At 41.1% G+C, this 72,089-nt stretch overlaps 2 pseudogenes; one reads left to right on the top strand and one right to left on the bottom strand.

Moving 5' to 3' along the window:
- Positions 1 to 12,726: 12,726 nt before the first annotated feature.
- On the bottom strand, positions 12,727 to 55,775 carry LOC128627836 (glyceraldehyde-3-phosphate dehydrogenase-like; annotated as a pseudogene).
- Positions 55,776 to 68,298: 12,523 nt separating this feature from the next.
- LOC119055074 (putative high mobility group protein B1-like 1) overlaps positions 68,299 to 72,089 on the top strand; it is a 5,504-nt pseudogene continuing 1,713 nt past the window's right edge.

Below are 72,089 nucleotides of genomic sequence, written 5' to 3'. Positions count from 1 at the left end.
ACTGTCAAACTGTTTTCTAAATATTGGCTGTTCTTCTTGCATTCCCACCAGCATCGTGTGAATTTCAGTTGCTATGTGTATTTGTTAGCACTTGGTATTGTCAAATTTTTAGTTTTAGCCATTCTAATAGATGTGTAGTAGTTTTCATTCTGGCTTTAATTTGCTTCTAATAATTAATTGTGTTGATGATCTTTTTTGTGTGTTTATTTGCCATTTGTAGATCTTCTCTGGTGAAGTATATCTTCAAATCTTTTGCCCATTTTTTTATTTTTTAAAAATATTTTTATTGATTATGGTATTACAGTTGTCCCATTTTTTCTCCCTTTTATTCCCTTCTACTCTGCACCACTGCTCCCACGAGCATTCCCCCGCCTTTGTTTATGTCTGTGGATAGTACATATAAGTTCTTTGGCATCTCCATTTCCTATACTATTCTTAACCTCCCCCTGTCTATTTTGTACCTGCCATTTATGCTTCTTATTCCCTGTACCTTTCCCCCAATTCTTCCCCCTCCTTCTCCCTGCTGATAATACCCATGTGATCTCCATTTCTATGATTCTGTTCCTGTTCTAGTTGTTTGCTTAGTTTGGTTTCGGTTTGGGTTTTTTTTAGGTTCAGTTGTTGATAGTTGTGAGTTTGTTGTCATTTTACTGTTTATATTTTTTATCATCTTCTTATTCTTAGATAAGTCCTTTAACATTACATATAATAAGGGCTTGGTGATGATGAACTCCTTGAACTTGACCTTATTTGGGAAGCATTTTATATGCCCTTCCATTGTAAATGTTATTTTGCTGGGTAGAGTCATCGTGGATGTAGGTTCTTGCCTCTCAAGACTTTAAATACTTCTTCCCAGCCCCTTCTTGCCTGTAAGGTCTCTTTTGAGAAATCAGCTGACAGTCTGATGGGCACTCCTTTATAGGTGACTGATCCCTTATCTTTTGCTGTTTCTAGAATTCTCTCCTTCATTTTAATCTTGGGTCATGTAATTATGATGTGCCTTGGTGTGTTCCTACTTGGGTCCAACTTCTTTGGGACCCTTTGAGCTTCCTGGACTTCCTGGAAGTCTATTTCCTTTGCCAGATTGGGAAAGTTCTCTCATTATTTGTTCAAATAAGTTTTCAATTTCTTCCTCTTCCTCTTCTCCTTCTGGCACCACTATGATTTACATGTTGGAACATTTAAAGTTGTCCCAGAGGTTCCTAAGCCTCTCCTTGTTTCTCTGAATTCTAGTTTCTTCATTCTGTTCCGTTTGAATGTTTATTTCTTCCTGCTGGTCCAAGTTGTTAATTCGAGTCCCAGTTTCCTTCCCTTCACTGTTAGTTCCTTGTATATTTTTTTTATTTCACTTTTCATAGCTTTCACTTTTTCCTCTATTTTGCAACTATACTCAGCCATTTCTGTGAGTATCCCGATTACCAGTGTTTTGAACTCTGCATCTGATAGGTTGGCCAACTCTTCATCACTTAGTTCTGTTTTTGGAGCTTTGATCTGTTCTTTCATTTGAACCATATTTCTTTGTCTTGGTGTGCCTGTTATAAGGGGTGGAGTCTTAGGTATTCTCCAGGCCCAGGCAACCCAGGTCGCTATATGTAAGCAAGGGGTTCAAGAGAGAACAGTGCACCTTGCTCAGTGGGTGGGCTCTGTGGGTCTCCAATGAACTCTCCTGTGAGGCTAGGAGTTTCTCCTGCCACTGTGATCATCACAGGTTTTGGTTTTTTTTTATAGCTAGAGGTTTTGAGGCTTTTTTTTACCGACCTAGAATCCTGAGTTGCTCTCGCTCCCAAGTTGTTTCTCCTGGCTTATCTATACGTGAGTGTGGGACCACCTAGTCTGCCAGCTACCTCCTTGCCGTCCTCTCAGCCCTGGCTTTTTGTCACTGCACCTCCTACCAGTGAATGAATGTGTCTTTCTTTTTTTTTTTTAAGATTTTATTTATGTTATTTAAGGGGAAGGGAAGGAGGAAGAGAGGGAGAGGAACATCAGTGTGTGGTTGTCTGTTGTGTACCCCCTACTGGGGACCTGGCCTTCAATCCAGGCATGTGTCTTAACTGGGAATCAAACCGGCTACCATTTTGTTTGTGGACTAGCACTCAATCCACTGAGCCACACCAGCCAGGGCTGAATGAATGTTTCTTATTTGACTCCTTAGTTGTTGGATTTCCATACAGTTTGATTTTCTGGAAGTTCTTGTTATTTTTTTCTTTTTAAAGTTTTTGTCCTTTTTTTGATGCAAAGAAGCAAAGTATATCTACTTATTCCTCTATCTTGGCTGGAATTTTTGCCTGTTTTTGAAATTTTTTTGTTTGTTTTACTACTAAATTTAGGGAGTTGTTTATATATTATGGATACATTTCCTTCATCCGATGTGTATTTTTTAAGCAAACAAACAAACAAAAACCTCTCAAACTGGCTTAAATGATAAATTGACTCACATAATTAAAGATCTACAGGTATAACGCACAGCCTTTAGGATTGCTCAAATTCAGTTTCTCACTGTCTTCCCATATCTCCACTCTGCATCTTGCTGTGCTTCATCTAGAGCATAGCTTTTGTCATGATGGCCAAATTACTGCAGTAATTTGAGGCTACATATCCTTAAATCAAATTGCCCAGAAAGAGAGAGGCTGGCTTCCAGTAAACCTTAAGAATGAGAACTCTTCCATCTCATCTCTTTCACAACAACCTCAAGAAACCTACCCAACAGTGCATTGGTCTGAAATGGGTGAGTTGCCTGCTAGCTGCAAAGCAATCTCCATGGCCAGAGGAGTGCCATGAGCAGGGACATTATACTTTGAGGTTTCCCAGTGTCTTTTGATTACTTTTCATGGTATATCTGCTTTTGTGCTGAAGTAGAAATTCTATTTTCATGTAAGAAGAAAAGAGAATAGATACCCACTAATAGTCTCTGCCAGCAGCTCATTCTGCATAAGCCCAATGGTATTAGGATTTAAGGGTATTAGGGTTTATGGATAAGGGTTTCAGAAGAACAATGTCAGCATAGTATTGAGTGAAACTTCTTACTGCAGGCAATAGAACAATGGGCTGCATTGAAATGTGTGCAATTCTTTGTCCCTAGACAGGGTTGGGCTGATAATGATAACCACTCAGGATGATGTTTGTTTGTGTGAATGTTTTCAAACAAATGAATGTTTTAATGACTGAAAAAATAAATTATGAAAAACAAAAACTACAGGATTTAGTAAATTTATCCTTTAAGTTTACAAAGTTGTAAAATATTTAGAGTCAGCAGTGTCATATCAGAAATGCCCTTCAAAAGCATTTCTGGTGATAGATTTTGCTAAGGTCCTGATGGAGATCTTGCTATTGAATAAGTTCCAAATAATCAGTGATTCTAAGACCTGCAAAACGTATTCACCCAATGATACTTCATTAACAACTGTTATGTACTTTAGCACAAATGCCGGAAGGGGCAATGGGTTTCATTTCTTTTGCCAGATCTGATCAACAAATAGCAAGTTCAAGAATGCTGTGTAGACAAGGGTCTGAGGTTACATTTGGAATCTGAGTCCTGATTGATTGTTAATGCCTGCAGTGGGAAAGGGAGGCTGGAGTGGCTTCACATGTGTTGTACATCTTCACTCAGCTCCAGAGGTGTCCATATCCTGAACCACTAGGTATGGCGATGAAAGCATAGTCTTCTTCTCACAGTTTTCACCATGTCACCATCCCCTTCCAAAATTTAATAAAGCTCCAGATTGCACTTCAGATGAACAGAGCATGATGTAGATAAAACTTGAACTGGTCCACTTCTAATCATTGTGCAGTCTGGCCCACCTTGGTTTCTCTCCTCTCATCTGCATTTCTTTATGGTTTGTAGGTTAGAAGTCCAATACAGGTGTCACTGGGCTAAAATTAAGGTGTCAACAAAGATACCTTTCTTCCTGGAGGCTTTACAGAGTAATTCTTGGTCTTTTCCAACTTCTAAAAACTGTCAATAATTCTCATCTCAACTTTACTTGAGCTTGCAACCTAGGTATGTGCCATGACCAGGGATCAAACCCACAACCTTTTGGTGCACCGGATGACAATCCAACCAACTGAGCCCCCCACCTCCATGGGCCAGGACTCATGGTGGTATGTCTTTTTTTTTCTTTCAATTTTTAAATATACTTTATTGATTATGCCATTACAGTTGTTGCATCCCCCCATTCCCCTCCACCCTGCACACCCTCTTCCACCCACATTCCCCTCCTTTAGTTCATGTCCATGTGGCATAAGTTCTTTAGCTTCTACATTTCCCATACTATTCTTACCCTCCCCCTGTCTATTTTCTACCTACCATCTATGCTACTTATTCTCTGTACCTTTTCCCCCTTTCTCCTCCTCCCACTCCCCTGTTACTAACTCTCCATGTGATTTCCATTTCAGTGGTTCTGTTTCTGTTCTAGTTGTTTGCTTAGTTTGTTTTTGTTTTAGGTATGGTTGTTAATAATTGTGAGTTTGCTGTCATTTTCATATACATGTTTTTTATCTTCTTTTTCTTAGATAAGTCATTTTAACAGTTCATATAATAAGGGCTTGGTGATGATGAACTCCTTGAACGTGACCTTATCTGAGAAGCACTTTATCCGCCCTTTCATTCTAACTGAAAGCTTTGCTGAATAGAGCAATCTTGGATGTAGGTCCTTGCCTTTCATGAATTTGAGTAATTCTTTTCAGCCCCTTCTTGCCTGCAAGGTTTCTTTTGCAAAATCAGCTGATAGTCTGATGGGAACTCCTTTGTAGGTGACTGTCCCCTTATCTCTTGCTGCTTCTAGAATTCTCTCCTTCATTTTAGTCTTGGCTAATATAATTATGATGTGCCTTGGTGTGTTCCTCCTTGAATCCACCTTCTTTGGGACTCTCTGAGCTCCCTGGACTTCCTGGAAGTCTATTTCCTTTGCCAGATTGGGGAAGTTCTCCTTTGTTATTTGTTCAAATAAGTTTTCCACTGGTGGCTGTTCCTCTTCCCCTTCTGGTACCCCTATAATTCAGATGTTGGAATGTTTAAAGATGTCCTGAAGTTTTTTAAGCCTCTCCTCATTTTTTTTTTGAATTCTTGTTTTTTCATCCTTTTCTGTTTGGTCATTTTTTTCTTCCTTCTGGTCCACTCCATTGATTTGAGTTCCAGTTTCCTTCCCATCACTATTGGTTTCCTGTGCATTTTCCTTAGTGTAACCTTCATTTTTTCAACTAATTTGTGACCAAATTCAACCAGTTCTGTAAGCATCCTGATCACCAGTGCTTTGAACTGTGCATCTGATGGGTTGGCTATCTCTTGGTTGCTTAGTTGTATTATTTCTGGAGCTTTGATCTGTTCTTCTGTTTTGGCCTTTTTTTTTTTTTTTTTTTTGTCTTGTCGCACCTGTTACGTTAAAGGTTGCAGCCTTAAGTGTTCACCAGGGTGGAGCAACCCAAGTAGCTGGGTTGTAATGCTGTATGTGGGGTTGGGGTCCAATAGGGTACAATGGTGCTTGCTCAGCTGTCTGTCAGACTTCAGTCCCTTCCGCCACTTCCCCCAAGCAAACTGGGCCTTTCTGGTGCTGATTCCCATGTGGGTGGGCTTGTGTGCATTCTAGGACCCTGTGGGTCTCTCCAACAAGCTCTCCTGTGAGGCTGGGAGTTTCTTCATTATGCCTCAACCCCCATAGATGTTTTCAGTCAGTGTTGAGGCTTTATTTCCTGGTTCTGAGACCCTGGGTTGCCTGGTCTGTGTTGCTCCCCAGTTATCTGAGTTTGAATGTGGGACCACTGCTAGTCAGCCAGCTGACTTGCACGCGATGCCCCACTTCATAGTGGCTACCTCGCTGGGTCTACCCATTTTCACCCCATGCCCAGGGTCTGCCAGATGCCACCTGCATGCCGGGGGTGCCTTGAGCACCCGGTGTCACTGCTTCCTATGCCAGGACCCCTCTCCGCCTACCAGTCTGTATGAATGGGTCTATTTCAGCTTCTTGGCTGTCTGACTTTCATACAGTTCAATTTTCTATCAGTTCTGGTTGTTACTTTGTTTCTAAATTTTTGTTGTTCTTATTTTGGTTGTGCAAGGAGGCACAGTATGTCTACTTACGCCTCTATCTTGGCTGGAAGTTCTCATGGTGGTGTCTTAATGAGTATTTAAGCATCAGATTGAGCAGGGCTAAAATTGTGTGTACTTTAATGTAACATAGTGAAATGCAAAGTGCATGGACTTCAAAGTGAAAAAGATTTGGGCTTGAGTCTTCCTTCTAACTTTAGCTGGTATGATGACGATAGTTAAGTTGTTTAATATCTCAGAACTTCAGTTTCCCTGTCTATAAAATGGTGATAACATACCAATTCTTCTGGTTTTCCATAAGATTTAAATGTGAATGAATTTCAAACACCCAAACAGGTACATAATAATAGATCTCAATATAAATTATTTCCCCCTCTCCTGCTCCTTTTCATTGCTGAAATTCTATGATTTTATGTGGGATCTGAACTTTATCTTGAAATGTAAGTAAGATCCAGATGAGCACATTCTAAACAGAGGGACTTGCCAGGGTGATGTGTTGATTCCTAGTTTTCATCTGTCCAAAATCTCTTCCCATCTTGAGGAACTCCGCCTTTTCCAACTATAGTACAGGGAATTTGGAGGCAATTTATAAATTACAAAACAATCCTTTAATCACTGAATTTCTCCATTCTTGTAGTCATTGTTAACCTAAAAATGAAAGGCCAATGTGACAGGGAAGCACTTATCCGAGACTCAAAAGAATAGCTATTTTTGCCCTGGCTGGTGTAGCTCAGTGGATTGAGTGCAGGCCTGTGAACCAGAGGATTGTGGTTTGATTCCAAGTCAGGGCACATGCCTGGGTTGCAGGCCAGTTCCCTGCGGGCTATTTCCCAGCAGGGGAAGCACTAGAGGCAACTATACATTGATGTTTCTCTCCCTCTCTCCTTCCCCTCTAAAGATAAATAAACAGAATCTTTAAAAAATAGCTATTTGGGGAGCACTGATTCAGGCAGCAATCCCAATAGTTTTCTGGGCAGGAGGTAAAGTTAAGAGCTATTTATGAGAAAATGAAGAACATGAATAGAAGGAGGAATTTCTATAGGTGCAGATAAGTTAACATAGTAATTCTAATTCTACAGAATATTTTTAATTTGCAGTCTGGAATTCATGTCTGTTTTCTTGTTATTTTTGCAAACAGTTATTTGGCATATGATGCTGCTTTAAACCCAGTTCAAAGGTTCTTTTTCTTAGTTTTTAACATTCCGAAGGTTTGAGGAATAAGATGGGCAAGGCAGTCCCTCAGGAATGGCAGCTCCAATTCCATTTTGAAGTAGCTCCATTTATATTACTTTTTACATTTCCCCTTTTGATCAAAATCTTTCCTTGAAAGCATCACTGATCAATCACTGGAAAGCAACACTCATCAGTTACTAAAAGCATCAGTGGTCCCTCATCACTAGGAAGACTCATTTCTTGTATGCCATGTTCCATGAAGGAATGGAAGTGGTTTTTTGTTTTTGTTTTTTTTTTCCTTTGGAGACTTAGGGCACATTTGAGCCACAAGAGTGCCAGCACACAAAAAATCTTTGCTATCATGTTCCTTTAAGGGCAGACATCTTCTGTAGTTTCTTGAGTTTTCTCATATTAAGTAGAATAAGCTTTAATAATCATCTCAAAATGTTGAGCAATCATTGTCCAAATGGTGTCTTTAAAATGTCAAGCTATGCAAGAAAACATTTTATAGCAACAAACATTTCTATAACAAAATGTTAAGTCCAATTTGGAGAATAAATCTGAACAAGGAGGAAATACCTGAGGGCAGCCAGCTGAAGATATCAAAGAACTATTTCAGTGGGTACTGCATTTGGTCCTTGGCTTGTGCCAATTTTATCTAGTTTCATTACCACTTTACTTGAAGTGTTTTATCCCAGTGCAAGAAGGGACGTTAACAACAGAGTGAACGCACCTTTCAGCTAAGATATGGTCAACAGCAATTCTATTAGCTAACACAAGTCGTGCAAGGGAATGTAGAGATTTTTCCTGGTTGTCTATTGTTTTGGTAGTAGCTCTAGCAATTTCCCCTAAGGTTTTTTATGTTTCCAATTTTGTATTCATTCATTGCTATGCCTGACCAAAGACAAATATTTTTCCAAATCTGGTGCCTTCACTGGGGTTGACACTGCCAGGCATTGAATACCTTAGCTATGTTTGCAACCAGTTGCATGCTTTGACTTCTGAAGCAGGTTTGAAAATGATGTCTCTAGTTGGTCTGAAGGTTGTGGGTTATTGTTAAGCTGATTAACATTGAAAATGATCTCCAGTGCTGAGTTATCTTTTCAGAAATTTAAGGGGAAAAAGAAAATAATATTATAGTGAGTGCTTGACCTATCATATTACTTGTGAGATAGGAAAGAACTAAAGTAAGGAAAAAGGAAAAATAAAGGTGTAGATTTTTCAGGCCTGGTCTGAAATCTTGGGTTAGCTGTCTGCAAAAGATGCCATCTGCTTCACTTCCTAGTGATTTTTCTTTTCAGATCCTCTGTTGCCACATAGTTTAGTTGACAGTACTACCTGGTATGGTCCTTTCTTCCTTTGTTATAAAGAGTCCTGTAGGTATCTTTTCCAGTATACACAATTGCTTCATTGTAAGTTGTGGTGTTTGATTACTTTTTCTCCATTGAGTAACTGGATATTAAAAGCAGAGAAAACTAAATGTATAGTTCAACACAAGGCTGCTGGGAACCCTGTAAGCAAAGTACAAGGTTGATTTTCCCCCAGGGAGGCTTCTGTAAGTTGATCTTTGTTCCCTAAAGCTGTCTGGTTATATCTGAGAATGTGCATGTCTTTCTCAAACGTGAAATTTCAGTCAAAGCCTTGGTAATATAACCAATGTTTTCAATTCTGTCTTCTTACAAGGAGAAGAGAGTCTTAAGAAACTTAGGTAAATAATTACACAGCCATGAATATAAAAATATTAACAGATTTTTGGAGGGATAGTGTAGGGATAAAAAGATAAATAATTCTATAAAGGTATATTTTACCAAATATATTTTATAATTTTTAGAAATGTGTGCTTCCTCAATAAAATACAAACAAAACTTTTAAAACTTATCTTTTAGTCTCTCCGTAATAAGAAACCAAAAGTAGGTAAACTTAGTCTTACTTAGTAATTAATGTTCTAGTGTTTTATTTTATTTGGAAATTATCTAAATATTAAGTAAATTTCCATCATTTGAATTAGCTAGAAAAACTTTAAAGTTTCCAGTTACCAAAGATTTTAGGGAACTATTATTAGTACATGTACCATAGATATATAATTAGTGCTAAAAATGTTCACCTAAAAATCTTTTTATCCCACATTAATCTATTTCACTTGTTCTCAATAGTTATATTTAGGTTATCCACAAAAACATCAAGAGATGTTAGACCAAGTCAGCCATCACTGTAAGTTATTACTTTTTTTTAAGTATATTTTATTTATTTAATTTTTAAAATTTATTTTTAGAGAGAGAGGAAGGGAGGGAGAGAGGGAGAGAACCATCAGTGTGTGGTTGCCTCTCACCTGCCCCCTACCGGGGACGTGGCCTGCAACCCAGGAATGTGCCCTGGCTGGAAATCGAACTGGCAACCCTTTGGTTCGCAGCCCGTGTTCAATCCACTGAGCTACACCAGCCAGGACAGTTATTACTTTTTTAAATGAATCAAATTTTATTTCAAAATGTAAACATCACTAAAGATGCATACACTTTAAAACAATCAAATTTAAAATTTAGTTAATTTTTTTTTGTATAGGACAGCATTACAATATAGAATCTACAAGGTTTACCAGGAAAAAGTTCAGCCATTCTTAATATAATAAGAATGATTTGCCTGACATCAATGTAACCTGGCAGCCAAGGAGAATGGATTGGAAGGCACATGCATGAACATTGACAACTTCACTGTACTAGTCAGTGAGGGCAATAGACACTGTTGAGTGAGCATATGTACTGTGTGACTGTTGTATTCAAAATGACTGAGTGAGTAGAGGAATGAATCTGCATAAAATTTTGCTTTAAGCTTGAACATTCCTCTGTGGAAACTATTTTAGTGATTCAGAAAGCCACAGCCCTGACTGGTGTAGCTCAGTGGATTGAGCATGGGCCTGTGAACCAAAGGATCATGGTTCGATTCCAGTCAGGGCACATGCCTGGGTTGCAGGCCAGTTCCCAGCAGAAAGCCACAGCTATGGGCAACTGGTGACTGGCAGCTTCATCAGGAAAATGCACCTGCTCATGTATCACATCTCACGAAGAGTTCTTTTTGGCAAAACATCAAATCACCCAGGTGACTCAGACCTCCTACAGCCCAGATTTGGCACTGTGCAACTTCTGGCTTTTCCCAACTAAAATCACCTTACAGAGAGAATAGAATGAGTGAACACATCAATGAATAGGCTAGCGAACAAATAAACATATGCTACTGAGATGGACCTTTGTTAAACTTTGATTACATTACCTCAGGTTTGGGAGAGAGAGGCTGTCTTTTTAAACCTATCTCTTTTCTAAGTCTTTGTAGGCTTGTTTTGGATCTTCCCCATCCAATCCCTCTCCTAGACCTTTCAAGTTTTCATGTCCCTTATCTAACCTTATTCTTTTCCCAAATTAGACATCTCCCCTTTATGGTTACCATCTTGGCTCCCACTACACATGCCTCTAAGTAGAAGGACCTCCCCCTGTGCCATTTTGGCCCTTACTGTGTGTGTACCCAGCAGAAAAATTTCCCCCTTACTGGTTCTTCCTCCCCACTAGTAATCTGTGGGGAAGGGACTAGTGGTCCTGCGGAGGTTGGAAATCCAGTCCTTCCTCCCTACACAGAGTGGGGGTAGAAGGATGTTAATCTTCTTGGTGGGGATGCAGCTATTCCCTGGGGTGTCTGAAGATGTAACTTGAAGACCTAAGCCTGATTAATTATAACTTCCAGACTCAATCAGGCCCAGCCAGTCTAGCTTCTTTCTCTTTTGTTAACTCCCAGCTGCCTACACTAACATTATGATGAGAGCTCCCTAAAACAAACAAAATTCCAGTCTATTTGACTGCCCACCAGATACACCCCAGTGATGATGGAGACCAGAGGACAATATTTTGTTGGTCGCAAAGCCAAGTTTTCAGGATATAGAACAAGACAGAAGGAAAACCTCACCTGGTTTTTATATAAGGAACCACAGCAAAGTTTGTCTAAACTCAAGCTTGTCTAGTTAAGGGGGCCCGGCATGGACAATAGGTTTATAGGATTTGTGCCTGTGTCTTCCCCTGTGAAATCTATATCTGATGACAATGGTATACAGAAGGAGACAAGGAAAGGGGGAAAAGCAAACAAAAAAATGAGTACTCACTCACCAGGGAAAAATCGTGGAGAGCTGCTCAACCCCTGGGACATTTCTAATGAGTCCAAACAGCCCCTCCTGAGAAAATAAATAAATTTTTTCTCATTCAGTAGCAAGCTCTGAGTTGCTTACCTCCCAGGAAACCTTCTATAAGTAAAGAATATCTCCTTCTGAGAGAAAAAGTTTCTCCTTCTTGCTTAGCTCCCAGGAAATCTTCCACAAATAAAGGAGGCTTATTCCTGAGGGGAAAATTTCTCATGCTGTAGCAACTCCTGTGGCAGAAACCACATGCTGCCACTGAGACAATCGTCTCCACAGCAATTGCCTCCCTACCCTGCTCCCAGGAAAGATCTCTACTGATCTCAAATAAAGGCACCAATTTCAAAAGGAGTGTGGTCTAAGTGTGATCTAAACCCAAGAAGACTTCAAGTCAGGAAGGTGGTGGTTCATGGAAGTAGTGAGCACAGAAGAGTCTCTGTAGGTACCATACCAGTTTCACTGAACACCAGTACACAAAGATAAGGTCACTTTATTTATTATTTTTAAGATTTTATTTATTTATCTTTAGAGGGGAAGGGAGGGAGAGAGGGAGAGAAATATCAATGTATGGTTGCCTCTCATGTGTCCCATGCTGGGAACTGGCCTGCAACCCAGGCATGTGCCCTGACTGGGAATCGAACCATGATCCTCTGGTTTGCAGGCCCACACTCAATACACCAGCCAGGAATAAGATAAGGTCACTTTAGACCCCACTTCTGACACCAGAAAATAAAAAGCCAAACTGAGAGACAACAAGCATTTATTTGATATCTAAAAGCATAGCTATTTAGGCAGAAATCCAAATAGCGTTCTGATTAGGAGGTGAAGTCAAGGACTATTCATGAGAATGCGGAGGAGAACAATCACATGAATAGAAGGAAGACATTTCTATGGGTACTGATCATCTAACATAGTGATGCCAATTTTAAAGAATGTCTTTAATTTTCAGTTCAATAGTCATTTGCTTTCTTGCTAACTTTTCAAACAGTTGTTTTGAATACAATGCTACTTTAGAACCAGTCCAAATGTATTCTTTCCCAGTTTTAACATTCCAAAGGTTTGAAGAGTTAGGTGATCAAGGCAGTTCCTATGGATGGCAGCTCTGACTCCGTTTTGAAATTGCTCTACTTATATTATTTTTTACATCATAATTCATATTTTGAATGGCAGCAGTAAATCTTAAAATAATTTCTCTTAAAAAGGGCAAGTAGGTTTTTGACTGATTGAGCCCTTACACATCTTAGAATTCTTTCCTGTTTTCTCCATCCAGGAACATTCTTTTGGTTGTATATAAAACACTGTTTTGCTTCTCTGTTTAATGTCTGTATTAATAGACAATAGCCTATACATTTTTTTTTGGCTGGGTACAGTGAGCTTTATTAATGGTGCATGACAAAGTAGGGCTCCCTATGCCCATCTCTTTCTTCAGGGGGTCTGGCATGAAAATTGTGGAGCTCAGGAGATTCTCAGTGTGTTGGCGGATCAATTTGGGGGAAGGACTCCCTAGCAGTTGGTGGCCTCTCTTCCTTTTGCTGGAACTGGTGGTCAAGGGAATTCTTACTAGTTGGTGACCATGTGGACCATAAGTTTTATCACCCACCAACCTGCTGCTGTAACCAAATTTATAGTCACACCAGAAAATGAGCTTGATAGAATGTTGAAGGTGATGCCAGCCTCAGCATTGAAGGTAGAGGAGTGGATGTTACTGTTAAAGTAACAGGAGATAACCTGGTCCTCAGTATAGCCTAGGGTGGCCATGAGGGGACCCTCCAATGCTGCTTCACCACTTTCTTTTTTTTAAATCCTCACCCAAGGGTATATTTTATTGATTTCAGAGAGAGAGAGGGAGAGATAGAAACATCAATGTGAGACAGAAACATTGGTTGGTTGCCTTCTGTATACACCCTGACTAGGGACCAAACCCACAACCTTTTGATGCATGAGACAATGCCCCCACCAACTAAGCAAACTGCAGGGGTATGACCTTGATGTCATTGTATTTGGCATCAAGTACAAGGCAGCAGGCCAGACCTGTAGCTGACACATTGAGGTTGGGGACACAGAAGGCCATGCTATTTAGCTTTCCATACAGCTCAGGGGTGACTTTGCCTACAGCCTTGGCAGCACCAGTAGAAGCAGAGATGGTGTTCTGGGCAGCCCCTTGGCCATCATGCCAGAGCTTCCCTGAGGGGCCATCCATGGTTTTGGGGGTATAAGTGATGCCATGAACAGTGGTCATGAGTCCCTCCATGATTCTAAATTTGTCATGGATGAGCTTGGTCAGGGGTCCAAGCAGTTGTTTGTGCAGGAGACATTGCTGACAATCTTGAGGGAGTTGTTATCCTTCTCATGATTGACACTCATCACAAACACGAGGGCAGAAATGATGACCCTCTTGGCTCTACCTTGCAAGTGAGCTCCAGTCTTCTCAAAGGTAGTTAAGATACCAGTATACTCCACAACATATTTATCATCAGTATTACACAATTTGATGTTGGCAAGATCTTGCCCCTAGAAGATGGAGATGGACTTTCCATCGATGACAAGCTTCCCATTATCAGCCTTGACTGTGCAGTGCCTTTGAACTTGCCATGGGTAGAATCATACTGGAACATGTAGACCAGGTAACAACCTTGGTGACCAGGAACCCGATGTAGCCAAATCCATTCACTCTGAACTTCACCACTGTGTCTCAGAGTTGAGGCTGGCACTGCACTGGAAGATGCAGCACGTGAGAAGCAGAGAGCCTTCTGAAACAATCTATTGTAACATATATTGTCTTGGTTGAAACATATGAAGAAAATCTGGCTTCTCAGATTGGAAAAGAGAAAAGTATTTTTAATAATTTTTAGATGATTCTATATATTCTTCTTTGTCCCTATACCAAAATTCAGGAAATAGGAGTTTCCTAAAGTTTGTTTCAATGTAGAATCTAAAACCATATCAACAGAAGTACTTATTAGGACTTCCGCCAAGATGGAGGCATAGGTGGAGACGCTGTGCTTTCTCACACAACCAAGTTTAGAGACAACTAAATATTAGCAACAGAAAACACAGCCAGAACACAGAAAATTGAACTTTTCAGAAGTCTGATAACAACAAATTCTTCAGCCTGACTGGGAAGAGGGGCGAAACCAGCAGCTGGTGGAGCAGGGTTGCACAGGAAAACTCAGTCAGACAAAGTCAGGCACACGGAACCCAGGTGCAGGGTTGGACCTAGTGAGCGACCCAGCGAGCGACCATGGGGAAACAGTGAGGGAGCAGGGCTGCAGGTTGAATGTGGTCACGCATTCGTGCGCAGATGGACAAGCGAGGGAGTGGGCGATTAGACGGGACCCAGCAGGCCCCAGCGGCAAGAGGCAGCAGAGGGTGCTGCCATTTCCCTGCTCTGACCCTGCTTTCACACACAGCATCATAACCCAGCGACCTGAGTGGCCCTGCCCTGGTGAACCACCTAAGGCACTGCTCCTCACCCAGCTGTGAGAAACAGTGGAGGGGGCCGCCATTTCCCCACTCTGACCATGCCCCCACATACAGCGTCACAACCCAGCGACCTGGGAGTCCAAGGCTCCACTCCTCATACTTAACGTGTGTGAACAGACTAAAAATGGCTCAAGAAGATCTCAAAGCCCCAGAGCCTATAAATCTAAGCGATGAAGAAATAGCAAAACTCTCAGACTCAGTTTAAAACACTGGTGATCAGGATGCTCACAGAACTGGTTGATTATAGCCACAAAATAGAGAAACATATGAAGGTGAAATTAATTGAAATGAATGGAATTGCACAGGAAACCAATAGCAATGAAAAGGAAACTGGGACTCAAATCAATGGAGTGGACCAGAAGAAAGCAAATAATGGCCAAACAGAAAAGAGTGAAGAAGCAAGAATTCAAAAAAATGAGGAGAGGCTTAGGATCCTCCAGGACATCTTTAAATGCTCCAACATCCGAATTATAGGGGTACCAGAAGGGGGAAAGGCACAGCCACCAGTGGAAAACTTATTTGAACAAATAACAAAGGAGAACTTCCCCAATCTGGCAAAGGAAATAGACTGCCAGGAAACCCAGGAAGCTCAGAAAGTCCCAAAGAAGTTGGACCCAAGAAGGAACACACCAAAGCACATCATCATTATATTAGCCAAGATTAAAATGAAGGAGAGAATCCTAGAAGCAGCAAGAGCTAAGGGGACTGTTACCTACAAAGGAGTTCCTATCAGACTATCAGCGGATTTCTCAAAAGAGACATTACAGGCAAGAAGGGGCTGGAAAGAAGTATTCCAAGTCATGAAAACCAAAGACCTACAACCAAGATTGCTCTATCCAGCAAAACTTTCATTTAGAATGGAAAGGCAAATAAAGTGCTTCTCAGATAAGATCAAATTCAAGGAGTCCATCATTACCAAGCCCCTATTATATGAAATGTTAAAGGGACTTATCTAAGAAAAAAGAAAATTAAAAAAGATGAACAGTGAAAGGACAGCAAACTCACAGTTACCAACAATTATACCTAAAACAAAAGCAAACTAAGAGGACAGCTAAATCAGGAGCAGAACCATAGAAATGAAGATCATATGGAGGGTTAGCAACAGGGGAGTGGGAGAAGGAGAAGGGGGGAGAAGGTACAGAAAATAAGTATCATAGATGGTAGGTAGAAAATAGATAGAGGGGAGGGCAAGAATAGTATGGGAAATATAGAATCTAAAGAACTTGAGACACATGGTCATAAACTAAAGGGGAGAATGGTGGGGGAGTGGGTGTACAGGGTGGAGGGGAATAAGGGGAGAAATAGAACAACTGTAATGGCATAATTAATAAAACATGTTATTAAAAAAAAGAAAGAAATCTGAAACACTAATTTGAAAAAATACGCACACCCCTATGTTTATTGCAGCATTATTTACAATAGCTAAGATTTGGAAACAGCCCAAGTGCCCATCAGGTGAGTACATTAAAAAAGCTGTGGAAATGGGAGGGAGGTGGGGAGCAAGGGGCAGGGGAGGCTGGAATGGGAAAAATAGACAAAAAACTGTACTTGAAAAATAACTAAATAAAATTAATTATATATATAAAAAATAAATAAAATTTAAAAAAATCAGAGAAGAGATGCAGTTTCAGCATCTTATAAATGAAAGGGCAGGAAAGAAGCTTAGAAAAATAATTTCAGAATTTTGGATTAGAATTAGCGAGTATTTTCCATTTAGTGCTTCTTAGAGACACCTCAGTAAAGAATTCAGTTGCTTAATTAACAATGTTAAAAAAAAAAAGAAAAAGCTGTGGTACATTTACACTATGGAATATTACTTGACCATAAAAAAGAAGGAACACTTTTGGGATGGCATGGATGGACCTGGAGAATATTATACTAAGTGATATAAGCCAGTCAAAGAGAATTACCATATGATATCACTTATTTGCAGTATCTAATAAAATAACAAACAAAATAGAAATAGACTCATACATATTGAGAACAGACAGCTGTTAGAGGATAGGGGTGTTGGGGGACTGGGTGAGAAAAGTCAAAGTGTAACAGGGTACAGCCAAGATGGGGGGGCCCAAATAGGGATTTGGAATGGGGTCCAGGACTCAAGGTGTCCAGGAAATATTAAAAAGATATGTAGGATGTCCTCCCCCCTCCTCCCTACACATGTGAGTTGGGGGAAGGGACACATGGAACAGGAACATGCAGAGCTATTTCGTATAGCAACAGCTTTGCAGCTAACCTCTAACATGGTCACTTAACATATCTATAACCTTTAACTGGTTGCATGGATCTGTTAAATAACTGTGGCCATGCTTTGATCCAGGGGGATGGATGGAAGTGACTTCCACCCAAGATGTAACTAGGGGGCAGCTCCCCCTGGTTACAGCACCTGCATGAAGGCTTGGAGAAGATTGGTTCCATGACATGGGGCCATGCCTGCCCAGACCCACGATGGCAACCCAGTAAACCTGGAAGAATACAGGAATGCTGGCAAGTGTAACTGATTGTAGGAGAAGTTGGAAATAGGGGTGCAGAGGAAGATGGGCATCGGGATTTAAATCCAGACTTGGCAGCCATATGAAGAGAGAACCACCTGGCTTTGGTTGGCAGAGTGGGGACCATGTGGCTTTGGGGTGCTCCCTTTTGCTGCATGGCTTAGGAAGCAGGAGGGACTTTGCCTGGAAGAAAAGGGGTGAAAGGACTCTTGTTGGTGGGCCATGAGAAGGTGCTACATGGCTTTGGATTAACTGGAGATCCTGGTGGCAACACAGCTGATGGTGCTGGGAGCCCATATCATGGACTTCTACTTCTTTTCCTGAGGTACAGTACCTTAGATTAGGGCAAAGGGTGAAGGAAGGACTCTGTGCATCTGTGGGTATACTAAAGGACTTTAATATTTTAATGAAGATATTAGGTCACTACTCTAAGTTTGTATAGCTTTAAATAAATATTTCCTTTTCACAAAATTCTGGCATTGAGAGATGTCTTTCCTCTGGAGGAAAAGTTTGCATAGCGAACTTAGTGGGGGGTTCTTTTGATAATAGTATATTGTACACCCCCCTTGGGTCTGTTCTGTAACAAAAGGATTAAACAAAAAAAAGTCTTAGACACAGACAACAGTGTGGTGATTACCAGAGGGAAAGGGGTGGTGGAGGGAGGTAGAAGGAGGTGAAGGGGGAATAAATGGTGATGGAAAGAGACCTGACTTGGGTTTTGAATACACAATACAATACAGAGATGATGTATTATAGAATTTTACTCCTGAAACCTATATAATTTTATTAAACAATGTCACCCTAATACATTCAGTTTTTAAAAGAGGCCTACAGTTTACAGGTATAAACCTGAAAGACCCCAACACTGCATTCTGAATACTAGTAAATAAATAAGGAATTAAATTCTGGAAGACAAAATATATGCACAGAGAGGCTTTGGGAGAGGTAGTGTATGTAGCTTTGAGTTTCACACTTTGGTGTATATGTAGCATGTTTTGATTTCAGCAATTGAAGAGGTTGTATTAAGCCAGGTGGGTTTTTGCAGTTGTGTCGTTAGCTTCTAACTTCTGTAAGAGGCTTTAAGTCTTAAGCCACTTCATATTTTGACCTTGGCAGATGACTACAGTTTATGTTACAATATTTGCACTACTACAAAGCAAAGGTGCACATGTTGGTCCTTAAGCAAAGATGCAGTCTTTCGCAATACAATACGCCCCTCGACTGAGTCACCAGGAGGCCTCAGGGTATACACTACTGCTGCAGCCTGAACCTTTAACAATGGCACTGGTCTCAGAGTACAGTGTTTCAAGAGGTGTTGACCCCTTGAAAATCTTGGCAGAACTGGTAGAGTTAGTGGATTTAATGGCAGGTTTGGCTGAGGTAAGAATTTAAACTCTAGGAGAAAACATTTCAGTATGTGGTTCCTTAAGGAAATGGTGGGCAGAAAACTGCTGATAAAATACAAGTCAGCCCACTAGAGCTACAAGCATTACTGAGGATTAAGCTTTACATTATTACTGCCACAAGTTCTGTTTTATGGAAACGTTCTGTATCTTAATCTGGATGCTGCTTAACTTGAATGTGTTCACTTTGTGGAAGCACATTGAGAAGTGCACTTGATTTATTTACTTTTGTGTGTGAATGTTTTACTTCAAAAAAAGTTTGTATAAAAAATGATTAGTGACAAGCTTATGGAGGAAGCATTTTTGTTTTCCCAAAGTCCATTCTATTTTTTAATTAAATGTCTTATTGCTAAAACAACTGCTAATCAAGTCTTCTGTCACATGAAGCCAAATATATCCTAAAGACTCCTAGTAAAATAAATTATGTCCCCTTTTCATTCTTGATATTATTCATGTGTAAATTTAATATTTATTAAATATTTATATATTAGTGATTTTGTTATAAGTTTGTCTATTTAATCACCTGCTTCGGTTTAAAAAATTTTTTAAATTTATCTTTATAGACAGTGGGGGAGGGAGGGAGAAAGAGAGAGAGAGAAACATCAATGTGTAGTTGCCTCTGGCACGGCCCCTACTGGGGACCTGGCCTTCAATCCAGGCATGTGCCCTGACTGGGAATTGAACCAGCCACCCTTTGGTTTGAAGGCTTGTGCTCAGTCCACTGAGCTACGCCAGCCAGAGCTACCTGCTTTGTTTTTACGGATTGCTCTAAGGTGTCATTTCTTTTCTTTTTTTATTAATTTCTGTTTTTACTTTTACTATTATCTTTATTTTTAAAATACATTTTATTAATTATGCCATTACAGTTGTTCTATTTCCCCCCTTCATTCCCCTTCACCCTGCGCACCCCCTCCCCCACTATTCCCCCCTTGAGTTTATGACCATGTGTTCAAGTTCTTTAGATTCTATATTTCCCATACTATTCTTGCCCTCCCCCCATCTATTGTCTACCTACCATCTATGCTACTTATTTTCTGTACCTTCTCCCCACTTCTCCTTCTCCCACTCCCCTGTTGCTAACCCTCCATATGATCTTCATTTCTATGGTTCTGCTCCTGATCTAGCTGTCCTTTTAGTTTGTTTTTGTTTTAGGTGTGGTTCTTAGTAACTGAGTTTGCTGTCCTTTCACTGTTCATTTTTTTTTAATCTTCTTTTTCTTAGATAAGTCCCTTTAACATTTCATATAATAGGGGCTTGGTAATGATGGACTCCTTGAATTTGATCTTATCTGAGAAGCACTTTGTCTGCCTTTCCATTCTAAATGAAAGCTTTGCTGGATAGATCAATCTCGGATGTAGGTGTTTGGATTTCCTGACTTGGAATACTTCTTTCCAGCCCCTTCTTGCCTATAAGGTCTCTTTTGAGAAATCCGCTGACAGTCTGATGGGAACTCCTTTGTAGGTGACTGTTCCCTTATCTCTTGCTGCTTCTAGGATTCTCTCCTTCATTTTAATCTTGGCTAATGTAATGATGATGTACCTTGGTGTGTCCCTTCTTGGGTCCAACTTCTTTGGGACTCTCTGAGCTTCCTGGGTTTCCTGGCAGTCTATTTCCTTTGCCAGATTGGGGAAGTTCTCCTTTATTATTTGTTCAAATAAGTGTTCCACTCATGGCTGTTCCTCTCCCCCTTCTGATACCCCTATAATTTGGATGTTAGAATGTTTAAAGATGTCCTGGAGGTTCCTAAGCCTCTCCTCATTTTTTTGAATTCTTGTTTCTTCATCCTTTTCTGTTTGGTCATTTTTTTCCCTCCTTCTGGTCCACTCCCTTGATTTGAGTCCCAGTTTCTTTTCCATTACTATTGGTTTCCTGTGTATTTCCCTTCATTTCAATTAGTTTAGCTTCCATATGTTCCTCTAATTTTTGACTTAAATCAACCAGTTCTGTGAGCATCCTGATCACCAGTATTCTGAACTGTGCATCTGAAAGTCTGGCTATTTCTTCATCACTTAGATTTATTGGCTCTGGGGCTCTGAATTGTTCTTGAGCCATGTTTTGATCTGTTCGTGCCTGTTAGGTATGAGGAACAGAGCCTTAGTTGTTCACCAGGGTGGGGCCACCCAGGTTGCAGATTTGTGATGCTGTATGTGAGGGCGGTGTCAGAGAGGGGCAATGGCAGTTCCCTCTACTGCTTCCCGCCACTGGGGCCTGCTCTGCTAGCTCCTTCACCGGTTTATCTGTGCGCGAATGTGCGACTGCAGTCAGCCCTCAGTGAGACCACTGCCTTGTGCCCTCAGTGGGTCTGCCTGTTTCTCCACACCTGGGATCTTCCACGGCTGCTGGCACACCTGGGTTGTGTGCCCGGTTAGGTCTGGTGGATCTTTCCTGTCTGACCTTGCTCTGCTGGCTCTGCCCCTCTTACCAGTTTGGCTGAAGGGTTCGTTATTGTCAGACTTCCGTGTAGTTCAATTTTCTGTGGTTTGTCTGCGTTTTTGTTGCTAAAACTTTGTTGTTTTTAAACTTAGTTGTGCAAGAAGGTGCAGTGCTTCCACCTAAGCCTCCATCTTAGCAGAAGTCCTACTTTTACTATTATCTTTATTATACTTTCTTTGAAATTCCCTGCTTTTTAAGATTGTAATGCTTTTCTAATTTGTGGTTAAGTTTTTATATGTTTCACTTGAATCTTTTTGTCTATTTTTCCAGAATTTTGTTGGGATTTCTAGAACTGAGGATTAATATCTCTCAGCAACCCTGAAAAATTCCCAATCATTTTTAAGCTTTAAGTATGTCTCCATGCATCTCACCATTTTCTTCTTCTGGAACTCCACTGAGATACGTGTTACAGTTCTTCAGTCAGTCCTCCATGTCTCTTAATCTTTCCTATTTTTCCATCTTTCAATCTATGGACAGTGTTCCAGAAAAGGTGAATGCTTTTCATTTTTTTCAGTACATTGGTTCTCTTTTTAGTTGTCTAACCTGCTATTTAATCAGTCCCTTGACTATTTATCCTAATTTTTTATTTCTAGTTCTTCTACTTTTTGAAAATCTGCTTGGTTGTCCAATATAGTTTCTTATTGCCTACTCATACTTTCTTTTCCTGCTTTTATTTCTGGAAGCATACTAAACATAATCATTTTAGATTTTATGACTGATAAAAATTCAATATATGGAGTCTTTGCATTTCTGTTTCTGCTGTCTATTTTTCCTCTGGCTCTCACTCATAGTGTTTTGTGCATGTACATGTTTTGTGACTTTTAATGTGAACTATTATATTTTTCAAATTTATCTTCAGTAACTCTTTGAAGCCTGGGTTGAAAATGAACACTGCTTAAGAAAATATGTATTTATTTCTGCCTCTTGTCAAATTTTTACTTGAATTTCCAGACCATACAGGCAACAGAAATTCAAACCAAAAACCTTTTTGGGGACTGGTATATTAGTTTACTGCATACCAAATTACATAATTTAGCTGCTTAAAACAATAACCACTTATTGTCTTTACCTGGTCTTTATAATCTGGGAGTAGCTTAGCTGGGTGGTTGTAGCCCAGGGTCTCACCTGAGGTTATACTTAGGCCTTTTAGCCTTCAGGGACAGCAGTTACCTAAAGGCTTGACTTCACTGGAACTGAAGGACACACTTTTCAGGTGGCTCACTCACAGGCCTTGCAAACCAGTCTTATTGCTAGGAAGTGGCCTTAGTTCCTTGCTTCTCCATTTTACAGTTTTCTTAATGACAATCAGCTTCACGACATGGCAGCTGATTTTTTTTAGCAAGAGTGTTCCAAGAGAGAGAAACTCAGAAATCTCAATATCCCATGTGACCTAACCTCAGAACTCACACATAGTCACTTCTACAATACCCTTTTAGCTATGTACGTAAGTCCTACCCAATGTAGATGTTGACTATATACAAGAGTGTGACCGCCAGGAGGCAGAGATCACTGGAACCAACATAGACGCTGGCTATCACACATGGCTTACTATTGTAAATTATCCAGGGAAATTTTTCTCCTCATTTTCTCCAATACTAAGGTCAAGCCAGGTATGTTTCCTTGTCACCTGGGGTTTTTTTACAACAGGATTTATGTTTATTTTTACACTGGGGTGCCATCCTTTGGGTTCTATTATCAGTAGCCATCTCCCATTACATTCTGTACTTAGAAGGACCTGTGGTCCATGTAGTGATCAAAATGCCCAAGGCCTCAGGGTTGGCCAGAAAACCTCAGAGTGAACGCTGGAGCATTGGACTTCCATAATTCTGCTTGCAATTCAAAATAGGAATTTAGAGATTTCTTTTATGCCAGCCCAGCAATACACATAAAAGCTTTTAAAAATAATATTTTATTCAGTACTTTAACTGAAACAGTAGATTTGTTCAAGTTAACTTCATTATATAGTCAGGAATAGATACAATTAAAATGTTTCCTTAAATTTGCACTATTATTATATTTTTAATTTTTAGAAGGGGATTCTTGCCAATTTAACCTCAATCTATTTTCTGCCACAAATGCATTTAAAATGAATAATGTTCCTCTTGACACTGTTTTAGGCACTTCTTACAAGTTTTGAAATGTATGGGTTTTACTGTCATTCAGTTCTAAATATATTCTAATTCCCCATTATATTTTATTATTTGGCTCATGCATAGTTCTTTAAAAAATAGTTTCATGTATTTTACTAGCAAACTTACAGAAGGGGCACAGAGGAGTGACAACATCACAAACATGGACAACGCAGAAAAGCACAGTGAGTGGGTGGAACATGCTGTGTGGTGCAGGTGCTACAAACACCATTTAGTTGCCATCAGTAAGAAATTTACTTGTTTTTAATTTTTTTTAAATATAGTGTCACTACTAAGATACTGACTTTGGGTTTTTTTTAAGATTTATTTATTTTCTAGAGAGAGGGGAAGGGAAGGAGAGAGAGAGAGAGACATCAATGTGTGGTTGCCCCTCATATGCCCCCAACTGGGTATCTGGCCCACAACCCAGGTATGTGCTCTGACTGGGAATTGAACCAGTGACCCTTTGGTTCGCAGGCCAGTGGTCAGTCCCCTGAGCTACACCAGCCAGGGCGAAATTTACTTGTCTTTAAAAAATCCAAATGCTGGCATTGTCCAGAATTTGCAGGTTTATTTATATTGCTATAAAGTTGAACTGCTGAAAATTGTTCACTGAAACACACTGACTAGCATTAATGCTGTATGTCCCTGAATTTATATTTTAAAAAAATTTCACACACAAATGAAAATGGAAAAACTGCCAATATATGATTTGCATCCTCTATTTTCCATTTGCAATCATACACTTGGGTACCCTTTGCCTTCAATGAAAAAAAATCTAAAATTCAGAACTACCAATAACAGAAAGAAGACAATTTTTTTAAAGAATGAAATACTTTCCATCATAGTGTATTCTTTTAAAGATTTTTAATTTATTTTTTAGAGAGAGGGGAAGGGAGGGAGAGAAACATCAATGTGTGAGAAGTACCGTGCATGCCCCCAACTGGGGACCTGGTCTACAGCTCAGGCATGTGTCCTGACCAGGAATTGAACTGGCAACTTTTCAGTTCACAGGCTAATACTCAATCCACACCAGCCAAGACCCCATCATACTGTATGCTTAAGCATGTTCTCCATATGTGTGGCATGCTAGCTGGATGTCTTTTGGCATAATTGTTACATGATTGACATGGATAGCACACAGGTTGGTGTCTTCAAAAAGGCCAACCAGACAGGCCTCACTTGCCTCCTGAGAAGCAAGTGAGAAGCACCAATAGCTGCACCCTGGAAGCATAGATCTGTTTAAAGTCCTGAGCAATTTCTCACACTGGATCTTGGAAGGGAAGTTTGTAAATCAGAAATTTGCTGGGATAACGTCTAATTTCACAAAGTGTCATGGTACCAGGCCTGTAATGATGAGGTTTCTTCACTCTTCCAATAAAGAATGCAGTTTTAAACAGCTTTGGTAGCCAGTTGATTTCTTGGTGCTTTGTCACCCTCAGTTTTGTGGGCACTATGCTTTGTAGGAGCCTTGGTGTAGAGACCTCTTCACTTACCTCCCTTCTCCTTGGGCTGGAACACCTGAGCTGGAGGTGGCGCTGGTGTTAGAGAGCAGCAGCAGTGCCACAGTAGCTGGGAACACAATAGGCTCATGAATTGTTCCAGTGTGTTTTATAAATAATTTTAAGCAATTAACTTTAGATTAGTTAATATATTCATAAACATAAAAACTAAAAATGCAAAAAGGTATTCAGTGAAAAGTTTTCATCCTACAACTGATTTCATTCTACATCTGTGGATTCATCCACATGGTATCATACACTTCCCCCAATACAAATGTCCACTATTAAATATTTGGGGTATATTTTGAAATAATTTCTATATGTATATTTACATGTATATATAAAAATTATTTCTAAAGATATATATATATTTGGCCAAAAAGTCTGTGTGGTTTTTTCATAAAATAAAAGACACATTTTTCATTTTTACCAATGACTTTATTGATTTAGATATTTTGAGTATGTTGGCCATCTCCCGCATGATATAATGTTGCTTGTTCTCAGTTAATGACTTGATTTGATCACTATCAACTTCAACTGGTCTACCCAACCATGGAGCATCATCCAGCAAGAAATCTGTGGCACAAAACCTCACAAACACTTTGACACATTCCATCCATCACAGCACCTCCCCTATACACTGTACAAATCTTTTTTTTTTTTTGCATTTCAGTTGCACTTTTATCTTTCTTGAAATAATAAAGCATAATGTATTGCAAATGTTGCTTATTTTCTTCCATGTTTGATATTAAAATGGCCACACAAAGATCACCAATTTTGATAAGTTTTTTTAAATGCACTCTGATGTTGTCACAATACAATTTATTTATTTTTTTAAGATTAAAAAATTTATTTATCTTTAGAGGGGAAGGGAAGGAGAGAAGGAGAGAAATATCAAAGTATGGTTGCCTCTCATGGGTCCCCTGCTGGGAACTGGCCTGCAACCTAGGCATGTGCCCTAACTGGGAATCAAACCATGATCATCTGGTTTGCAGGCCCATGTTCAATCCACTGAGCTACACCAGCCAGGGACACAATTTTAAAAAATTGTTTTGAGCCCTGGCTGGTACAGCTCAGTGGATTGAATGCGGGCCTGCAAACCAGATGATTGTGGTTCAATTCCTACTCAGGGCACATGCCTGGGTTGCAGGCCAGTTCCCAGCAGGGGTTGCACAAGAGGCAATCATACATTGATATTTCTCTCCCTCTCTCCTTCTCTTCCCCTCTAAAGATAAATAAATAAAATCTTTGTAAAAATACATTAAAAATTGTTTTTGAATGAAGCTAAAGACAACTTAGCACTACTAGAGCCATTTTATGGAAAAAAAACAAACCAACAACTTTTTGGCCAACACACTACATGGGTATACACATTTTACAAATGGTTTTATGTAGTAAAATACTCAGGCCCTGGCCAGGTGGCTCAGTTGATTACAGAATTGTCCCCATACAACAAGGTCGCATGTTTGATACCCAGTCAGGGCACATACAAAGAGCAACCAAAAATGCATAAATGGGTGGAACAACAAATCAATATTCCTCTCTAAAAAAATCAATAAATTTTTTTAAAGATTGTTGGTAAATACGTGAGTTGCTATAAAAGAACATTAAAATTATTTTAAAATATCTTTAAAAGATAATTGACTATTAAAACTAAAATAAGAAATATGAGGTCAGATTTATAGCATGTAAAAATAAATTATATGACAGTGATAGGACACAGATCAGAAGTGGAGAAATGAAAGTGTACTACTGTGGGTTCTTGTATTATCTGTGAAGTGGTATGTTATTTTAAAGTAGACAGCAATAAGTTAAAAAGCTATACTAAGGATCATAAAGCAACTACTGAAAACAAAACAAAATAGAAAACCCAAAGCACTAGAGCTAGTAACACAATGAAAGAGAATCAGAAACAATACTTAATCCAAGAGAAGGCAAAAGAGGAAGAGAGAAAGAACCATGAATAAAATAAAATAAAATGGCAAGTATAGTACCTTTAAATCCACAATATCAATAAACAATTTAAAATTAAATCTTCTTAAGATCCCATTAAAAAACAGAGATTGTCAAATTGGATTTAAAAAGTAATATTTAACTACATAAGACCTTTAAGAAACTCCCTTTAAAACAAAGACACCAAAAGAAGTAAAAAGATGTAAAATTATATACCAGGATAATACAAAAGAAAAGATGCTAGAGCGTTTTTTAATTTCCAGAATGGCATTGAGAACCTCTGAAAACTGACTTCTGGTCAAGATGGCAGCATAAGTAAACATGGTACTCTTCTCCTCCCACAACCACATCAAAATTACAACTAAACTACAGAACAACTGTCATTCAGAACTGCCAGAAATCAAGCTGAATAGAAGTCTTACAATTATGGAATTAAAGAAAACAAATTGAGACTGGTAGGAGGGGCAAAGACATTGAATGGGTTGATCCACCCCCACACGTGGTGAATAAAAATGTGGAGGCATATTTCTGCTGCAGAGGTCCCCTCTGAGGAGCGAGGCATCCCAGCCCCACACCAGGCCCCCCAGCCCAAGATTCCAGTGCCAAGAAGAGAGGCCCTCATAACTTCTGGCTGTAAAAACCAGCAGAGAGTGAGGCTGAGGAAGAAGGAAACTTCTGGAGCATCAAGTAGTTCCTCTGAAAGGGCCCACACAGATTTACTTGGACTCCCTCTGACCTCCAGGGTGGAAGCACAGCTTGAAAGGCACCAGAGACATACAGGGAGGAACTGAATTATTTGGAGTCAGGGCAAAAGCTAGAGTGACAGCTTTCTCCCAGACGGGACTGGCAGAAGCAATTGCTCCTTTGCTGAGCCCTCTTCCCACAGAGCCAACAGGTGGGTGCCACATCTGAGATTCCATCAACCTGGCTCACACTTTTGCCCTGCACTGGTGATTTCCTGAGGCCCTACTCCACCCAACCAAGCTGTTTCTGGTGACTTTTCCATATGAATGGCTTGTCTTTTTTGTTTTTTACAATTTCATGTACTTAATTTTATTATTATTATTTTTAAGATTTTATTTATCTTTGAGAGAGGAAAGGAAGGAGAGGAGGAGAGAAACATCAATGTGTGGTTGCCTTTCATGCATCCCCTGCTGGGAACTGACCTGCAGGGAACTGGCCTGCAACCCAGGCATGTGCCCTGACTGGGAATCGAACCGCAGTTGTGTGGTTTGCAGGCCCGTGCTCAATCCACTGAGCTATGCCAGCCAGGGCTTCAGGCACTTAATTTTAGACAGAGGGGAAGAAAGGGAGAAAAAGAGGGAGAGAAACATCAATGTGCATGAGAAACATTGATCCGCTTCTTCTTGCTCACACCCCAACCAGGAACTAAACCTGCAACCTAGGCATGTACCAAGACCAGGAATTGAATCGTGGGATATTTTTGCCTTGTGGGATAATGCCCAACCAACTGAACCACACCAGTCAGGGTACCAGTGGTTTGTCTTGGCTCATGCTTCAGATTTTCCTAAATTCTTTTAAACAAGAAGCATCTGGCCTCAGCGAGCCCCATATTTCTCACTAAGTGGCCCTAGGCCTGGCACAGTAGCAGCCAGCCTTGGTTCATATCTTGGCCTTGCCTGGGCACCTCCAAGCCCAACAAGTAGCAGCCATCTGAAAATAACTTTGTAGCTTATGCCAAGTGGCCCTGGGTAGAACACAGATGGTGGCTGACCTTAGCCTGCATCTCCTGAGAGGACTCAGAGCCAGTGGGCAGCTTCAGACCACATAGAAGCACCACCAACCAACCACCTCCCAAACAAGTGACATACTCAAGGGACAGACTCGGTGGGCACCAGAGCCCTGCTGAAGTAAGTTCTAGTCTGTGGAGGGGATCCCTGCACAACTGATTCTTCATGGTGGTCAGAGGTTGATGGTCAGTGGTCACAGCCAGTCCTTGCAGCTACTGAGCCTGGGTAAATCCCTCCCATTGGCCTGTCAATAGCAATCAAGGCTCAACTACAATAGGAAAGTGTACACAGTCCACATGGTGGGCGCACCTCAAGTACCCAGCCTGAGTGATAGAGCAGGCTGTGCCACTGGACCCTATAGGACACCTACTACATTAGAACACACTACCAAGCCTGACAGACATAGTAGCTCTATCTAATACATAGAAACAAACACAGGGAGGCTACCAAAACAAGAACACAAAGAAACATAGCCCAAATGGAAGAACAGAACAAAACTCCAGGAAAGAATTAAACAAAATGGAAACAAGCAATCTACTAGATGAAGAGTACAAGATACTGGTTATATAAATGCTTAATGCACTTAGTGAGAGCCTCAATAGCATAAAAAAGAAACAATCAGAAATGAAGGATAAACTATTTGAAATAAAGTCAACAGTAGAGTGGATGAAGCTGAGGATCAAATCAGTGCTTTTGAATATAAGGAAGCAAAAAACACCCAGTCAGAACAGTAAGAATAAAAAAAGGAGTCAATAAAAATGAGGATAGTATAGCCCTGGCTGGTGTGTCTCAGTGGACTGAGTGCCAGCCTGTGAACCAAAAGGTTACTTGCTCAATTCCCACTCAGGGCACATTCCTGGGTTGCAGGTCAGGTCCCCAGTAGGGGGCAGGTGAGAGGCAACCACACATTGATGTTTATCTTCTTCTCTCCCTCCCTTCTTCTCTCTCTAAAAATAAATAAATAAAATTTGGGACTTCTGGTCAAGATAGAGGCATAGGTAGACACACTGTGCCTCCTCCCACAACCAAAAGAAGGACAACAACAAATTTAAAGGCAAAAAACAACCAGAACTGATAGAAAATTGAACTGTATGGAAGTTCAACAACCAAGGAGTTAAAGAAACATTCATCCAGACTAGTAGAAGGGGTGGAGATGGGCAGGTGGGTGGAGCAGACTCACTGCAAAGTGGCCGGTGGCTGGCAGACCACTGAGGCAGTGGATTTCAAAATGAGCAGTCCGACATTCACATGCAGATAAACTGGGGGGAACAACTGGGGAGCAAGAAAGACCACATAACATAGGGTTCCAGTGTGGGGAAATAAAGCCTCAAAACCTCTGATTGAAAATGTGTGTGGGGGTTGAGGCAGCAGTGGGAGAAACTCCCAGCTTCACAGAAGAGTTCATTGGAGAGATGCACAGGGTCCTAGAACATACACAAGCCCACCCACCTGGAAATTAGCACAAGGGCCTGACTTCATTATGGGTAGTGGGGAATTGACTAAAAACTGGCAGAGAGCATTATTCCCTCTTGGACTCCTCCCCCACATACAGTGTCACAGTGCAGCCACGTGTGTTGCCCCACCCTGGTGAACACCTAAGGCTCCGCCCCTTACTGCATAACAGGTATGCCAAGACAAAAAAAAAAAATGGCCCAAATGAAAGAACAAATCAAAGCTCCAGAAAAAATACAACTAAGTGGGATATCTATCAGATGCAGACTTCAAAACACTGGTAACTGGGGTGCTCACAAAATTGGTTGAATATGGTCACAAATTAGATGAAAAATGAAGGTTATGCTAAGTGAAATAGAGGAAAATGCACAGGGAACCAACAGTTATGGGAAGGAAACTGAAACTCAAATCAATGATGTGGACCAGAAGAAGAAAGAAACATTCAACCAGAACAAAATGAAGAAACAAGAATTCAAAAAAATGAGGAGAAGCTTAGGAACCTCCAGGATATCTTTTAACATTCCAGCATCCAACTCATAGGGGTACCAGAAAGAGAAGAGGAAGAGCAACAAATTGAAAACTTATCTGAACAAGTAAGAAGGAGAACTTCCCCAACCTGGCAAAGGAAATAGATTTCCAGGAAGTCCAGGAAGCTCAGAGAGTCCCAAAGAAGTTGGACCCAAGGAGGAACACACCAAGGCACAGCATAATTACATTACCCAAGATGAAAGATAAGGAGAGAATCTTAAAAGCAGCAAGAAACTAAGAGACAGTTACTACAAAGGAGTTCCCTTAAGACTATCAGTTGACTTATCAAAAGAAATCCTGCAGGCAAGAAGAGGCTGGAAAGAAGTATTCAAAGTCATGAGAGGCGGACTTCCACCAAGATGGAGGCATACGTGGGAACACTTTGTGTCCTCGCACAACCAAATCTAAAAACAACAAAGTTTTAACAATAATAAACGGAATCAAACCACACAGAAAATCGAATACGGAGTCCAAAAATAGCAAACTGCTCAGTTAAACCGGTGAGAGGGGTGAAGCCAGCAGAGAAGTGGGTCGAGCAAAAAAGATCCCCCGACCCTGGCAGTGCACAGGCAGCAGAGGACGCGGATTCCAGGCACGAGCTAGCTATGGGCTGCTGAACCCAGGGAAGAGGAGTGGTTGACTGTCTGCAGTCGGTCACACATTTGCATGCACATAAACCAGTGAAGAGGCAAGCATTGAGACAGATCACGCAGGCCCAGAAGGTGCCTCTCCTCATAAGGAACAGGCACAAACAGATCAAAATATGGCTCAAGAACAACTCAGAGCCCCAGAGCCAATAAATCTAAGTGATGAAGAAATAGCCAAACTTTCAGATGCACAGTTCAAAACACTGGTGATCAGGGTGCTCACAGAACTGGTTGATTTTAGTCACAAATTAGAGGAACAAATGAAAGATAAACTAATTGAAATGAATGGTAATGCATAGGAAAACAATAGTAATGGAAAGGAAACTGGGACTCAAATCAAGGGAGCAGACCAGAAGGAAGGAAAAAATGACCAAACAGTAAAATATGAAGAAACAAGAATTTTAAAAAATGAGGAGAGGCTTAGGAACCTTCAGGACATCTTTAAATGCTTCAACATCTGAATTATAGGGGTACCAGAAGGGGAAGAGGAACAGTTACGAGTGGAAACCTTATTTGAACAAATAGTAAAAGAGAACTTCCCCAATCTGGCAAAGGAAATAGACTTCCAGGAAATCCAGGAAGCTCAGAGAGTCCTAAAGAAGCTGGACCCAAGAAGGAACACACCAAGGTACATCATCATTACATTAGCCAAGATTAAAATGAAGGAGAGAATCCTAGAAGCAGCAAGAGATAAGGGGACAGTCACCTACAAAGGAGTTCTCATCAGACTGTCAGTGGATTTCTCAAAAGAGACCTTGCAGGCAAGAAGGGGCTGGAAAGAGGTATTCCAAGTCATGAAAACCAAAGACCTACAACCAACATTGCTCTATCCAGCAAAACTTTCATTTAGAATGGAAGGACAGATAAAGTGCTTCTCAGATAAGATCAAATTCAAGGAGTTCATCATCACCAAGCCCTTATTATATGAAATGTTAAAGGGACTTACCTAAAAAAAAGAAAGATAAAAAAGATGAACAGTGAAAGGACAGCAAACACACAGTTATCAACAATCACACCTAAAACAAAAGCAAATTAAGAGGACAGCTAGATCAGGAGCAGAACCATAGAAATGAAGATCACATGGAGGGTTAGCAACAGGGGAATGGGAGAAGGAGAAGGGGGAGAAGGTACAGAAAATAAGTAGCATAGACAGTAGATAGAAAGTAGATAGGGGGAGAGTAAGAATAGTAGGGGAAATATAGAATCTAAAGAACTTGAGACACGTGTTCATGAACTAAAGGGGGGGAATGGTGGGGGAGGGGTGTGCAGGGTGGAAGGGAACGGAGGGGGGAATAGAACAAATGTAAAGGCATAATCAATAAAATAAAAAAAATATTAAAAAAAAAAGAAATCAAAGTCATGAGAGGCAAGGACCTACATTCAACATAGCTCTATCCAGCAAAGCTTTCATTTAGAATGGAAGGGCAGGTAAAATGCTTCTCAGATAAGGTCAAGTTCAAGGAGTTCATCATCACCAAGCCCTTATTATATGAAATGTTAAAGGGACTTATTTAAGAAAAGAAGATAAAAATATGAACAGTAAAATAACAACAAACTCACAGTTATTAACAACCACACCTAAAACAAAAATAAAAACTAAGCAAACAACTAGAACAGGAGCAGAATTACAGAAATGGAGATCACATGGAGGGTTATCAGTGGGAAAGTGGGAGAGGGAGAGAGGGGGAAAAGGTACATAGCATAAGTAGCATAAATGATAGGTAGAAAATAGACAGGGGGAGGTTAGGAATAGTATGGGAAATGTAAAAACTAAAGAACTTGTGACACATGAACATGAACTAAAGGTGGGAATGTGAGTAGGAGGGAGTGTGTGGGGTGGAGGGGAATAAAGGAGGGAAATGAAACAACTGTAGTAGCATAATCAATAAAATATGTTTAATAAATAAATAAATAAATAAATAAATAAATAAATAAATAAATAAATAAAAATAAAATGAGGATAGTGTAAAAAGCCTCTATGATAACTTAACATTCATGTCATGGGGGTGCCAAAAGGAGAAGAAAGCAACCAAGAAATTGAAAACCTATTTGAAAGAAATAACAGAAAACTTTCTTGACTTGGTAAAAGAAATAAAATATAAAAGTCCAGGAAGTGCAGAGTCTCAAACAAGATGAACCCAAGGAGACCCACACCAAGACACATCATAACTAAAGGTAAAGACAGAGAATCTTAAAAGCAAGAAAAGAAAAGCAGTTACTTGCCTATAAGGAAGCACCAATAAGATTGCCAGCCAATTTCTCAAAAGAAACTTTGTAGGCCAGAAGAGATTGGCAAGAAATATTCAAAGTGATAAAAAGCATGGACCAAGATCACTCTACCCAGCAGAGCTAATATCTAGAATAGAAGGACAGATAAAGAACTACCCAGACAAGAAAAAGCTAAGTGAATTCATCACCGCCAAACCAATATATATGAAATGTTAAAGGATCTTCTTTAAGAAGATAAAAAGTATGAACAATAAAATGGCAATAAACACATATGTATCAACAATTGAATCTAAAAAAGTGAACAAGTAAAACAGAAACAGAATCATAGATACAGGAAACATTTTGATGTTTGCCAGATGTGAGGGGTGTTGGGGGGATGGTGAAAAAGGTGAAGGTATTGAGAAGTACAGATTTGTCGTTTCAGAGTAGTCATGAGGATGTAAAGTACAGCATAGAGAATATAGTCAATAATATTCTAATAACTGTGTATGGTGTCAGATGGGTGTGAGATTTACCAGGATGGCCATGTATTAAGTTATGTAATGTCTAACCACTGGGTGTGCACCTGAAATTAATATAATAATGTATATCAACTATAATTAAAAATAAAAATAATTTTAAAATAAAAAAATTAAAAGGCAAAAAAAAGAACCTCTGAAAAAATCAACTCCTCCAATGAAGGCAATGAAAAACATAGAAAAACTCTAAAAAATATCCATTTTCAGATCCTTGAAATTAAACGAAAGCTTTCAATAATTTGAGCAGTGTTTTGTGAAGAAAAGTGGTTGCGTATCAGTAACAACAATGAGCTTTGGGGGTTTTTAACTTTCCTTAATCTGATTCCCTTTTATCCAGATTCAAAGTATTGTTAAAAACCAACAGCTTCACCTATGAAAATCAACAAACTAGTACCTACTAAAAGGGGAATAATGGGTTTGGAGCTCCCACAAAAGCCCCAATCTCAGAGAATTATCACTATTTGACTTGTCTGACAGTAAAGTGCCATTCTGAGACTGTCTTTAGTTGACCTGAATCAGAACTCAATTTCTGGGACTGGCCCTATCTACAGGCATTTATCAAAAACAATCAGTGGTAGTTGCTTAACATTGAAGCTGCCAGAGGTGTTGTTAAGAGTAGGGCTAACAAGAAGCTGATGAAGAAAATAAAGGAAAAACTCTAGAATAAGATGTCCATGGGGAGATTTGAAAAGATCTGACAGAGTCCTGGCAATCTATAAGGCCACACACACATATGCTGTTTGCACGCCCAGGAAAGACCTGAGAAGGCCCTAATGTCTCACTGTTGGCTGACCTTGAGGCTTTGCCCAAACATGAAGTAAAACCCAACAAGAGTGTAAAGTGCCTGGCAAATTATTGAAACTATTCCAGTATGCACATTGAGTAATTCAGCAAAAGGAAGATTTATTCATTCAAAATATTTGAGAACTCTGTTCAGTCATTAGCTGGCTACTAAGCTACCTGAGAAAAGAGTTCATATGACAAATAATACAGACTTGACAGAATTAGTCCAGGAAAATCATTAAAGAAATCCCACGGGAGTGAGAATCTGATTGATAGAGTTGTCATATCATATCATTAAAATGTCCAGCATTCAACAGAAAATTATGAAATATGCAAAGAATCTGAAAAGTGTGTCCTATGTAGAGAATAATACATCCAACCGAAACATTATCTGAGAAAGCTGACAAAGATTTCAAATTAACTATTATAACTATGCTCAAAGAAGTAAAAGGGATTATATCTGAAGAATAAAAGTATGGAATGATATCTTACCAAAGAGAAAAAATAAATAAAGAGAAATTATAAAAGACATAAAATTCTGGACTTGCAAAGTAAAATTACTGTTACGAAAAATTCATTAAATGGACTCAACAACAGATTTCAACAGGCAAATGAATTAGGTAACATGAAGAAAGTTCAACTAAGATTATTCATCCTGAAGGATTCCTTTTTAATGAAATTAAAAAGAATGAAGAAAATGAATTGAATCTCAGATACCTGTAAAAATCATCATGTGAACCAACACAAGCATAACTGAAGCCTCAAAAAGAGAAGAGAGGTTAAAAAGGCAGAAAGAATCTTTAAAGAAATAATTGCCAAAAATGATGAAAAACATTAGTATGCACATCCAAGAAGCTCACTGAACTCTTAGGATAAACTCAGTGAGATCCACACCGACACATAGAAGAAAAACTGTCAAAAGACAAGGAATTTTGAAAGTAACAAGAGAAAAATGACTCTGCATACAAAAGATCCTCAATAACATTAACAGCTAGTTTCTCATCAGAAACAATGTGGTTCAGGAAGCAGTGGGAATAACAGACATTCTAAGTGCTAAAAGAAAAAGACTGGCAGCCAAGAATTCTATATCCAGCAAACTATCCTTCAAAATGAAGAAGAAATTAAAACATTCCCAGATAAACATATACTAAGATAATTCATCAACTAGCACACCTGCTCTCAACAGAGTCCTTTGTGCAAAATGGCAGACATAAATCCTACCTCATTAGTTCCTGCACTAAATGTAAATTAACTAAATAATCCAGTAAAAAAGCAGATATTGGGAGGAGGGATAAAAAATGACATGACCCAACTATAAACTGTCTAAAAGAGATATATTCTAGATTCCAAGACACAGAGGTTGAAATTAAAAGAATAGAAAGAAATATACCATGCAGCCCTGGCTGGTGTGGCTCAGTGGATTGAGCTCTGGCCTGCAAACTGCAAGGTTGCCAGTTTGATTCCCAGTCAGGGCACATGCCTGGATTTGGGGGCTTGGGAGAGGCAACTGATTGATTTATCTCTTGCATATCAATATTTCTCTACATCTCTTTCTCCCTCCTTTCCTCTCTCTGTAAAAACAAATAAATAAATCAGATCTTTAGAGAAAAAAGAAATACACCATGCAAATTGTAACTTAAAAATGGCTGGAGTGGTTACACTAATATCAGACAAAATAGATTTTAAGACAATAATTGTTACTAGAGATAAAGAAGGATATTTTATAATGATAAGAAAGTCAATCAGGAATACATATTATAAACATATGTATATAAAGTCTCAAAATACATAAAGCAAAAGTTGACAGAATTGGTAGAGATATTGACAATTCAACAATGATAGTTAGAGATTTCAATACTGCACTTTCGATAACAGGTAGAACAACTAGGCAGAAGTTCAACAAGGAAATAGAAACTTGAAATAAAGCAACCAGACACAGATATCTATAGAACACTCCACACAACAACAGCAATATACATATTCTTCTCAGGAGCACATGAAATATTCTCTATAATACACCATGTGTTAGAGTACAAATCAGTTTCAATAAATTTAAAAGAATTGGAATCATACAAAGTATAGTTTCCAATCAATAAAATTATAAATCAATAACAGGAGAAAATTTGAAAACAGAAACATGTAAAAATTAAACAACATAGTGATAAATAACCAATGAGTCAGGAACAAGACATGGTGCCTTCTTGCACCACTAGTACTTCGCATTATATTGGAGGATCTATCCAGGGATACTAGGCAAGAAAAAAATAAAACATCCATATTAGAAAGTAATATTGTCACTATTCAGATACAATTTTTTAAAAGATTTTATTTTTACACAGAGGGAAGAGAGGGAGAGAAACATCAATGCATGGTTGCCTCTCATGCGTCCCCTACTGGGAACCTGGCCCACAACCCAGGCATGTGCCCTGACTGGGAATCAAACTGGCAACCCTCTGGTTCTCAGGCCAGCACTCAATTCACAGTGACATCAGCCAGGGCTAAAATCATATATATATATATCACACACATACACACACACATAATTATTTATAATATATATGAATGAAATTCACACACACAAACTTGTTTAAGCTAATAAAGAATTTCAGCAAGGTTGTGTATTGATACAAGGTTTATATACAAAAATCAATTGTATTTATAGAATTACAATGAACAATCAAAAAATAAAATTAAGGAAATGCTTCTACTTACAAATAGGTCAAAAAGAATAAAATACTTAGGAATGAATCTAACAAAAGGCAGGCAACATTTGTATATTAAAAACTATGAGACACCAATGAGAGAAATTAAAGAAGTTTTAAATAAATGGAAAGATATTCCAAAGCAATAAATTAAAACAATATTGTTGAAATGGCAATACTACCCAAATTGATCTGAAGATTGCGTGCAATTCCTATCAAAATGCCAGCTGCCTTTCATGCAGACAATGAGGTGATCTTAAAGTACATATAGAAATACAAAAGATCCAGAATAGCCAACACAATCTTGAAAAAGAATTACAAAGTTGGGAGACTCATACTTCACGATTTCAAAACTTCCTACAAAACTAATTAAGACAGTGTGGTACTGGAATAAACATGGACACATTGATCAATGGAATAAAATTGAGAATCCAGAAATAAATCCACACATCTATGACCAATTGAATTTTAATGAGGGTGCCAAGACCACTCAAGGGAAAAAGAATAACATCCTTAACAAATGGTTTTATTTCAGTCCAAGGCTATTGATAATGATGCTATTGGCTTGGAATGCCTGAGGTACTTAACTGGTCTCATAACACTCAGAGCAAGCCCCCACAGATATTCTCCTGGGCGAATGCTGTGGCTGGAATGGCCCTTGTGGTTCTTGTTATGATCACAGGATGCACTTCAGCAAAACCATCAGGGAACTTTGTGAAACAAGATTTATTGTTCACAAGTCCTGGAAGGTACACAGCATGCCAGAGGGACCCATACTAAGGTCACAGGTAAAGAGAGAACACATAGAACTGGGGCTCTGTCTTTATTAGGGTCCAAGAGTGGAGTGTCTAGAATTTTGCAGGCTCACTCTTTTTGGGCTAATTTAAAGTACAAGTACAGAAATTAGGTCATGGGAACAAAGCAGGGTCACTGAAATTGTCAGTTATTTAGGGCTTTCTTTCTTTTTTTCAATCCTTACCCTAGGATATGTATCCACTGCTTTTAGAGAGAGAAGAAAGGAGTGAGAGATGCAAGAGAGAAACGTCTATCACTTCCCTCCCGTACATGCCCTGACCAGGGATCCACCCTGAAACCTAGGTATGTGCCCTGCCTAGGCATTGAACCAGCAATGTTTTGGTGCACGGGATGATGCTCCAACCAACTGAACCACCCAGCCAAGGCACCCAGGGCTTTCTTTTTTTTTTTTTTTTTATTGATTATGCCATTACATTTGTTCAATTTCCCCCCTCCATTCCCCTCCACCCTGCACACACCTCCTCCACCATTCCCCCCTTTAGTTCATGAACACGTGTCTCAAGTTCTTTAGATTCTATATTTCCCCGACTATTCTTGCCCTCCCCCTATCTATTTTCTCCCCACTGTCTATGCTACTTGTTTTCTGTACCTTCTCCCCCCTTCTCCTCCTTCTACTCCCCTGTTGCTAACCCTCCATGTGATCTTCATTTCTATGGTTCTGCTTCTGATCTAGCTGTCCTCTTAGTTTGCTTTTGTTTTAGGTATGATTGTTGATAACTGTGTGTTTGCTGTCCTTTCACTGTTCATCTTTTTTATCTTCTTTTTCTTAGGTAAGTCCCTTTAACATTTCATATAATAAGGGCTTGGTGATGATGAACTCCTTGAATTTGATCTTATCTGAGGAGCACTTTATCTGTCCTTCCATTCTAAATGAAAGTTTTGCTGGATAGAGCAATTTTGGTTGTAGGTCTTTGGTTTTCATGACTTGGAATACTTCTTTCCAGCCCCTTCTTGCCTGTAAGGTCTCCTTTGAGAAATCCACTGACAGTCTGATGGGAACTCCTTTGTAGGTGACTGTACTCTTATCTCTTGCTGCTTCTAGGATTCTCTCCTTCATTTTAATCTTGGCTAATGTAATGATGATGTGCCTTGGTGTGTTCCTTCTTGGGTCCAACTTCTTTGGGACTCTCTGAGCTTCCTGGATTTCCTGGCAGTCTATTTCCTTTGCCAGAATGGGGAAGTTCTCTTTTATTATTTGTTCAAATAAGGTTTCCACTTGTAACTGTTCCTCTTCCCCTTCTGGTACCCCTATAATTCTGATGTTGGAGTGTTTAAAGATGTCCTGGAGGCTCCTAAGCCTCTCTTCATTTTTTAAAATTCTTGTTTCTTCATATTTTACTGTTTGGTCATTTTTTCCTTCCTTCTGGTCTGCTCCCTTGATTTGAGTCCCAGTTTCCTTTCCATCACTATTGTTTTCCTGTGCATTAACATACATTCAATTAGTTTAGCCTTCATATGTTCCTCTAATTTGTGACTAAAATCAACCAGTTCTGTGAGCATCCTGATCACCAGTGTTTTGAACTGTGCATCTGAAAGTTTGGCTATTTCTTCATCACTTAGATTTGTTGGCTCTGGGGCTCTGAGTTGTTCTTGAGCCATGTTTTGATCTGTTTGTGCCTGTTACATATGAGGAGAGGCGTCTTAGGTGTTCACGGGGGGGGGGGGGGGGGGCAGGCACCCAGGTTGCTGGTTTGTGACACGGTGTGTGGGGGCGGGGTCAGAGAGGGAGCAATGGTGGTCCTCTCCGCTGGCTCAGTCCGTCACACTGCTCGCCCCCACCTGTTTATCTGAGCGCAAATGTGTGAGCCCTCCGCCCTGCACCACTCAGTCTCAATGCTCTCCTCTTCACTGTTTATCTGCACGCGAATGCGCGACTGACCGCAGACAGCCAGCCAAGCCTCTTCCCTGTGTCCGCCTGTAGCTAGCTCACACCTGGGATCTGCGCCCTTGGCTGTCTGCGCACCTCCTGGGTCGGGGGATCTTTTTTTGCCCGACCTGCTCCGCTACTGGCTTCATCCCTCTGACCAGTTTAGCTGAGCATTTTGTTGTTTTTGGACTCCGTATTGTTGATTTTCTGTGTGGTTTAGTTGCATTTATTGTTGTTAAAACTTTATTGTTTTTAGATTTGGTTGTGCGAGGACGCAAAGTGTTTCCACCTTCGCCTCCATCTTGGAGGAAGTCCCACCCAGGTCTTTCTGAAAGAGGAAACTTCACGGATTGAGGCAGCCTAAATCTGTAGCTGGTTTTGCTAGTTGCTGTGTCATCCTGCTGGCAATGTGTTTATTCAACATGGATGTCTTTTAAAATGGATGCCTCAGCAATCAAAAGCTTAATGTCAGGCACTTGCACTATAATGATGCTGGGACAAGTAGAGAGTCGCATGCAAAAAGAAAATGAAATTGGACCTTTATCTCACACTATATGCAAAAATTAAGTTAAAGGGATCGTAGATAGATAGAAATCCTAATAATCAAAGGCTCCCATTAACTTTGTGGCTACTGTCACTACATACAAATAAGGATGGGTAGGCCTTTGCTAGGGTCAAGTAGAGGTCAAAATAAGCTTCTGATTTAAAACCCCAAAACTGGGCTACTGATTTTTTCATGTGTACACTGGAACGTTTATCATAATTGCAGAGTTCAAGAGGAAGATTTTGAAGGAAATCCTATGTGTTTGCTTTGGCAGCACATATACTAAAACTGAAGGGAATCCTTTAAGTTACTGAAAGCAGTCTCTAGAGAATATATCCATGGCAAGAGCTTGAGTATGATTGCTCTGAGAAGAACATGTAAAGGGTCAGCCATTCAAAAAATTAGGAACCAAATGTCTATAGTATCCTATGAGACTGAGGAATCTTTGATGTTATGTGTTGGTAATTGGGTGGGGGCAAATCCCAAATAGCTTCCAATACATAAAGAGAAAAACTTTCTGCTTTGTGTGATGTCATGGCCTATATAATGTACTTGAATCAGATAAAATTAAACTTTATTCTTAGAAATATTGTGTCCTTGTACATCAACACTGTGTTCAAATGGAGGAAATCAATTTTGCAAGGCTCTCCATCTGAAGACCCTAACGGGTCATCATATTGTGTAAGAATAGGATATCTCTAAGATTATGGTTGAGCATTTAGGCTAAGTAAGAGGGTGCTTTGTAAGTCCTTGGGGCATACATAAATTGTCTATGTGTATTGTTTCTTTTCCCAAATGATGCCTTCTCAAATACAAAATATGTGTTTGGTTGCAAGTGTCCTAAAGAATATGAGGTCTAGATATGCCCCTGTAGAGTAAGTAGCTGTTTCAGAGAGGTCAGATGAAATTGGGATTGGTGATTACAGGGAAGCAAGGAAGCACACTCCTGTTAATGGCTTTTATATCTTGTGCAAAGTGGCTGCTGAGACTATTGGCCTTTTTGATGGGCAGGATGGTGTTAACCCAAAGGGCTGGAGCATGGAATAATGAGTCTTTTATGTGACACACAGAATACAATGGTCTAAAGACCTTCAACATCTTTCTTTGTATAAGAAGGTCTTGTAGTTGGTTTGGGGGTCAGTTTTGGAAGGGTCCAGCCAGAAAAATAGAGACCTTTAAGTGTTTAATCTCCTTTACATGTCCGCATCTGAACTATTTTTGGCCTAGAGATTTTCAGGGCTCATTTCAAGGTCTGAGACATTAGTACGGAAGGCAACAGGCAGTGGATAATCAATCTCTGCTATCATAAAATTATTGGCAAAATTATGGTATTCCAGTTACAACAAATTCACTAAAGTGAAATTACGAAGCAGAAAAGTGTGTTGACTTTGAGAAAAGACACAGGAAGTGGCTGAAACAAAGGCAGAATGTAAGATGTTTTTAAGATTCCTACCACTAAAAAACTTTTTGTTACTCCAGGAAAAGGTTGAAAGGTTTATTGGTAGGAATGAAGCATTCTGTTTTTGCAACTCTGTGGAAATCTCTCCTCTTTGTGTTAAGGGCAATTGCGTGCAGGCCAGAGCAGCTACTTCCACAGAGGGTGTCATTTTGGCAGCCAAACCTTTTCCTTTGTCTTTTTAGATCCTATCTTCTGAGCTAAAGCAGAACAATTGTTCTTCCAGTGTCCCTTTTCTTTACAATATAGACAGGTGTCACTGTCTAGAGTAAACAGAGAGGTGTCCTTGTTCTAGTTCTACCTGGTTACTTAATCTAAAAAGTTGTTAATTTGGTCTATATATGTTTTTATGAATCCAACTATCTTCACAGAGCTCCAGAAGATACTGTAATTTAGAGAACAGGACATACTATCTTCTATTTTTTTTTTAACTCTGTCTGTCACCTTAGTTTAAGGTGACAAAGAAATTACATAAGACAGCTGTGACAACTTTACCTTTACCAGGACTAGAGTGTCCCTGTAAGTGGTAGTTAAGTGGTCTCTGAAATGGATTTAGAAAGATAGATTTATTTTTTCAGTTTACAAACTTGACTTTTTGACTAATTTTTTTTAACAGGGAAGACTTCATGGAAAACTACTAAGAAATATTCTTACTTTTATACTTTTAAATATCCATGTGCGTTCAAATTTTTATGCATATATTTAATATAATTTGATAAGTCCCGTCTCTTTTCCATGTATGTTTTGCATGTCTAGATCCCCAAAAGAAATAAATTAACAATACATTTTTAGAACAATCCTGATGTCTTTGATAAATTTTTACCTTTCCTTGAGACCCTTAGAAAAATCTTTAACTAGACTATGCAAATCTGATTTTGGCAAAGGTTTAAAGTTATAAATGCATTGATGTAGAGCATAAGCATCATTCACACCTACACTGTAAGCCATTTTGAAGGGACAGTGTCAGTGAGAGAATTATATTTCAAAAAGAGCAGTGAAGGAAAAACAAGCCTGCTATGTTGCTGGTCAGATAAAAGTATAGCACATACAATTATGTCCAAGTATATAATACTTGGCAATGATAATAAATGACTATGTTACTGGTTTCTGTACTTACTCTACTATAATGCTGGCTCTACTTTTCCAAAGGGTGTTCTGCCTTGAGGAAGAAAGTAATAGTTGAGAAGGAAGATGAGGAAGGCAAAGCAAGAAGGAGAAAGAGGTCAAGGTACAAGGAGGAGGTCAAAAGAGAAGCCCATCCGGAGTTGCTTAGAGAGGGAGAGAAGGCTTTACGTATGGATTTTTAGGACGTCCAGATTTTTATTAGCCTTTTCTAAAAGTCCTAAAGGGAAGCAATTGTGGGATTTTCTGCCTTTCAGAGATCTCTTTATAACAATAAAAAATGTTAACCATCAAATTATTTGAAATTTTTAAATCTTTTCCTTCTAAGATACCAGAGATGTGAGTAAATTCATTTATATGTGAATCCCCCAGAGTGGTCACTGAAGTTTTTAATTGTCCTTGATAGAATCCTCTCAGAGCTTTACATGTTTGGTGCTATGAGCATCATAATGTTTATATGTGTTAGTGGCAGAATGACCTGGAAGTTCACTGAATAACATTTAAATCATGAGAACAAACAAGAGACAATAACTGGCCCAGAGAATTTCAGCACTCTACCCTGCCTTGTTTAAAAGAGCCCTGGATAATGCAAAACAATTCAAATCAAGAAGCTTACACCAAGGACAGTAAGAGAAATAATAATGACTTAGGTGATTCTCAAGAGAAGAGAGTGGCTCATTCATCAGGAAGAGGACTTAGATGTGCAGTCATGGGACTTCCAGGAGGAGAGGTGTGCAAAAGGTTCTACTGTATTTGATCCAGGCTGAGCAGCAGCAAGTCCAGGTCATGGCACCAGAAACTATTGAAGAAAATGAACCAGAACACTGTTAAGCATAAGCCTCATTTAGAATGCTGGAGAAGAGAACCTTTCCAAGGGGTGTTCTACCTTGAGGAAGAAAGGTGGAGATTTTATAGAAATTTAGCCTAAGAAATTACCCTAAAGTTCCACTTGTTTTGAAAATAGTTGGTCAAAAATGACCCTTGGAAGAGGGGGATTTAAAGAAATATATTTATTGATTTGAGAGAGAGAAAGACATTGATTTGTTGTTCCATTCATTTATGCATTCATTGGTTGACTCTCGTGTGCCCTGAGCAGGGATCAAACCCCAAACCTTAAGGAATGGGGACAATGCTTTCACCAACTGAGCTACCTGGCCAGGGCCCTGAGCAGTGTTGTTTTTGCACAATTGCAGCCATTGATTGGCCTACCAACCAAAAGATACTACCATTTATACAAGGCAGGCTTCCAAGTATAGCAGTATAGTCTGAAGGGAATGGGACAAAGTAGAGCCTCTCAGAGGACAGAATTTTTGTCATTTGATTCTACAACCAAGAAACAGAAACCCAATCTCTGATCAAGGAAACAAATACTTGACCTAATGCCAATAAAATCTGTTGGTGTTACCTTTCACTTCAGGATCCCTGTCTAGCAGGATCTGGCATGTGCTTGACTGGTAATCAATGTCTGGAACTGTCCTGGAAATTTCCTTCGATCCCCTTTTCTAAGAGGAAATCTTTGTTGTAACTGAGCTGTTTTTCTCCATTATTATAAAACTAGGACTACTGCAAGTGGTTAACTTAATCCACTTGGAGCCAGATTGCTGATGTTAAAATCCTGGCTCTACCACGCTTCAGCTGTGGGACCCACTTCATGGCTCGCCTTGACCCATGGTTGGAATTCTAGAATTAAAGCTCTAAGGTTTCTCTTTTACTTTGTCTATATATTTATATATCAGGAAGACTTTTACTTCTCATTATGAAACTTGTAATATTTTTCTACCTTCAGGTGTTATTACCAAATTAGATTATAAATGTGTTAGGAGTTGTCCCAACCAGTGAGTGTAGCTCAGTTGGTTGGGCATCCTCCTGCAAAGCCAAAGGTTGCTGGTTCAATTCCAGGTCAGGGTGCATGCCTGGGCTGTGGGCCAGGTCCCCTGTATGGGCATATGTGAGAGGCAGCTGATCAATGTTTCTCTTGCACATTTCCCTTACTTTCTCTTCCCTTCCTCTCTCTCTAAGAATAAATAGTAAATGAAATCTTTAAAAATCTCTTAGGAAAATTCTATTTTGACTAATTTATAGATAAATATATAAATTAAATAGTCCTAAAATTCTAATAAATTAAGGAAATTAAACTTCTAATACTTTTAATATGAAAAAGAGGCATTCCTATACAAACATTTTAGTTTTTTATTAAGGTTTTATTTATTTATCTTTACTTTTTAAAAAGATTTTATTTATCTTTAGAGGGGAAGGGAAGGAGAGAGGGAGAGAAATATCAATGTATGGTTGCCTCTCATGTGTCCCCTGCCAGGAACTGGCCTGCAACCCAGGCATGTGCCCTGACTGGGAATCCAACCTTGATCCTTTGGTTCGCAGGCCTGTGCTCAAACTACTGAGCTACACCAGCCAGGGCTACTTTTTTAAAAATAATTTATTAATTATGCCATTATAGTTGTCCCATTTCCCCGACTTCATTCCCCTCCACCCTGCACATTCCCTCCCACCCATATTCCCCCCTTTGGTTCATGACCATGTGTCATAAGTTCTTTAGCTTCTACATTTCCTACACTACTCTTGCCCTCCCCCTATTTTCTCCCCACCATCCATGCTACTTATTCTCTGTACCTTCTCCCCTGCTCTCCTCCCACTCCCCTGTTGCTAACCCCCCATGTGATCTCCATTTCTGTGGCTTCACTTCTGTTTAGTTGTCTGCTTAGTTTGCTTTTGTTTTAGGTGTGGTTGTTAATAATTATGAGTTTGCTGTCCTTTCACTGTTCATATTTTTTATCTTCATTTTCTTAGATAATAAGGGCTTGGTGATAATGAACTCTTTGAACTTGACCTTATCTGAGAAGCACTTTATCTGCCCTTCCATTCTAAATGAAAGCTTTGCTGGATAGAGCAATCTTGGATGTAGAACCTTGCCTTTCATGACTTGGAATGCTTCTTTCCAGCCCCTTCTTGCCTGGAAGGTCTCTTTTGAGAAGTCAGCTGACAGTCTTAAGGGAATTCCTTTGTAGGTGACTGTCCCCTTATCTCTTGCTGCTTCTGGAATTCTATCCTTCATTTTAGTCTTGGCTAATATAATTATGATATGACTTATTGTGTTCCTCCTTCGGTCCACTTTCTTTGGGACTCTCTGAGCTTCCTGGACTTCCTGGCAATCTATTTCCTTTCCAGATTGGAGAAGTTCTCCTTTATTATTTGTTCAAATAAGTTTTCCACTTGTTGGTCTTCCTCTTCCCCTTCTGGTACCCCTATGATTTGGATGTTGGAATGTTTAAAGATGTCCTGGAGGTTCCTAAGCTTCTCCTCATTTTTTTTGAATTCTTGTTTCTTCATTCTTTTCTGTTTGGTTGTTTCTTTCTTCTGTCTGGTCCACTCCATTGATTTGAGTCCCAGTTTTCTTCTCATCCCTATTGGTTCTGTGTGCATTTTCCTTTGTTTCACTTAGTGTAGCCTTCATTTTTTTCATCTAAATTGTGACCAAAATCAACCAGTTCTGTGAGCATCCTGATCACCAGTTTTGAACTGTGCATCTGATAGGTTAGCTATCTCTTGGTCGCTTAAAAGTATTGGCTCTGGGGCTTTGATTTGTTCTTCTGTTTGAGCCATAATTTTTTGGTCTGGTCGCACCTGTTACATTAAGGGTTGGAGCCTTAGATGTTCACCAGGGTGGGGCAACCCAGTTGCTAGGCTGTGATGCTGTATGTGAGGGCGGGGTCAGAGAGGGAACAATGGCACTTGCTCCACTCTAGCTCAGATTTCAGTCCCCTCTGCTACCTCCCACAAGCAAATTGGGCCCTTCTGATGCTGGTTCCCAGGTGAGTGGGCTTGTGTATATTCTAGGAACCTGTGGTTCTCTCCAGGCACCTTTTCAATTGGTGCTTTTAGGCTTTATTTCCCATTTCTGGGGCCCTGGGCTACACGGTCTAGTCTGTCTCACTGCCCATTTTTGCCTGGTTTATCTGCGCACGAATGTGTGACCATGGTCAGCCAACTGCCTTGCGTGCTTCACTGAGTTGGGTCTGCTCGTTTCCTCCCCGAGCCAGGGGTCTGTGAGCCCAGCACCACCTTTGTGCCCAGGTCTGCCAACCACTGCGTTTTCCTGCCCCAGCCCCTCTCCACTGGCTGCCAACTTTGCCCCTCTTACCAGTCTAGATGAATGGTTGTTGGACTTCCGTACAGTTTAATTTTTGATTGTTTTTTTGTTTCTAAATCTTTGTTGTCCTTAATGTTGGTTGTGTAAGTAGGCACAGCATTTCCACCTACTCCTCCATCTTGTCTGAAAGTCCTATTTTTTATCTTTAGAGAAAGGGGAAGGGAGGGAGAAAGAGAGGAAGAGAAACATGGATGCGTGAGAGAAACATTAATCAGTTGCCTCTCGTACACCCTCAACTGCAACCCAGGCCTGTGCCCTGACAGGGAATCAAACTGGCAACCTTTTGGTTCACAGGATGATGCCCAACCCACTGAGGCACACCAGGGCAAGGCAACAGAAACATTTTTAAAAATTGACACAATTTAGATAACTCTTTGGCAAACAAAACTAGGTTAGTAATTTTGGTTTAATAAAAATATGTTGTTTTCTCTGAGTTACAGGTCTCAGGGAGGGGAAAATTCCCCTCTTTACCCCTCTTGAGTTCTTATAGCTAGACTAATACTAAAGTTGACATAGAACCGGATTAACAGGAGACAACCCCATTTAATATCTGCACATGGGAGATCATAGATGATGCTCACAGAAAATATCAAAGCTGGTAGCTGCTTATACCTTCAGGTAAAGAAACAATAAACTTGTGAAGAATTGACAGGACAAAGAAACTTAGGTTTGGGTGCTCAATAGTGAGAAATCTAAGCAAACTTTACCCTTGGGTTGTAAATTAGTAAAGGAGTAATGAGGTTTGTGTATATAGGTTTTTCAGCCCTGGGTTCCTCTTCAGCCCTGGGTTCCTCTTCAGCCCTGGGTTCCTCTTCAGCCCTGGGTTCCTTACCTCTAGCAAGACAGCATTAACAGGAGAGGTGCATTTCCTGCATTCAAGGAAATAAGGGAGGGTCAATGTGTCCTTTTCATACCAGCTGTTTGTGAAGTAAATTTAATTCAAAGTAACCAACTTCCCACTGTGGGATATTTTAGGGTGGCCTGCCCTGGACCCCAATATAGGTATGAAGTATAATATATTCTACTTAGATATGTTCTTAAACTTACATAGGTTTATTAATCAAATAAACTAGCATTACTTCTACAGTCATGCAGCACATAATGATGTTTGGTCAGTGACATACCACCGATACAGTGGTGGTCCCAGAAAATTATAATGGAGGTGGAAAATTCCCACTGCCTAGTGACACCATAGCTATCATAACATAGGGCAATGCATTGCTCATGTGTTTGTGGTGATACAGTGTAAATAAGCCTACTGTGTTGCCAGTCATATAAAAGTATAGCACATACAATTATGCCCAGTATATAATACTTGACAATGATAATAAACAACTATGTTACTGGTTTATCACTTATTATACCACACATTTTCATGGTTATTTTAGATGTACTTTTCTATTTACAAAAAATATTTGCCATGAAACAGCATGCCATGTTATGCCAGCAGCAGCCATATACACCTAGTGTTTGCCATGTCTCTTGATGCATCATTTTCTCTTGTGCTTGATTTAATCTCGTGTCATTTTTTTGTGCAGTAACCTGCTGTGCAGGTTTGTAGCCTAAGAGCAACAGGCTGTACCATATAGCCTAGGTGTGTAGTAGGCCGTGCCACCCGTTTGTGTAATAGTAATATCACTCAGTAATATTTACACAAAGACAAAATCAGCTAATGACACATATCTCAGAAAGTATCCCCGTCATTAAGTGACTCATGATTGTACTTAATGTTTAAAATTACAAAAAGTAGCCCTGACTGGTGTGGCTCAGTGGGTTAGGTGTCCTGCTCACTAAAAGGTCAACAGTTCGATCCCTGGTCAGGGCACATGCCTGGGTTACAGGCCAGGCCCCTGCATGAGAGCCTGCTAGAGGCAGCCAATCAGTGTTTCTCTCACACATCCATGTTTCTTTATCTCTCTTTTCCCCTCCCTTCCTCTCTCTCTAAAAATAAATAAAAATAAAATCTTAAAAATAATAATACAATAAAATTACATAAAGTACAAATTTGTGTTTTACCACAGAATTTTTCTGACAAACTTGATTTTATCAATAATTAATTTTAAGTTAATTTCAAATCTCTTAGGGAACGTAAATCTTGAACTGATAACTATATTGAGTTAATTAGTGAATATTTATTAAACACCTAAATCAGGGGTACCCAACCCTGGGTGGTGGACCTGTTAGGAACTGGGCCGCACACACATCAGGCGGTGAGCTGCGAGTGAGCAAGGCTCGCCGGCATTCCTGCCTGAGCTCTGCCTCCTGCCTGCCCCTCCGGCCCATGGAAAAATCTCTTCCACGAAACCAGTCCCTGGTGCCAGAAAGGCTGGAGACTGCTGATCTAAATTTTTTCTAAGATAGAATACTGAACTAGTGATTACTAGTCATTCAGTATTTAGTTTATTTGCTTCTTATTTTTATATGGTACAGAAAGACTGTATCTTTGTGTTTTTAATGAACATGTTTATGTGTTGCTTTGAGACATGTATAAATATTGGTGTGTAGCAGACAATACACAAAACAAAGAGTTACCACCTCTTTCTTTTCTCTGTCAACTAGAAGTTACTTTGGTTAATTGTCCAGTCCATTTTGTTTTCCACACTCCAAAATATGTAACATCTTTTAAATTCATTCATGTCTTTATTTCCACCTTAACCACTGCCTCACATGCCCAAGCTATGATTATCTTTCAGCTGAACTTTTGAACTATTTCTTTAACTGTCCCTACAATTTAGACTACTACTTATAAAATTAAAATCAGAATATGATATTTACTTTTCTATAACTCTCAGTGTCTTTTCATTGATGATCTGATCTCACCCACCTTTTCTGCTTCATCTTCTGTTCCTTTTCTTCTCACACTCACTACTCTTGAGCCACATATGCTTCCTCTGGTCTCCATGAACATCCTTTCCCGCAGAGCCTCAGCACTTGGAGTTCTTCTTACCTGAATGTTCTTTGCATGACTGGATCCATTTCTTCATCTAGGTCTTATATGAAAAGTTACCTTCTCAGAGAGGTCTTTCCTGACCCCTGTATCTAAAGCAGCCCATCCCCATCACATTTTCATTTTCATTTTCATTTTTGTCTTAGTGCGTACTAGGTACCATGGTCTGAAATGATCTTAGTCATTTTTCACTTGATTATTTTCTATTTCCCCAACCAGAACATAAGCTACATGAAAGCAGGGACCTTATATTAATTACCAGTGTTCCCTCAAGGCCAAGAATGTGTCTGACACATAATAAAAGCTCAATAAGTGAAAGAATGTTAATAACATTGCTTGGCCAGTCCCTACTGAATTGAAATATCAGGCCTTGTCCTGGACTGCTGGTCTTCCCTTTCTGAGCATCACCAATTGTTTTCTACTTAATGGTCTTTGCCTCCAGGCAGAGACCCAGAACAAAGGGGTGGAGACAAGGTTGCAATGAACCTATCTTCTTTAATCTCCCTAGGAATGTTGCCCTTGCTCCCTAACTGCATTCCATTTGTAGACTTGGGAATGGGAGCCCTTTTTCAAGAAAGGCATGCAAGAAAATAGACTGCTTAGGGGGCCAGCATCAGGGTTCCAACAACCCTTGATGCTTTCCCCATATTCCAGTGAGATTTTCAAGATCCCACTTTTTTCTAATCAAGTGTATCGACCAGTCTGAAACAGAAAAGGAGCAAATCAGAGTTCTTGGTTTGGCTACAGTTGGACCTGCTAATTCATTGATTTGTTAACCTGAATTTCAGAATCTAAGTTGAGGTTCTGCATTTCTTTTTGCTTCCAGCTTGACCACCTCAATAACCAACCTACTCTGTTCATTTAGCAGATATGCACTCCTATGTGCCAGACACTTTTGTAAGCACTTGGAATGCATCAAGAAATAAGAGACACAAGCCCCAGTGGAGCTTCTGTTACAGAACAGACCCAAGGGTGGGGGAGTGTGCGATATACTATTACTGAAAGGACCCTCTTTTTCTCCAGGGGTCCCCTGCCGTACGAGGTTTGCTATGCCCACCACCAGAGGAAAGATGTCTTTCAATGCCAGAGACTGGTGAAAAGGAAAGGAATTATTATTTATTCAGAAATTACACAGACTAAAGTTTTTTAGAATATCCACAAACACACGCAGTCCTTCCTTCTTCCTCTGTCCAGTCTGGGGTACCATATCTCAGGAAAGAAATAGAAGTCCGTGATTTAGGCTCCCAGCTCCATTCACGTGGCAAAAAAGGAGCATTTCCAAAGTCACGTGGTCCTGACTCTCGCTGTATGGACCTCAAAAAGACACCAAATGGCTGCCACCTGGGTTTAAATCCCAGTGCCAATCTTCCTCTACATCCTCATTTCCGACTCCTCCCACAACTGGTCACAGCTGCCAGCATTCTGGGCAGGTGTGGCCCTGTAGTGTGGAACCAACCATCTCCAACCTCTTCTGGACCCCACTGCAAATGGGTGGACCCCCCAAATAGGGTCCCTATTTGGGGCCCTACTCTTGGCTGCACCCTGTTACACTTCCATTCTAGACAATGGAAGGGATAGACAATACTGGATTGACAGGGTTGGATTAACAATAAAATAATAAATAAATAAATTATATAGCATATTGAAAGGTGTTAAGTATTTCAGAGGAAAAAACCTAAATGAGAATGAAGAAATTGGGAGGGGGGAAGTAGATTGAGATTTGTTTTTAATCCTCACCTGAGCATATGTTTATTGGCTTGAGAGAGAGAGAAACATCAACGTAAGAGAGAATCATCAGTTGGTTGCCTTCCTTACACACCCAGAATGGGGATCGAACCCGCAAGTTGGTGTGCACCCTGACTGGAATTGAACCTGAACCTTTTGGTGTATGGGATAACGCTCCAACCAACTTAGCCACCCAGCCAGGGCTAGATTGCAGTTTTAAACAGAGGAACCTTTTTTAGAACATGACAGCTGAACAAAAAGTTGAAGGAGGTGAATTATATATTCAGCCATATGAATATCTAAGATTTTCAGTTGTATGAATGAATGATGTGGGAAGCTTTGAAGAACCTTTGTTTACCCAAACCCCAAGCACCCTGGGAAGAGGGATAGGGCCATTTGGGAAAGCAAACATCAGGATGTTCACAAGGGCTAGCATTAGTGCGCCTCCCCCCCCCCCCCAGAACTAATTTCTGCATTTGGCTTTTGTACTCTGCTTTCCCCACGTGAGTATAGGGAGCCCTATAGCTAGAACTAACTTCCGCATTCTGCTTCTGTATCCCACTTTGTTACATAGACAGGAAGACCCTGTAGACTATATAAACCCCAAGAATCCTTTGTTCGGGGCTCAGAATTTAGAGACTTACTCCTCTGGGCCCGTGCACATAATAAACTTCTAGTGTTTTCCACTATCTCCTCTCAGTGTGCGTTTCTTCCCGCAACATTTGGTTCCCTGACCGGTAATCGAGCTCACGCGAAGCAGGCATTTGTCTCTGGTGTGGACAGTGGGGGTTCGGTGGGGGAGACCCGGCTGTGAGGGGAGGAGCACATGGCCCGGTGATTTCGGGCCTCCGGGGAACGGGGAACCCTTTTGCCGCATCCTCAGCTGCTCCAAACCTGGCAAGATGGGAGAAGCGGACCACGACCTGTCGGAGGCGGCAAATGGGTAAGAGCCCTGGGTACCAGACCCGAGAGAGACTGATTACCTCTCAAGTCAGAAATTTGGTCAGAGTCAAGCTGAGTCTGACTGCTGAACCCTCACTCGGGGAAGAAAATGTTTTAAATTCTGTGTGTCTGAGAGTGAAAGTGAGAGTGCTTGTGTTTGTGGCTCCACGGGTGAGAACCTACGGAGCAAGATTGTGTCCCATCCTGCGGTTTCTGTGTCAGGCCATACAGCATAACGGCTGGCAGTTCACCCTGAATTCTGCTGGGGCAGCCTTAGCTAAGACTGCCTTCACCCCGAGAGGGCAGGCCTGGTGGGCTAGCAAGTGAACCTCACCCTTTGTGTGTCTGTGCCGAGCAGGAGGAAACATGGGAGGTGGGCCGTCCACCGTCTTAGACTGTACGCTTCAGAATTTTGATCGGTTCTGGGGGCAGGACCCCGCGATGGACGCAAGGCAATTAGAAACTTTCTGCTCGTCAGAATGGCCCACCTTCAGGGTAGGCTGCCCCCCGCGGGAACTTTAAACCTGAGTGTTATTAGGGCAGTACATTTTTTTCTTTCTTAAAAAAAATATATTTTATTAATTATGCCATTACAGTTGTGCTATTTCCCCCCTTCATTCCCCTCCACCCTGCATACCCCTCCCCCACCATTCCCCCCCTTTAGTTTATGACCACCAGTCTCAAATTCTTTAGATTCTGTATTTCCCCTACTATTCTTACCCTCCCCCTATCTATTTTCTCCCCACTGTCTATGCTACTTATTTTCTGTACCTTCTCCCCCCTTCTCCTTCTCCCACTCCCCTGTTGCTAACCCTCCATGTGATCTTCATTTCTATGGTTCTGCTCCTGATCTAGCTGTCCTCTTAGTTTGCTTTTGTTTTAGGTATGATTGTTGATAACTGTGAGTTTGCTGTCCTTTCACTGTTCATCTTTTTTATCTTCTTTTTCTTAGGTAAGTCCCTTTAACATTTCATATAATAAGGGCTTGGTGATGATGAACTCCTTGAATTTGGTCTTATCTGAGAAGCACCTTATCTGTCCTTCCATTTGAAATGAAAGCTTTGCTGGATAGAGCAATGTTGGATGTAGGTCTTTGGTTTTCATGACTTGGAATACCTCTTTCCAGCCCCTTCTTGCCTGCAAGGTCTCTTTTGAGAAATCCGCTGACAATCTGATGGGAACTCCTTTGTGGATGACAGTCCCCTTATCTCTTGCTGCTTCTAGGATTCTCTCCTTCATTTTAATCTTGGCTAATGTAATGATGATGTGCCTTGGTGTGTTCCTTCTTGGGTCCAACTTCTTTGGGACTCTCTGAGCTTCCTGGGTTTCCTGGCAGTCTATTTCCTTTACCAGATTGGGGAAATTCTCCTTTATTATTTGTTCAAACAAGTGTTCCACTCGTAGCTGTTCCTCTTTTCCTTCTGATACCCCTATAATTCGGATGTTGGAATGTTTAAAGTTGTCCTGAAGTTTCCTAAGCCTTTACTTCTTTTTTTGAATTCTTGTTTCTTCACCCTTTTCTGTTTCGTCATTTTTTTCCTCCTTTTGGTCCACTCCTTTGATTTGAGTCCCAGTTTCCTTTCCATTACTATTGGTTTCCTGTGCATTTCCCTTCATTTCAATTAGTTTAGCCTTCATCTGTTTCTCTAATTTGTGACTAAAATCAACCAGTTCTGTGAGCATCCTGATCACCAGTGTTTTGAACTGTGCATCTGAAAGTCTGGCTATTTCTTCATCACTTAGATTTATCAGCTCTGGGGCTCTGAGTTGTTCTTGAGCCATGTTTTGATCTGTTCGTGCCTGTTAGGTATCAGGAGCAGAGCCTTAGTTGTTTACCAGGGCGGGGCCACCAAGGTCATTGGTTGGTGACGTTGTATGTGGGGGCATGGTCAGAGAGAGGCCACCCAGGTCGCTGGTTTGTGACGCTGTGCATGGGGGCAGAGTCAGGGAGGGATGATGGCGGTTCCCTCTGCCACTTCCTGCCGCTGGGGCCTGCATGGTCCTTCTCACTGCTAGCTCCTTCACTGGTTTATCTGCACACGAATGTGTGACTCCGATCAGCCCTCAGTGGGTCCACCTGCTTTTCCACACCTGGGATCCACCGGGGCTGCTGGCTCACCTGGGTCGTGCGCCGGGGTGGGTCTGGTGGATCTTTCCTGCCCGACCCCGTTCTGCTGCTGACTCTGCCCCTCTTACTGGTTTGGCTGAAGGGTTCGTTGTTGTCAGACTTCCATGTAGTTCAATTTTCTGTGGTTTGGCTGTGTTTTTGTTGCTAAAACTTTGTTATTTTTAAACTTAGTTGTGCAAGAAGGTGCAGTGCTTCCACCTATGCCTCCATCTTAGTGGAAGTCTAGGGCAGTACATTTAATTGTTATTGGGAAGCCAGGACACCCTGACCAATATATATATATATATATATATATATATATATATATATATATATATATATGGCAAGAGTTAGCACAGGATATGACAAAATGGCTCCAACAGCGCGCCAGAGTAGGCTCAAAGAAAATAGACACTGCAGGCCAGAAGAAGTCCAAAGTGGGCTGTGGGAAAGGAGCCTCCCAACCCCAGACCTGTGTCCTCATGGCCCGAGGACCAAAGCATCCCATATATCAGGGACACCCCCCCCCCAGGATGACTTACCGCAGCTCCCCCCCTTATCTCAGGCCTCCGCCTGCGGCGCCAGAGCCAATAGGCCAGGACACACCGCCCTGTCCGTTCCATCTGCTGCAAATAGTCCACCCCAGCATTTGCCTCAGCCGGAGGCAGCACAGCCACCCCCAAGGCCACTGTCATCTTCCCCAGTAGCAGGCTGCCTCAGGCACCACCAGGCCTGGCCGATGCCCCTCCGAGAGGCTCAAGGCCCTCCACAACTAAGAGACAATGGGACTCTCAGGTCCGGGCCAGTAGTTTTCTATTATCAGCCCTTTACAACCACAGACCTTTTGAATTGTAAGCACCATACTCCCCCATATTCAGAGGAGCCCCAGGCACTGATAGACCTTGTAGAATCCATTATGCAGACTCACCTGCGGACCTGGTTTGACTGCCGTCAGCTTTTGTTAACCCTTTTCAACGTGGAAGAGTGGCAGAAGATCCTTCAGCAGGCCCATCGTTACTTAGAGACCCATGCCCCAGCAGGGGTCCTAGACCCCCTACAATATGCCCGAGAAGCGGTCCGGCAGCCCAGCTGGACTGGGACCATAACACTGAAGGGGGCAGGGCAGCTCTCAAGCAGCATCGGGGAGCCATTCTCCAGGGAGTCAGGGCCGAAACCAGGAAACCTACGAACATGGCCAAAGTCTCTTGCATAATGCAGCGGGCCGATGAGTGCCCTGGGGACTTCCTAGAACGGCTGAATGAGGCTTACTGGATCTATACTCCCTTTGATCCCGAGAGCCCCGAAAGCCAGCGGATGGTCAATATGGCTTTCGTTGCCCAGTCAGCCCCCGATATTCGTTGGAAGCTCCAAAAATTAGATGGCTTTGCAGGCATGAACATCGGCCAGCTAGTAGAAGTGGCAAATAAGATCTACAACAACCGAGATCAGGCGGCAGAGCAGGCTGCTGTAGAAAAGCAAAGGAAAAAGGCAGCCCTCCTAGCTGCCGCCCTAGCAGCCCCAACTGCAGATCTCCAGAAAAAGGGGAAGAAAGGCCACTTTAAGGTGAGAAAGACCAGTGTGCCTACTGTAAGGAAAAGGGACATTGGAAGCGAGACTGTCCAAACCGCAAGAAGAAAGAAGGGCCAATAGCGCCCCCAGCCCCTAAGATCCACAGCCTTGCAGGCCTGGACCTCGAGGCCGAGTGAGGAGGACCAGGCTCACTGAATCGAGGTCTCCACAAGCCCATGGTCTGAGCCAAAGTGGGGGGCCAACCCCTGACTTTTATGGTAGACACCGGGGCTGAGCACTCGGTTGTCACCACTCCAATAGCCCCACCATCTGGCCAGGAAATACCCATCGTAGGAGCAGCCGGGCAGTCAGATAGATCAAAGAAATTCTGCCAAGCCCTAACTCTTGAACTAGGAGGACACCAGGTCCGCCATGAGTTCCTCTATCTCCCAGAATGCCCAGTGCCACTTCTAGGCCAGGACATACTAAGCAAACTCTCGGCTTGGGTGGCCTTCCACCCCTCAGGGCAGGCCACCCTTGAGGTCGGTAGTAGTGGCTCTACCCTAGTAGCCTTAGTCATACTCCAGGAAGAAGAGTACCAAATCCATGAAGAAGTTGACGGCACAGGTGGCCAGGACCCCATCATAGATGAATTCCCAGAAGTTTAGGCTGAAGGGAACCCACCAGGATTAGCCACTGGGCGAATTCCAGTCATAATAGATTTGAAACCAGGAGCGCAGCCTTGCTGTCTCAGGCAATACCATACATCCAAGGAGGCCCAGCTAGGCATCTCAGGGGTAATAGAAAAGTACCTGTCCAAAGGGATTTTTAGTCCCCTGCCAATATCAGTGGAATACCCCACTCCTCCCAGTAAAGAAGCCGGACAGGTCAGGGTACCGCCCGGTACAGGACCTGCGAGCTATCAATGAGGTTACCCTGACTCTACACCCTGCAGTACCCAACCTGTACACCCTGTGGAGCCAACTGCCCCCGTCCACATTGCATTTCACTTGCCTCGATTTGAAGGACACCTTTTTCTGCATACTGTTAGCCCCTGCCAGCCATCCACTATTTGCCTTTGAGTAGGAAGATCCCCACACTGGGACAAAGACTCAGCTGACTTGGACTCGCTTACCCCAGGGGTTTAAGAACTCTCCTACCATATTCAGTGAGGCCCTGGTCTGGGACTTGAGGCCATTTTCTAAGCAGAACCCTAACCTAGTGCTACTCCAGTATATAGATGATCTACTGCTGGCGGGGCCTGGATCTCATGAGAGCCGAGCAGGGACAAGGGCACTCCTCAGGCTCCTGGAATCAAAGGGCTACAAAGTCTCCAAGAAGAAGGCCCAAATCTGTCAACGGGAAGTGCGATACTTAGGCTTCGGAATAAGCCAGGGACAGAGGACACTAGGGACTGAGCGACGGGCCGTAATCAGCTGGCAGCCTCAGCTGAGTACGAGGCGCCAGCTCCAGGAGTTCCTAGGGGTAGCCGGCTTTTGCTGCATATGGATCCCAGGATATACAAGGATAGCTAAGCCGTTGTACCAGGCCCTGAAGGGACCAGAGACTGCCCCCTTCAGCTGGGGATTAGAACAACAGGATGCCTTCAGACAACTAAAAGAACTCCTTGTCAGTGCCCCAGCCCTCGGCTTACCAGACCCTGACAAACTGTTCTCCTTCTATGTCCATGGGAAATAAAAGGCAGCTTTAGGAGTTCTCACCCAAGAGGTTGGACCCTGGCAAAGGCCTGTAGCCTATCTCTCCAAACAGTTGGACAGTGTGGAGGCAGGCTGGCCACCCTGTCTACGGGCCATAGCTGCGGCAGTTACGCTCCTCCAGGAGGCCGACAAACTCACTCTGGGCCAAGAAATTAACCTATTCGTCCCACATGCAGTGTACAGCCTCCTGGAAGGGCAAGGACACCGATGGCTATCGAACCCACGGCTCACCCTATACCAGGGAATACTGCAGGAGAATCCCCGAGTACATCTGCGGACTGTACAGAGGATTAACCCAACAACCTTCCTCCCAGTAGAGGAAGGAGAGCCAGACCATGACTGTGAGGAAGTCACTGACCAGATATTTGCCAGCTGGCCAGACCTAAGAGACCAACCCTTACCCTGAGCAGACCTGACCCTATATACGGACGGGAGCAGCACTATCACTGAAAAGGGAGAATGAGTCGCGGGGTATGCAGTCACTATAAGGGACCAGGTTTTTGAAGCGGAGTCCCTCCCTAATGGCTGGTCTGCTCAGAGGGCAGAACTCTATTCCCTTATCCAGGCCCTGAAAAGGGGAAAAAGGAAAAGAGTTTATATATATACTGATTCCAGGTATGCCTTTGCTACCCTCCACATTCATGGGGCCATATATACGGAGAGAGGGCTTTTGATGGCAGAAGGAAAAGAAATAAAAAACAAAGCTGAGATCCTCCAACTTTTAGAGGCCTTCTGGGAGCCCACTGAAGTAGCGGTAATGCACTGCTGAGGGCACTCAAAAGGGGATGCGCCTGAGGCTTAGGAAATTGTCTTGCAGATCAAGTGGTGAAAGCTGCCACATGAAAGCAAGGCCCCACCAAGGCCGTAGAGAGTACCAACCAGTTGAAGTTGGTATGGGCACAGAAAGCCCAAGCAACTCGGACACCAGAGGGCCTCTGGAAGCTTCCAGATGGGTATATCTATATACCCCAAGGACAGGCAGCACAAGTAGTCCAGAACTGTCATACTTTGACCCATCTAGGAAAAACAGCCCTAGAGAATGTACTCTGGAGATATATTTACATACCCAACCTCACTGCGCTTTGCAGCAGCACTGCCGCCCAGTGTGTTACCTGTGCTAGGAATAATGCAGCTGGAAATAACTGAGTCCCGCTGGGCATCCAGTATCAGGGAACTCGGCCCTTTGAAGACCTCCAGATAGACTTTACTGAGGTCAAGCCAAGCCAAGGGTACAAGTATCTGCTAGTCTTGATCTTCACCTTCTCCGGTTGGGCAGAGGCCTACCCCACTTAGCTGAGAAGGCCAGAGAAGTATCCAGGGCCTTTTTAAGAGAGATAATTCCCCAACATGGACTATAGTCAAGTCTAGGAAGTGATAACGGGCCAGCCTTTATTTCACAGGTAGTACAGGACCTAGCACGACTGCTAAATATAAAATGGAGACTCCAAACCACCTACCGGCCCCAAAGCTCTGGAAAGGTAGAAAGAATGAACAGGACTTTAAAAGAAACTTTAGCCAAACTCTGCCAGGAAACCAAACTACCCTGGACTGATATGTTACCAATAGCACTGCTTAGAGTAAGGAACACCCCAAACCAGGCAGGATATACCCCTTATGAATTGGTATATGGAAAGCCAACCTTACTAACTAAAATAGCTAAACCTACCAATTTGGCTATTAACGGGGAATTAGAGCAGAGAAGATATCTAGAGCAGCTAGGGAAGGTATTAGACCAGATAGGAAAAGCCCGATTAGGGTTTGAACCTAAGCTCAGAGTGGGGCCAGCACACCCTCATCACCCAGGACAATATGTCTGGGTAAAAGACTGGAAAAAAAGAACCCCTCCAACCTATATGGACGGGGCCCCATCAGGTCTTTTTAACCACCCCCCACTGCTGTAAAGGTTGCAGGGATAATGCAGTGGATTCACCACTCCCGAGTGAAGGCAGCAGCAGATCCCTTAGAAGGTGACCCGGAGGAGTCGCTTCGTCCCCTACGGCTGTGGCGACGTAGATCCGGGACAGAGCCACAGTGGAGCATAGTCTCCAAAGACTAAAATAGACGAATGCCCTACTGAGTTTTTAATCCCTGTGGTCCTAATAACAGGAATTTTAGATCTAGGTTTAGGATCCACCACTGTGGAAGATTGGACCCTAGGAGAAAGCATCAGGATTGTCATTCTATTTTACTGTATAGCCTCAGCTTACCTCTGTTTCCTGTCTAGCATAACCTATTGTCCAGAGCTATGTTAATTTAGGCCTAAGTCTCCTGAGTGAAGGGGGTTACTAACAGAAATGAATTGGGTACTATTACTCCTATGGGCGATAGGGGGAACAGCCCTCAACCAGCCATATATATGGAGGTTCTATGCCAGGGAGACCTACAGGAAGGACAACAATGTCATAGCCCACAACATAGGGATGCACACTTTCCCTGAGAATGGCTGTAAGGGAGGAGTAAGACTAACCATAGCAGCATCTAAAATACAGAGTATAAAAGAGTGGATGAAACAAGGAAACTATTTTCCTGCTGTCTGTATCCTAGATAACCAACCACATGACTATTGTTACTGGTGGCCTGATAAATATTGTGGATGCCCATATTACCAGTGTAACACCCTAACTTATACCGGACTTAGTTCCATAGAAATAACCATAAAACAGCCAGAAGCAGATAAATGGAAGACTGGCATAAAAGGAAAGATCTATGCCTCCCAATATCATTCTGGGCCAGTAGGGGACATCTTTATATATAAAGCAGAAGAGGTTAAGAATCCCAACTTAAATATGATTTATCGTGTTCATACAGTTATAGAAGAACAAGAGAAAAGCCTGTCAGAAGAATTAAGTAACCAAAAATTGATTGGGCCCTTCTCTTGGATAAAACTAATACAACAAGGAGTGCAGATGTTAAATTTGTCCAACCCAGGCAACTACTGTGACTGTTTCTCATGTACATATCTCAACAGGCCGCCGCTGACCACAGTGCCACTTCAACCACCCCATAATGTCACCAGCGTAGCCATCAGTCAGGGCAGACAAGACTCCTTTTCCCTCCCAGGAGTACCTCTGTTCCAAGACCCTTCTACCAGGGACAGGGACCTGGAGTGCTATAACCAGACCCTGCCATCTTGCGGACTCATCAGAGGCCCACCGGGAACTTTCTTCTGGTGTAACGGCACCCTCTACCAGACGATGAACCCGAACAGTCCAGCCCCATGCTACCTAGTTGGGTTAGCTCCTCAATTAGTACTGTATCGGGCTGGCAAGCTAAATACCTTGATCGCCCAGGGGCTACAAAAGAGGGCAGTCTTCCTCCCAATGCTAGTGGGGCTGAGCTTTGCCACATCGGCAATTGGGGCTGGGTTAGGCAGTGCTGGGCTGACAGTGAGTCTCCAGTCCGTAGAAAAACTACGAGAAGAACTAAACCAGGCCATGGACGCCTCAGCTTTGTCCATGGCCTCGCTACAGAGACAGATAACCTCTCTAGCTCGAGTAACCCAACAGAACCATCAAGCCCTAGACCTACTCACCAAAGAAAAAGGGGGGACTTGTTTATTCCTACAAGAAGAATGTTGTTACTACATAAATGAAAGTGGGATAGTAGAAGAGAACATTAACAAATTAAAAGAAATCTATAAGAGATTAGGAAATACCGATAATCTCACTGAGGGCTGCAACTGGTGGCAATCTTCCTTATTTTCCATGCTAGCCCCGATTCTAGGGCCACTCTTTATCCTGTTCCTAGCCTTAACCTTAGAGCCAAGCTTAGTGTGGACAATAGTACAGCAGCTAGAAGCTACTATAACCAGAAAAGCCACCGCAAAGATCCTGTCCTTACAGAGGCATCATTACCAAAGGATAGATTTTTCCGAGGGTGAACATTCAGATATACATAGTGATGCTAAAACAAGCACTAGTGCTGTTTAGCATAAAAGGGGGAAATGATGTGGGGAGCTTTGAAGAACCTTTGTTACCCAAACCCCAAGCACCCTGGGAAGAGGGATAGGGCCATTTGGGAAAGCAAACATCAGGATGTTCACAAGGGCTAGGATTAGCCCCCCCACCCCCCACCCCCGCAGTCAGAACTAATTTCTGCATTTACCTTTGTACTCTGCTTCTGCCACGTGGGTATAGGGAGCCCTATAGCTAGAACTAACTTCCGAATTCCGCTTCTGTATCCCGCTTTGCTACGTAGATAGGAAGACCCCGTAGACTATATAAACCCCAAGAATCCTTTGTTCGGGGCTCAAAATTTGGAGACTGACTCCTATGGGCCTGTGCACATAATAAACTTCTCGTGTTTTCCGCTATCTCCTCTCGGTGTGAGTTTCTTCCTGCAACGTGAATATTGAAGATTTTTAACCATGTAACTCTCTAAAAGCAGAGCATTCCAGGCAGAGGGAGCAACTAATACTAAGGCCTTAAGGTAGGAGCATGCCTGGCATGATAAGGCACAGCTGAATGGATAGAGTAGGGTGAATAGCAGCAGTAGGTGATGAGGTCAGAGAAGTGATGGGGGTCAGATCATGTGGGGCCTTTAGCCAGTGTAAGGACTTTGGTTTTTACTCTGAGTGACATGAGGAATCATAGCAGAATTTTTAAGAGTGATAGCACTCATTTAGGTTTTACAAGGGCCCCTCAGTGCTGTATTGAGAACAGACTGTAGAGACACAAGTGTAGAAGCTGGGAGACTTGCTAGCATAGAACAAGAGACCCATTACTATTCTAGTAATGCAGGCAAGAAATGATGGTGGTGGCAGGGAAAGTGGTTGTAAGAGAGGACAGTGTGTTCTTGATTTTCTTAGGGTCCCTTGCTCAGTTTTAAAATTACACTGATAGAGATTTTTTTCTTTTATATATATTTTCTTGATTATGCTATTACAGTTGTCCCATTTCCCCCTTTTATTTCCCTCCTCCCTGCACCACCTTTCCCACATGCATTCCCCCTCTTAGATCATATCCATGGGTCATATATATGAGTTCTTTGATTTCTACATTTCCTATACTATTCTTTTTTTAATAATGTATTTTATTGATTATGCCATTACAGTTGTCCCCTTCCCCCACTTCATTCCCCTCCAACCTACACATCCCCTGCTGCCCACATTCCCCCTCCTTTAGTTCATGTCCATGTGTCATAAGTTCTTTAGCTTCTACATTTCCCACACTACTCTTGCCCTCCCCCTGTCTATTTTCTACCTACTGTCTATGCTACTTATTTTCTGTACCTTCTCCCCTGCCCCGCCACTCCCCTGTTGCTAACCCTCCATGTGATCATTTCTTTGGTTCTGTTCCTGTTCTAGTTGTTTGCTTAGTTTAGTTTAGTTTTTGTTTTTTTAGGTTCAGTTGTTGATAGTTGTGAGTTTGTTGTCATTTCACTGTTCACATTTTTTATCTTCATTTTCTTAGATAAGTCTTTTTAACATTTCATGTAATAAGGGCTTGGTGACGATGAACTCTTTTAACTTGACCTTATCTGGGAAGCACTTTATCTGCCCTTCCATTCTAAATGATAGCTTTGCTGGATGGAGTCATCTTGGATGTAGATCCTTGCCTTTAATGACTTAGAATATTTCTTTCCAGCCCTTTCTTGCCTATAACGTGTCTTTTAAGAAATCAGCTGACAGTCTTAAAGGAACTCCTTTGTAGGTAACTGTCTCTTTTTTTCTTGCTGCTTTTAAGATTCTCTCCTCTTTAATCTTGGTTCATATAATTATGATATGACTTGTGTTCCTCCTTGGGTCCAACTTCTTTGGGACTCTCTGAGCTTCCTGGACTTTCTGAAAGTCTATTTCCTATGCCAGACTGGGGGAGTTCTCCATTATTTGTTCAAATAAGTTTTCAATGTCTTGTTCTTCCTCTTCTCCTTCTAGCATGTCTATGATTTGGATATTGGAATGTTTAAACTTGTCCTGGAGGTTCCTAAGCCTCCCCTTCTTTTTTTGAATTCTTGTTTCTTCATTCTGTTCTGGTTGAATGTTTATTTCTTCCTTCCACTCCAAACCGTTTTGAGTCCTGGTTTCCTTCCCATCGCTCTTGGTTCCCTGTGCATTTTCCTTTATTTCACTTTTCATAGCCTTAACTTTTTCCTCTATTTTGTGACCATACTCAACCATTTCTATCAGCACCCGATTACCAGTGTTTTGAACTCTGCATCTGATAGGTTGGCTATCTCTTTCTCACTTAGTTATCTCTTTTCTGGAGCTTTGATCTGTTCTTTCAATTGGGCCATATTTTTTTTTGTCTTGATCCACCTGTTGTAAGGGGTGGCACCTTAGGTATTCTCCAGGCTGGGGTAACCCAGGTCACTTGTTGTGATGCTGTATGTGGGGGAGGGGTCCAAGAGGGAACAATGCTGCTTTCTGGGCTCTTGGCCTGCTCTCAGTCACTTCCTCCACTACCCATGAGCAAATTGGGCCTTTCTCATGCTGATTCCCAGGTGGGTGGATTTGTGTATGTTCTAGGAACCTGTAGGTCTCTCCAGCAAACTCTCCTGTGAGGCTGGTAGTTTCTCCCACCACTACAACTCTCAAAAGTTTTTTCAATTAGAAGTTTTGAGGCTTTATTTTCCTGTGCTGGAACCCTGGGTTTCTTGGTCTATCTTGCTCCCCAGTCGTTCCTCCCAGTTTATCCACATGCAAATGTGGAACCATCAGCTCTGCCAGCTGTCGCCTGCCCTGGCCCTCCAGCCACCTCCTTGCTGCTAGTCCTCTCTGCCCAGCTGCCCATCTCCACTCCTCCTACTGGTCTGGATGTTTCTTCTTTAATTCCTTGGCTGTTGGACTTCCATACAATTCAATTTTATGTCAGTTCTGGTTGTTTCTTGTCTTTAAATTTATTGTTGTCCTTCTTTTGGTTGTGTGAGGAGGCACAGTGTATCTACCTACACTTCCATCTTAACCGGAAGAAACTGATAGAGATTAATAGGAAGAAATTATATTTCTTTTATATGACACAAGAGCCTTAATAAGGAAATGAAGACCTAAAAATATGGTTAAATCTGAGTTTGTTTTTTTAAAGATTTTATTTATTTATTTTTACAAGAGGGGAAGGGAGGGAGAAAGAGAGGGAGAGAAATATTGATGTGAGAGAAAAACATTGATTGGTTGCCTCTTACACACACCCCAACCAGGGACCAAACCTGCAACCAGTGCATGTGCTATGACTGGGAATTGAACCTGTGACCTTTCTGCTTTGTGGGATGATGCCCAGCAAACTGAGCCACACCAGTCAAGGCACATCAGAGTATTTTTAATGCTAGATTTGATGAAGAGCAGAAGGTCATGGAAAGATATCATAGGGCAAAGAGTATGAGCTAAGTATAGTAAACTGGGGAAAACTTATCAAGGCCTATTTATTCAGATTTTTCTCCATGTTTGTGTCCCTCCTCTGATAAGGATGTTCCCTTCCTCTAGTATTGAGGAAGACACCTCTAACATGAGGGTCTTAGCACCTGGTTCAGGGGAAAGGAGGGAGGGGGAAGGTCACAGGGATCTTTTCAAACTCCTGTTTCTCAAACTCCTTCAGCTTAAAATCTTCCATATGCCCAGATACCATATTTTGGGATAGTGTGTCCTGAACCTTATCCTAGTGAAAACTGGTTGATTCTGGATATCATTTGGCTATAAGCCCACCAGAAGTAATGAATATGGCAAATGAGTGGTAAAAAAGGAGCCAAAGATGACTCCAAGGCTTTCTCTTGAAAAAACAAACAGAGTTGTCATCCACTGGGATAGGGGAGGCCAAGGGAGATCCAATGTGAGATACATATTAGATGTCCAAGCAGAGAAGACGAGTAAGCCATTGGATATACATGTCAGAAGCTCAGGAGAGAGGTCTGGGATACATGTTGGCACTCTCAAGTATTTAAAGCCATAAAGCTGAGTGAGAGCATAAGAATAGAGAATGAACAGGGGATCAAAGTCTGAGCATGGGACATGACAACATTTGAAAAAATGCTGACAATAGAAATACAATGTGAGCCATATTAATTTCAAATTGTCTATGAGTCACATTAAAGGAAAACAGGTCAAATTAACTTTAAACTATATTTTATTTAATTTAACCAAAATATTATCATTTCAACTTGTGATTACTCTAAAATTTATTAATGAAGTATAATCTATTCCTTTTCCCAGTAAATCTTTGAAGTCTTGTATGTGTTGCATACTTTCAGCAACCTCATTCAGGCTAGCCACATTGCTAGTGCTTTATAGCCATATGGTACTAGTGGCTCACATGTTTGTTGGGCAACACAGATTTAGAGGTGTAGGAGAAGAAGAGAGCAAAGAAGACTGAGGCGCAGTCTGAGCTAGAAAGAAAACCAAGACATTATGATATCTTGGAAGCTGTGTGAATGGAAGTGGTGATAATCTGTAGAAGTTATAATAGTTGCAGTTTTTTCAATGAAGAAGCAAGCCAAGGCATACTGCCCAGAAGCAAGAAGAGGCATACTGCCCAGGGTGCTGATGTAGAGGAGTTATTGGGGGTATGAGGAGAAAGGAGACTGGGGGGAGGGAATAGATTAGGAAGGAGCAGACTGCTGGACAGCATGAAAATTTACTGACACTGATAATCATGAATTTAAAGTGAGAACAAGTTAGTGAGATTGGGTGGTTTTCTCCAGCCGCAAGGACACAGGCAGGCTAGGCAGAGACTTTGATTTAACCAGGATAATGCTTTTATGCTTTTCTTGATGCCACTTCGCTTTGATTAAAATTATTCTGACTGCAGATAACAAATTGGCTCACATTAGGTAAATCAAAAAAGAAACTTTATTGGAAGAATTCTGGATAATATTCAGAAGTCAAAGGCTACCAGGAGAGTCAGGTAGGAACCGAGCTGTGGGCTATTCTGCCTCCCCCTCCTCCAGCACCATTCTCCTCTCCTGATCTTCCAGCCACAATCCCACAGAAGATGGCGGCCCCACCACTGACAAGTCATCACCTGACCCCAACCTGAGCACTCACAGTTGTCTTTGACTTTATATTACTAAGAGAGGAAATCTGGTGGAACAAGCTTGGGTCAAATGGTGTGTGAGTCAAGGAAAAAATCATGGTGAAGAGTCAACAGCTAATAATTCAAAATACTGTCTTATAACACATGTTTGCAAAAACATATAGCATCAGAGGTTGACTCCTAATAAGTGATTATAATAAATGAAATTTTATGAAATATTAAGTGTTGAAGGGTAATTTTTTTAAATAAAATGAAATTATGACACCCTTACAAATATGAAATGAACACACCAAAGATTTTATTTAACTCATTAATTAATGAAGGAAGAGGTAAGATGTTTCAACTAGTTCAAAGAAGAATTTAAAGGCCAAACATACATGCAGGCCATAAAGTGAATCTGCAAGTAAATGCAAAACTAGCTTTTTGGAGGTGGGGGAGAGAAATAAATCATTCCTTCACTGGACAATTTTGTATGTGCATGAAACAGAATTATTTGCATTGCTATGTTATCTACAATTTGCAATGTTGTAAAATAGATCAAAGACAATAAAAGGTATAAACCCCACAGAATCAGATAACCTAGAAGGGTGTGCTCTAAAAAACGCATAGTTTTCCATTGAAGATGTCCGGCAATTCTCTGATCCATTTCAAAATCTTTCACAATTTTTCTTGATGACTGAAAATACCTGAGATTTTTGTAAGTATGTGTCATGAGTTCCTCATTGCCCAATACTTTGATGTGCTCAATATTATTTGGTGCTTTTTCACTTTTAAAAATGAAGTTTACTTTTTATTTCTTAAAGTTATATGGCATTCAGAATGATAATTTTACACAATAAACATCAGAAAGACCAATTCTTTGGGAAATGTGCATGAGTTTTTAACCTTTAAGCGCCCAAATTCTATTATCTCATCTATTTTGGTTTTTCTAAACTGTATTACTATACATCTGTACTTCTTTAAACGGGTGAATGGAGAGGGACAGCTCTGGGACAAGTGTAAGCCAGATTCTGTACTCGCTGAGGGAAAACATGGGCAAAGGAGATCCTAAGAAGCTAAGAGGCAAAATGTTACTACATGCTTTCTTTGTGTAAACTTTCTGGGAGGAACACAAGAGGCACTCAGATAAGAAACTTCTCAAAGCTTTCTAAGATCCCTCTGGAGGTGAAAGACCATGTCTGCTAAAGAAAATAAAAATTTGAGGATAAGGCAAAGGTGGACAAGGCCTGTTATGAAGAGAAATGAAAACTTATATACCTCCAAAAGGGGAAACAAGAAAGAAGTTCAAGGATCCCAGTACGCCCAAGAGGCTTTCTTTGGCCTTTTTCTTGTTTTATTCTATTTCCCCCAAATCAAAGGAGAGCATCAGGCCCTGGCTGGCGTGGCTCGGTGGATTGAGTGCTGCCCTGCAAACCGAAAGGTCACTGGCTCAATTCTCAGTCGAAATACATGCCTTGGCTGGGGGCCAGGTACCCCGTTGGGCCATGCGAGAAGCAGCTGATTGATGTATCTCTTGCACATTGACGTTTCTCTTTCTTCCTCCTTTTCCCTCTCTCTAAAAAAGTAAAAATATTTTTTGAAAGAAGGAGAGCATCTGGCCTATCCACTGGTGATGTTGCAAAGAAGCTGGGAGAGATGGGAAGTCACACGGCTGCAGGGAACAATCAGCCTTAGGAAAGGAAGGTGGTCAAGCTGAAGGAGAAATATGACAAAGATAGAGCTGTAAAATGAGCTGAAGGAAAGCCTGAGGGGGGCCAAAAAGGGAGTCATCAAAGCTGAAAAAAGGCAAGAAAAAGAAGAAGAGGATAAGAAAGATGAAGAGGAGAATGAGGAGATGAAGAAGATGATGATGAAGTTGCTTCTAGTGCAGTTTTTGTTCTTGTCTATAAAGCATGTAACCCTATACATAATTCATTCATTTTAAAGAAAAAGGAACTTCAATTACATTGAAATGTAAGGCTATGTATGATTTGTTTTTAAACTGCATGGTGTCTTTTTTGTATACTTAACACACTACCCTGTCTTGGTATTTTCAATAGTCACTAACCTTGCCTGTGCAGTATGGGGGCTGTAGATAGGCATGGAAATGTAAAGCAGGTTCTTGTTGATGCACAGCACAAATTATTTATATATGGGGATGGTCGTTTTTTCATCTTCATTTGTCTCTGATGCAGCTTATAGGAAATAGTTGTTCTGTTAAGTGAATACCACTCTGTAACTGCAAAAATAAGTTGTACCTTTTTTGTTGACATTCTGAATGCTTCGGGGTAAATATAATATTTAAAATTAGTGTTGTTCTTTCAAAAATAAAAATAAAAGAGTAAATGGGGCAGACTATTAGTGACATGAGCAAATTCTTCTGTAGATCAGGATATGCCACCACAAAATATGCCGCTTTGATATCAGGTTTATTTTGAGCTAGAGGCAAATGAGAATCAACAGATGCAGAAAGAGCCTTGTTGGAGCTTTCCCTACGACTAAAAGCAGAAAGTTCTGAGAAATGAGGACTGCCATCCGTTCCCTCTCCAGAGAGAGATTTATGGCCATGAAAAAGATGTCAGCACTGAGAGGGGTCTGCAAACCAACCTTACTGAAAAAACCCTTATCTTCCATTACTTTCCCCATATATTTACCTTCCCCTGGTTGCCACCCCCAACACCTAAACTGATTTTCCTTTGTCTGTTACTTCTCCACAAATGTACTGCTCTTTATTTTTTAAGATGCCCTATAAGCCCCGAGTTCTAACCACCCCTTTAAGTTACTCATCACTGAGTTTGTGCTGTTTTTCTATTGTTAATCTGTTTTTTATCAGTTTAATTCCCACAGCCCAATCCTGGCGAAGGTTTTTTTTTCCCCCTCTCCTATACTCACAAGATTAATATTAAGCTTAAAAAGTAGGATACAAATGTGTTTGTTCTAGTAGATATAATCTTTTCCTTTGTCTTCTTTATTCACTTCGAGAACTTTGAAAATACAGAATATAATTACCTTCATTTTCCTCCCTAGAATTCACAGCAGTAATAGTCATGTTTTTCCAGTCTTTTTGCCTGTTGTGGTAAATTGTATTACTGTCCCCAAATTATTTATGAATTATATGTACCCCTCCCATTGCCATGTGATATTTCTGGACACACCCTTCCCGGGGCAACTTGACTTGTTTTGTGGGTTAAAAGCCACGTGCTCCTTCCTAGCTGATGCTTTAGTAACCCCACTGTTCCTTCCCTCTGCGATGAAACCAGCTTCTCTCCCACAGACGTGTTTGCTTCCATTTAAATCTCGAATAAAGAAGATGTAGAGAGCTGAGCCCTGAAGCTGAGCTGACATGAGCAAGATATACAGAATATAATTACCTATATTTCCATCATCTTTAGGATTGTAAGCTTTTGGGATTAAGGAATATAGTTTATTACTGTAGCATCACCTGCTTGTGTACTTCCTTTCTAAAGCATTACCTGTGATACATGTAAAATCTTCCTTTGAACTTTACATCCCACCTTTTCTGCTTTGGGATTCCCTTTTCCTCTGGTTGAAATAGTTCTCTCAGTGAGAGTCTGTGATTACTGAACTTTCTGAGTCATTGCATGCCTATAGATGTCTTTATCTGACCTTAGCATTGGAATAATAGTCTCAGGGGCATAGAATTTCACATTTAACATTATTTTATTTCACCCTTTTGAAGATTGTATTCCATTGTCTTTTGGCATCTGTTATTCCATATGAGGAAGTCTGGTATCAACCTGATTCTTGTTTTTTGGTAGATAATCTATTCTCCCTTTTTGGTAGCTTTTACTATTTCCCTTTCTTGTTTTCAGGTATGGCTATGAGTTTTAAAATCTTTAAAAACTGAACACATTTCAAAACATGTTCAGAAAAGGTTTCAGCATCTGTTCCACCTGCTGTCTTGACCCAGAACTTGGCTCCTGCCTTACTAAATGAGCAAACTTATTTGATGATATGTACTCATCATTTGAATTACCCATTTTTGTATAATGTTGCAAAGGCCTAACCCCCCTAAGACATCTGAGGAAATTTGTAGATTTGGATTTACTCTAGGTGCCATCAATATTAATAAACATCTAGTTTGGGGGTGTTTTTTGTTTGGGGTGGCTTTTTTGTTGTTGTTGTTGTTGTTGTTATTCTTGTGTCTTCTTTTAGAGATTTTCCCCTCACCCTCTTCTTTCAGGCTATCAGCTCCTTTTTTATTCTAATGCCCATGAATGTATCCATAGTAGTTTTCTGCATGTTGCTTGGCCTCTCGCTGCTCACCAGCCACCTTGGAATGGTCCCTCCTCCTTTGCTGTGTAGAGCAATTGTGCTCTCTCTAGCCCCTGCCTCCAAACCCAGCTTGCAGCTTCAGTCTGAAAACCTACAGGATTATTCAAAGATGCTCTATTGTACACAATAGGATATCTTTTCTGACTCTTTAATTTTCTTACACCAGTTCAGCAAGCAGAAAGAAATAATATAAAAATTTATTTCCTCATTGATATAAATCATGCTACTGTATTAGTGAGACTTCTGTTTTGACTCCTAATAATAAAGCACCAAATATAAGGGCTTAATCTAATAAAAGCTTTTTTACCCCACATAAACATCACAGGTAAACTATTTGGGGTTAGTTTTGTGGCTCCTCAGTCATCAGGGACCCAGGTACTTTCTAGTTTTCTGTTTTGCTTTCTTTAACATAAGTCTTTCAAGCTCAATGTCCCTTTATGGTCACAAGATAGCTGCTACATCTCCAGTCATCACAACCACATTCCAGCAGGACAAAGAGGACAGTAAGTAGGGCAAAAAGTGTGCTTTCCAACCTGAGTCAACCCCC

The sequence above is a fragment of the Artibeus jamaicensis genome, unplaced genomic scaffold, assembly GCF_021234435.1.
Source record: "Artibeus jamaicensis isolate MK-2021 breed Jamaican fruit bat unplaced genomic scaffold, CSHL_Jam_final contig_475, whole genome shotgun sequence".
NCBI lineage: Eukaryota > Metazoa > Chordata > Mammalia > Chiroptera > Phyllostomidae > Artibeus > Artibeus jamaicensis.
Note: the sequence above shows the minus strand (reverse complement) of the source record. Positions and strands in the feature narration are given on the sequence as shown.